Below are 72,089 nucleotides of genomic sequence, written 5' to 3'. Positions count from 1 at the left end.
CCATCACTCAATTCTCAGCTCATAAAATACGTTGTTAGAGTGAATTGTATTAAATGAAGAGTTGCACACTACTGTAATCTCATTGTTTCTTAAAAGGGGCGGACTGCAAAGAATGGAAAACTAGCCTACTCTAAACTGGTTGCAATTACATCAGGCTAATGTCCTATTTAGTCAGGTTGTATACTGATTGTAAACAGGGTTTTTTTTCATCTTTGTGACCAACACAATCTTTATTTATTTATCTGACATAGATTCAGTCATATGTCATGTTGAAAAGTCAGAAACAACTAAGACTTTGGGAGTTCACCTCAAAAATGTATTACAGTATTGATCTTATTAAATCAAATTCCAAACAAATGTTATTGATCGCGTATACATTTTTTGTAGATTTTATCGCAGCTGCAGCGAAATGCTTATGTTTCTAGCTCCAACAATGCAGTAATAAATAACAATTCAAAACAATGCACACCATTCCCAAAACATTTAAATAAAGAAATGAAGGAATATCAGAACGAACAATGTCAGAATATAAATATATACACTGCTCAAAAAAATAAAGGGAACACTTAGACAACACAATGTAACTCCAAGTCAATCACACTTCTGTGAAATCAAACTGTCCACTTAGGAAGCAAAACTGATTGACAATAAATGTCACATGCTGTTGTGCAAATGAAATAGACAACAGATGGAAATTATGGGCAATTAGCAAGACACCTCCAATAAAGGAGTGGTTCTGCAGGTGGTGACCACAGACCACTTCTCAGTTCCTATGCTTCCTGGCTGATGTTTTGGTCACTTTTGTATGCTGGCGGTGCTTTCACTCTAGTGGTAGCATGAGACGGAGTCTACAACCCACACAAGTGGCTCAGGTAGTGCAGCTCATACAGGATGGCACATCAATGCGAGCTGTGGCAAGAAGGTTTGCTGTATCTGTCAGCGTAGTGTCCAGAGCATGGAGGCGCTACCAGGAGACAGGCCAGTACATCAGGAGATGTGGAGGAGGCCGTAGGAGGGCAACAACCCAGCAGCAGGACCGCTACCTCCGCCTTTGTGCAAGGAGGAGCAGGAGGAGCACTGCCAGAGCCCTGCAAAATGACCTCCAGCAGGCCACAAATGTGCATGTGTCTGCTCAAACGGTCAGACTCCATGAGGGTGGTATGAGGGCCCGACGTCCACAGGTGGGGGTTGTGCTTACAGCCCAACACCGTGCAGTATGTTTGGCATTTGCCAGAGAACACCAAGATTGGTAAATTTGCCCCAGCGCCCTGTGCTCTTCACAGATGAAAGCAGGTTCACACTGAGCACGTGACAGACGTGAGTCTGGAGACGCCGTGGAGAATGTTCTGCTGCCTGCAACATCCTCCAGCATGACCGGTTTGGCGGTGGGTCAGTCATGGTGTGGGGTGGCATTTCTTTGGTGGGGGCGCACAGCCCTCCATGTGCTCGCCAGAGGTAGCCTGACTGCCATTAGGTACCGAGATGAGATCCTCAGACCCCTTGTGAGAACATATGCTGGTGCGGTTGGCCCTGGGTTCCTCCTAATGCAAGACAATGCTAGACCTCAATTGGCTGGAGTGTGTCAGCAGTTCCTGCAGGAGGAAGGCATTGATGCTATGGACTGGCCCGCCTGTTCCCCAGACCTGAATCCAATTGAGCACATCTGGGACATCATGTCTCGCTCCATCCACCAACGCCAAGTTGCACCACAGACTGTCCAAGAGTTGGCGGATGCTTTAATCTAGGTCTGGGAGGAGATCCCTCAGAAGACCATCCGCCACCTCATCAGGAGCATGCCCAGGCGTTGTAGGGAGGTCATACAGGCACATGGAGGCCACACACACACTACTGAGCCTCATTTGAACTTGTTTTAAGGACATTACAAAGTTGGATCAGCCTGTAGTGTGGTTTTCCACTTTAATTTTGAGTGTGACTCCAAATCCAGACCTCCATGGGATGATAAATTTGATTTCCATTGATACTTTTTGTGTGATTTTGATGTCAGCACATTCAACTATGTAAAGAAAAAAGTATTTAATAAGAATATTTCATTCCTTCAGATCTAGGATGTGTTATTTTAGTGTTCCCTTTATATATTGTATTTAGGCGTGCCATAACAAAGGAGTTGAATACTTAAGACATCTCAACTTTTAATTTTTTATGAATTTGTAAAAATCGCTAAAAACATAATTCCACTTTGACAATATGGGGTATTATGTATAAAAGTGACAACAAAAAAATCTTGATTCTAATCCATTTTAAATTCAGGCTGTAACACAACAACATGTGGAAAAAGTCAAGGGGTGTGGATACTTTCTGAAGACACTGTACATCCCTGTTCAAAAGCCTTGCTGGTCATCACCAGTAACACATGCAGATTAGGGAGGGCTGACCTCCCCCCTTTAATTCCATTGATGCGGTCCAGGGAATATCTGTTTTCCAATAACCCCGACTGAGGGTGCATGATTTCACTTGTGGGCTCTCGTTAAAACGACATGTTTTTCTTTCTTTCAGGTAGCTTGGTATCACTGCTCAACGTTAGCAGAGTTTGGGACTTAATTGCTCACTCATTTCATTTGTATATTTCCTACCAAAGCCACTTGGTGTCACTAGATCACAAGATTCTGAGCTATGTTCAAGAATGTTCCCCAGTCACATGTAGTCGACAGAATGCTACCCTTCTAATTTAGCCCTCATTCCGATAACCAGTTTGTGAGAGGCTTATAAATAACAGTATAATAATTATTATTTTCACCCATTCAAGTGATTGTGTAGAGAGTGAACAATAAAAAATAAAAAACTAATTTAAGGCATAATGCTGCTGTCCCAGCAGCTGTTTGTAAACTGTTGTGATGAGCTTTGTATGTTGAAATATCAGGCTTATTCCCCAGGCTGGTCCTCTTGTTAAGAAGACATAGGGAAGCCATGCAAATTTTTCTCTGTATGAATAAACCATCTGGCTCCCTCCGGTACTGAGCAGCGTAATCACTTACAGCTCGCGGGAAGCACTGGGATGTTTTCCTATACCTTTATCAAACTGGCAGTAAATTGGCAGGCTGCACCTTGTAAGAGCCATGTAGGTACGGTTGCATACTCAGTGGAAGGGCATGCGTGACAGAGAAAAGGGGTAACTGGATCAAAGTTGATGTAGTACGACTTCTGTGATTTGTGCAGCAGTTATGTTGTGCTTATGAAGCCTTTATACATTATGCTGTGAGGGAGGAGAAGAATAGTGGCAAGATTAGCCACTTGCGTTATCAATTTGGGTCAACTTTTACCACCACTGGGACTTCCCTTAAACCACACCATATTATGGAGACACAACAGACAATTATTACTACTGGTTTTCATAATGGCTTCACCTACTGACAACCCTCATCTCACAATCTCTAATTTGCCTCCATGTCAACTTATTGTTGCTCCAGTTTGAATTTTCCATGTGAGGCGAATATTAATGTCACTTATGTAATGCGGTGGCCAGGCCGTTCTCTGTGCAGTGTAGCTGCAGCATTCAGCCAGTGTGGTTTAAGGAAAGTCCCAGTGGTGGTAAAAGTTGACATTTCAGAGCATATTATTTCCGGAAACATCTTCTGGTTACCCAGCTGTTCCTGCTAATTGCAGTGTAATAAATTCCTAAAGTTAATGTCAGTCAGACAAACACTCCCCGGTAAAGAAGATGCAGGAGCATTAATACCAAGGTTTGGCTCACTTGTTATATGATAATTGGGGTAAAAGGTCCTGCCTAGTAAACATAATGTTTTCTGTTGAATTCTGTTGTATTTAGCCAGATGAACTTAGCATCATCAATGGTTGGAAAATGTGTTTCATTGCTACTGTATGTTGCTAACGCTCTATGTGAAAAGGTCTGAATCGCACGCTTCAAAGACCACGAAGACAACTTATCTTGTTGTCACTGGTTGCTTCTACAGCTGCACCGGGACCAGGACTATACAGTAGATAACGGGAAAGCGGCCTGCCATCATTGTGCAATCAAATCTGTTAAAAAATATTGACCTTTTGCCATCCTTAGGGTATATGTGTAACATAAAGAGACCGACAATGAAATGTTTTGGTATCTGCATTCCATTTTCACTGGTAAATTCCCATTGGTGAGTCTCTAAGCGGAGCACCAAGGGAACAAATCTTGGAACATTTTAATTTGGCCCAAAGGCCTTCTCTGCCACCACCTCTCCCTGGACACCAAGTAAACACATCTCCTGTCTTAGAGGTGTGATTGTTTTTCATGGTTGCTCTTGGGATCCTTTCCTCAGTAATGGGCTCCTATTCTGTCTGGGGGACGAATTTGAATATCTTTCAGTCTGCTGTGTTATCACGGCCCTTTTCCATTTGAACATTTCCCTTCTCAGTCCTATGCTGCATCGTGCCGCAGAATGATATCTGCTCTCGTCAGCAGATGCTGGATTTAATCATAGCCAGGGAGGCACCCTGTTTGCAGCAAGCACCAGTATTTTCATTTGCCTAGACTCTTTACCATTATTTGTTATCTGCATGCCCTCACTGGAGTAGCGACAGCCCTTCTAATCCTTGCGGGGCCCTGCCTCATACTGAATGTTATTTTTTGGGGGGTGGTTTGCTCACAATTCTGCTCATAATTGCAAACAGAGATAACTCTGGACATATTTGAGTTTGGAACCATTTTTGTGCATGTACTGTTATTATACATTCTGTTGAACCTAAAGGGGGACCTTCTCAGGAATGTTCCGGTTTCCCTCTGACAGGGAGCCTGCACCTCCGAATGTATATCATTAGTGCCCTCTGCTAAGCTGCTCAACTGTGAATGAGAGCGTCTGAGGACAGTACAGTCGTAAATTTGTTTGGTTCATTGTTTCAGTGTTTTCAAAGGGTACCAAATTGCCATTTTGTATCTATGTTGTATCTATGTATTTTTAATGGTGAGATGAATAGAATAGATAAGGAATCCACTTTTTCTGGTGGGAAAAATAAGGTATTCATGGTTTTCTGGAATCTCATTTATAGTGTGGAGAATTCAATTCCCATTTTTTGATGAATTAATAAAACCGAAAGCTTACCTTAATGTTCCAGATGATCCGTCTACATGGAGAGACATCTCTCTCTTGCCCACGGTCTATAAAGTGTCTATAAAGTGTTCATGAAATGCTTGATTGCCCGCATACTACCATGGCTTGTAGATACAGGCATTCTCTCTCCCAAACAAAAGGCATTTATACACTGTAGACAGACAGGGCATGAATGAATATGTATTCTGCCTAAAAACTGGAATTGCTGACTTTAAGCATGAATCCACAAAGTTTAACACTGTGTTATTGGACTTTTAGATATGCTTTTGGTACTTTATCAAAGTGCAGTGATCAATGCCCTTGAAGAAATACACCTCAGCCTTATTTGGGCATATCCGATGTATACAAAGACAATTTCTTTCCAAGTTATTGTGGAAGCAGCTGACTGAACCAATTCCACTCAGGGTTAGCATAAAAACAGGCTGCTGTTAAACTGCATCCTATCGGTCAACCAGTGGCTGAAATGGCTATGCCAGTGTGCCTCAACACTTTTGAGGTCATGGAACCCAGTACAGTGTTATGCTGATGATGTTCCAATCTCCTCCAGAGAGGAGCATGTTATCAAAGACATGCTCTCCCGCACAGATTACTTTTTGTTGAGAGTTACCGGTGGGGGACCCCTGACCGGTAACTTGACCAAGATTACTAAGTTTAGATAGCTGGCCACTAGACCAATTCATCAATCTAAGAAATGTTAGCTGAGATGGGCTAATTGTGTGACTATCAGTGACTGACATAACAAGAGAGAAACTGTTGATGCACAACCAAATTTAATGCCCCCAAAAATTGAAAGGAATTTTATTCAGAAGTGTCTGATATATAGCTGAGCGATATAAGAAATATCAGGAAACATTTTATTTTATTATTATTTTTATTTTTTTCCCATGTATTTAACCCCTTATTTTTGGCACTAAACAGTCTCCATATATACTTCAATCTGTACCAGGGGACCTTCGGACGAGTCTTGTGGGGCCTGCGGGCATCCTCCAGCAATACTGTGTACCGCAAACTGTTCGGACGCTACAGACTATTTTTTGAGAAGACCGATTTTCAGGATGTCTCATGGTTTGACAACTGGTTCGGTACCCTTTCACCGTAGACGTGGGAGTGCGACAACGGCGGATGCGGTGAACAGATATCTTAAACTGCCAGGTTTTTTTATGGGGTTTTCGTATTATGTTAATTATATTCCTGCAGGGCCTTCAGATGTATTCAACAAAATACGATAGTCAGTTTAAAAAGTCAGAAACATCCAGCTAACCCTATGCCCTATCTCAAAACTAAACTTGGATTGAGCTCGCCTAGAGCACATGTGCGCCGAGCTGGGCGCACATGAGCACTAGGCTACTTCAGGAGACGAAAAATTTGATGAAACAATTCAGAGACTGAAACGAATAAATCAGGTGACTCATATTTAAGAAGATCGATTGACTATTAACAGCTGATTTCAGGATTGTCTATCAAGGTGTAAAACGATGTTTGAGTGAACCCAGAATACAGAACATTTATGGTGAAGTCGCTTCTGAACACTGTATCAGGCAGATGCAGCTACGACAGCACTGGACTGGCTTGAGGCTGCTTGGGAAACTCGCTGCTATGGACTGTGCTTACCATTCTGTCTCCCAATCCATGTATCAGAATGCTGCTATTGGCGAAGACATTCTCACTTTTAGTGTTAAGGCGAGATTGCAGGTCCTACCAACAAAATACAACCTAGCACTTTGGTGTCTGTTGCAAATCAAATCAAATTGTATTGGTCACATAGACATGTTTAGCAGATGTTATTGTGGGTGTAGTGAAATGCTTGTGTTTCTAGCTCCAACAGTGCAGTAATATCTAACAATTTCACAACAATACACACAACACACACACATCTAAAGGAAAGGAATGGAATTAAGAATATATGAATATTTGGACAAGCAAAGTCGGAGTGACATAGACTAAAATAGAATTGAATACATGATGTACATATGAGATGAGTAATGCAACATATGTAAACATTATTAAAGTGACTAGTGTTCCATCATTAAAGTGGCCAGTGGTTTCAAGTCAATGTATATTGGGCAGCATTCTCTAAGGTGCTGGTGATGGTTATTTAACAGTCTGATGGCCTTGAGTTAGAAGCTATTTGTCAGTCTCTCGGTCCCAGCTTTGATACCCCCTTCCTGTGACATCGGGTGCTGTTGGTGTCCTGAAGGGCAGGTAGTTTTCCCCCAGTGATGCATTGAGCAGACCGATCCACCCTTTGGAGAGCCCTGGGGTTGCGGGTGGTGCAGATGCCTTACCAGGCGTTGATACAGCCCGACAGGATGCTCTCAATTGTGTCAAATTTCTGTAAAGTTTTGTGAGGGTTTTAGATGCCAAGCCAAATTTCTCCTGGCACCCCCCTCCCAGGGCCTTCACCTCCTCCCTGTAGGCTGTCTGGTCATATGGTAATCTGGTAATCAGGCCTGGTAATCAGGCCTACTACTGTTGTGTTGTCTGCAAACTTGATGATTGAGTTGGAGGCATGCGTGGTCACGCAGTCATGGGTGAACAGGGTGTACAGGAGGGGGCTGAGCACGGACCCATGTGGGGCCCCTGTGTGGATCAGTGACGTGGAGGAGTTGTTTCCTACCTTCACCACAAGCCCGTCAGGAAGTCCAGGACCCAGTTGCACATGGCGGGGTTCAGACCCAGGGTCCCGAGCTTAATGATGGGCTTGGAGGGTACTATGGTGTTGAATGCTGAGCTATCGTCAATGAACAGCAATCTTACATAGGTATTCCTCTTGTCCAGATGGGATAGGGCAGTGTGATGGCGATTGCATCATCTGTGGATCTATTGGGGTGGTAAGCAAATTGAAGTGGGTCTAGGGTGTCAGGTAAGGTAGATGTGATATGATCCTTGACTAGTCTCTCAATGCACTTCTTCATGATGACAGAAGTGAGTTCTACCGGACGATAATAATTTAGTTCAGTTACCTTTGCTTTCTTGAGTATATGTTGTTAATGGTTGACGCTCATACAAAGTACATAGCTAGACACTGCCTTGTCGACCTGATAGCTACTGAGGTGAGACCGGTAGTCTCACCAACAGCACACATTCACAAACTCTCTCAGGCTGGTTTAATGTCGATGATGATATGTTTTCTTGTATGCCAAATATGCCAGACGTTGTTGTGGGGGAGGCCAAAGGGAGGTGCTCATTTTGGAAGTAGGTTGCTCTTTTGACTCTTACATGGAGCAGAACTTTTCTGACAAGTGACAGAAATACCAGTCCTTTGTGTCATGTCTGAACAGCCTCGGTTATCAGTGCAAGCTTGTGGTGCTGATATTTGGGAGTCTAGGCCATGTACGTAGACTGACAGTATGTGGCCTTCAGATTGCAGGCCTGCATAAGACAACAGCAGAAGCAGCTGGCGAGGAACTGCTCTGTGTCAGCGGTCATGGGCACCTTTGCTGCGTGGAGAAGAAGGTGCTATCTGTGTCCAGATATTCATGTCCTTTGAAATGTTTTAATTCATCTCAACTGTAATGTGATTTAAATAAAGTATTTTAGCTGTGTGTGCGTGCACATGAGTGTCTGCAGCCTGGCATATGAAGAACCCACTTAATATATCCCTCCATGCTACATGTCTTCAAACGAGACGAGTGAAGCTTCCAAGCACATTATCTTTAAAAAAAAGTCATTCACATCAAGATGATGTTATTTGTTTACTAGTCAAAGAGAAATATTCACAATTTAAGCAAGAAGATTCCCTATTTCAAAATGTGACGCCTTGTATTTTCTTATGATGGGCATTTTAGAAAAATAACCATGTTAGGGTGACGGTGTGTGTACAATGGGCATTTCAGATTCATCTCCTTGACATGGAATGTTGAAGCCAGGGGGTTATCTGTTGAAAGACACAATCTGTTCTCGTAGACACCTAGAGATTGGCGTGTCACCTTTCTATGTGACTTCATGAAATCTCGTGAATCAATCATCTAAAAGGATTGGTTGGTGAGATGGAGTGAACAGTGAGTCAGTGAACCTTGGGGTCACTTAGTTGAAGTCAGACACTTCAAAGCGATTTGAAACTCTCAAGGTTGTCTGCTGAAAACAGACGTTGTATCACCTCACATTATCACATTGTCCTGTTCATAGACGCAACAAAGAGAGGAAAGACGCAGTGACATTGGTGCTGCTGTCTAATTGGATAGACAGATGTGAGGGCAAGGTGTGCCGACGGAGCTGGGGAGTGTGTTTATGGGAGAGTGAAATGGCAGTGAAAGTGGGTGGAGAACTCTACAATAGATATGTACCAACATGATGTCAATGTTTGTGTGACGGTTTCTGTCAGTGTTTGTGTTTTTTCCAGAGTGGGCATGAGGTGGGTTGGATGTGGCGTTCGTTGTGATCGAGATTCTGTCTTCGCCGGCGATGCATGATGGCCATCTGGAGGGAAGCGCATTGCTCATTAATCACCTCCCTCTGGACGGACTTCATTAAACACTCTGCTAAGGTGCGTTTCACTAATTCACTGTTCTTTCTTGAACTTTTTCAATCTCTCTCTTTCTCTCTCTCTCTGAGATAGTATTTTGATAGTTGATAGCATTTTCTTCTGAAAAAGGAACTGCACAGTACAGGGATTCAGAAGGTAAAGCTGAAAAACTTATTAGGCAGTACGCTGTAATGCTTCCATTCACCACAACATGGCAGTGTGTCTATATGAGTGAGAGGAGCAATGAAATAAACCTGCCTGCATTGTTAAAGATGGCGCACAGTAAATTACTGGACTTTTTCTGTTATGGAGTTTCTATCTGTTAATTTTGTATGGCACACGCACACACACACACAAACGCTCACTTGCTCTCTTCTCATTGCTCCTTGGATTAGGAAGGTAGCTTAGAGCTCTTACTAAGACCTCTCTTATATACGGGCTTCCACAAAAGACAGATGAATCCCTTTGGATATTAGAGTATCTCGTTCAGTAATCACACACGCACACACACTTTGTCTCCTGGCCTCTGCTGTGCTCATCTCAAGTGCCGGACAGAGGAGAGCAGTTAGAGAGGCCTGGAGGAAGTAACCACTGTATATCATTTAGGATGAATGCCCTGTATTATCCCTCGCTCCTCTCCTCCGCTCACACATTGGTCCACAGGTGGGAGTTACGGTAGCTGCTTATTGCAGTCCAGATGCCTGGCTGGGGTGTTTACTGTGTGAATGGGACTGGCTGTGTTCAGAGCTGTGTTCACAAGGCATGCCACATGGCGTGAGTTGGCTCGAACCGAAGCAGACAAATGATATAGTCATGAAAGGTGGTAGTATATGTGTGTGTATGTGTGTTTGTGTTTACATGGATTTTGCATACAATAAACAATGTGCCACATCATATCTTCCAGCTTTCATCTCATCTGCTGTTGGTAATGTGTGTGTGTTTATTTCTAGACCATCACTATGACATATGTCTGGCGCCTTGTATCACTTTAGAGACCCATATAGTGAACTCCCCTCAAACGCCTGCAAGATAAATTGACCCCAACCCCTGCAGGTGTGGATGTCCCCTTGTTCCCCCCCAAATAGCTCAACTAATGTGGGTGTACAGGAGGCATGCATGGCGGATGGGTGAATTTATTGCTCAGGGGGGTGTGCCCAAACCTGCCTTAGTGGCCCCCAGGTGATTACAGTACTGCAAGCCCACCAGGCCCTCCCACCTGGATAGATAGAAATAGCAGAGGAGAGAGGAAGAGAGGTTGTTCCCTTTGATGTATACCTTTATCCTAGATTATAACTTTGGTGTTTAGAACAGTTCAAACACAGCGATCTGTGTGAAGGTTTTAAGGTGGGTGTAATGTGCATGGTAGGTTGGCTGCTGAGGGGAGGACGACTCATAATGATAATAACTGAGCAAATGGAATGGCATCAAACTACGTGTTTGATGTATTTAATACTATTCCACTGATTCCGCTCCAGCCATTACCACTAGCCCGTCCTCCCCAATTAAGGTGTCACCAGTCTCCTGTATTGTACATGTAGTTCCACGGAACATGCATTAACATATCACAATATCTGGTACTTTGGTTCTGAATCATGGACCAACCACTCAGGCAGGTAGCAGAATTTGTTTGCAATCTTGGAACCCACAACCAAATCTAGCAAGCTAACTCAATTCACTTCTGGGGGTGTGAAACATTAAGCATAGATCAGGGCACCAAACATTCCAGGATCCGAATCAGAAAATGCCCTATAATTAAAATGAAATGCTTCTCTGTTGTCAAATCTGCATCCTCTAAGGGGTGCTTGGATTGGTCTACCCCACCAAGCAGCTTATTCCTCCATCCTAAATGTCCTCCACATGAGTCCCCACCAGACTGCAGCCAGACTCCTAGCTGCAGGGAGATCGTCTCCACTATGTCCTGGAACATTGTGTGGCACCTCATCAAGGCCCCATCTGTCATTCACGCTGCACCACTGTGTCCACAGAGGCCTGAAGATAATGATAACCGTTAGTCCATTTGCCACAAAACACTGGGCGACCTCCTTTTCAGACGCCCTCACTCGCTGGATGATGGAGATAACTGGACCACGGCCTCCGCACTGTTGTTTGTTGCTTAGGTCCTCATCCATCCAGGCAACAGATAGAGACAAAATGGCAGGCAATCATGGCCGCGATTTAAAAACGGAGGCAGTTAGCATGACAGCCATTGATGTCTTTCATAATTAGCGAGTGTTTTATAATTAGCTAGTTAGCTAATGGGCTGATGGTTGTTTTTCTCCTCATTCCGTCGCCGTGGTTGCAGAGGCAAGACCACCACCTCCTGTGGTTTTGGACAAAATGGCAGGTTAGTCAGGTCGCTTAAATGTGCCCAGCAAATGTCCCTGGTGGCTCCCAGACGTGTGATTCAGACTGCCATTTGGCCACGCGCCTAGAACTTTTCTGTGACACTGCCACCAGGGCCGGATAGGCGGGACAGCTGGTGCCAATGACAAATCGTATAGGGATGTGTTTTTTGGGGGTTGCCCCCGACATCGGGGAGCTTCTCTTCAGCATCTGGAACGAAATCCCAAAGTCTCCTTGCTTTGGTTTTGGCTGATTCCTGTTGACTGCCTCTGATACGTTCCAACTGCTCTACATACAGCCAAGATAAACAGTCATTTCTTCTTTATCTATATTACTCCCCACCCATTAGGGACTCTACTTTTCCTACCAACACCCTTCACCTTGAAAGTCAAAATAATCTCTGTGCTCTTGGATTTCAATTAGAGTTCATATGGGAAGGCTTGTGACATTGACAAAAAAATTGGTGGCTAAACTTCATCACTCCCTGATGAAGGTTGTGTGAAAGCATAACATTTTGCCCCAATTTTTTTTTAAATTAAAATTTTTAATTTTACCTTTATTTAACTAGGCAAGTCAGTTAAGAACAAATTCTTATTTTCAATGACGGCCTAGGAACAGTGGGTCAACTGCCTGTTCAGGGGCAGAACGACAGATTTGTACCTTGTCAGCTCGGGGGTTTGAACTTGAACTTGCAACATAGAAGGAGATATGATCGAATGTGCTTATACCTATCCTATCATTTCAAATCCAGTGCCTAGGACAGGGGTGTCAAACATACAGAGGGGGTCCAATCTGGCCTGCGGGTGGTTTGAGTAAAAAAAAAATATATATATAAAAAAAAAAATATATATATATATATATATATACATATACATATATACTGTAAATATATCTTTTCTGGGGGGTGGGAGCAAGGAAATATAACACATTTGTAGTGCAGCCCACAAGACCTCGTTGAAAACCTAATGCGGCCCCCGGGGCAAAATGAGTTTGACACTCCTGCCCTGGGAGATAAGGAATGGGGGTCGATTTGAGATTGAGTGACAGCGATTGACCTACAAAGATGATTGAAGACAGCCATTTTGAGCCGATGTCTGCCTGGAGACACACAGGATGTATGACTGAGATGTGAGGCAGGACTGCAGTGATATGTGAGGAGAAGATAAAAGAGGGGAAAGGTGTCACAGCTCCAGGGAGGAGACCAAGGGTCGGACAGCATGCAGGAGAGATGGAAGAGGGGGTTAACAGCACAGGTCTCCGCTGTCAGAAAAGGTCGATCTCCCGGTTTTTATAACACTCTGAAGATGAAATAGCAGACATTGACATTGAATTGGACAAATCGTTCCTTCCTTGGCATCTCCTCTACCATGTGAAATCCAACTGACAAACTTGATTTGAGATTCCACAATCTTTATCTGAGCTGAGTTAAGCAAGGCGTCCATTTGTTGTAAACATGTTCCCTAATAACAATTTCGGTTTGACGATATGAATGAACATTCCAAAATGTTAGAGTGAAACATAAAACAGCAAATTGTGTGGGCATAGTCATGGGGCATTCATGTACCAATCAGCTTGAATACAATAATTGTGTGGGCATAGTCAGGGGGCATTCATGTACCAATCAGCTTGAATACACTAATTGTGTGGGCATAGTCAGGGGGCATTCATGTACCAATCAGCTTGAATACACAAATTTGTATTTTTTACCTTGGCAAGTCAGTTAAGAACAAATTCTTATTTTCAATGACAGCCTAGGAACAGTGCCTGTTCAGGGGCAGAACGACAGATTTTTACCTTGTCAGCTCGGGGATTTGAACTTGCAACCTTTTGGTTACTAGTCCAACGCTCTAACCACTAAGCTACCCCGCCACCCCCAAATATTGAATTATGAAGGGCTCTCACTCTTGCAAGCTCTCCTTTGTAAATGTATTGTATGGAGAGAAAGACCTTAAGTGAAAAATGTTTCATTGGGGCACAGAAGCCAGAACTATCCTTGTGCTGTTGGACCATAAAGGCCAGGAGGTGGTCTCACAATGCTCCAGCGGCAGCACTCCTTCTTTGTGGCCTCCAATGGCACTGTCGACCGCTGCAGCTATGGCCAATGGAAACATCTGTGAGGGTAATACTGTTTTTTGTTTACTGTCCTTCTAAATTAGATTTGTGCTGAAGTTCAGAGGGAAATCGATTCGCTGTATTGAATACTGAGCTGTGGGCGCACTGTGTGGTGAGCAGGTTTAGATCTTATGGCAATGTTCCAATTCTCTGAAATGTTTCCTTACATGAAACGACTGGAACTGTTTTTCCCACGTTTTTCTCCTTTCCCTTATTCGGTTGGTTTACAATGTTTCCTTTCCTGAAAAGGATCTTTGCTTGACTGATCTTTGCTAATAAACTGTATTTTTTTTGGAGCTAGAGCTATACAACTGCAATACAAAATAATTGTTCTGAGAGTCCAAACTAATAGTTGAAATAAAATAAATAATGTAAACAGATACATCTAGATACAGAAGACAAATTATAGAGGAAAACCCTAAAGCAGGGTGTAATTAATGTGCCATGGAATCAGCGCTTCCAAAATCTATTCCCAACTATTTTGCAACCTGTATGGCGCAGCTGTCAATTTTTGGGCCCTTGAATTAAAGTGGAATACTTTTTTATTTCGCACAATTTTCCTCAACCAATTTTGGTGTTTAATGTAGGGCTGACAGACAAGTTCCTTACCTTCTCCCTCTTCCACTTGCCTCTTCCATTTTTGTGGTAATGCTGCAATCTGTTTTTTTGTCATTTTGGAAAGAGCTGATATTTCCATTTATTTGTGTTAGCTGCATGTGACATAACTCCACCAGTCCTATTCATGATATCATTAACAACGTTTTTTTTTTTAAACCCCCCCCCCTAAAATATGTATTTTTAGTTCATTAAGTTTGAATTTACCCATAATATTTGTTCTTTCTTAACTGGCGGATTAAACATAAATTGCAACCAGCTTTCAATGGCTTGTTTTAAAAATAACGATATTTTGGAGATAATTTCATTTTCAGATAACTGAAAGTGAGAGGTTATAATCTGAATAAAGGGAAAAGGGACATTTTTGAACACGGGGTGAGCCATTCTTACTAATATTTTTATTTATTTTACTAGGCAAGTCAGTTAAGAAAAATTTGTATTTTCAATGACGGCCTAGGAACAGTGGGTTAACTGCCTGTTCAGGGGCAGAACGACAGATTTGTACCTTGTCAGCTCGGGGGTTTGAACTTGCAACCTTCCGGTTACTAGTCCAATTCTCTAACCGCCAGTTCGGATTTAAGTACAACTTTTGTAACTGAAGCCTTTAGTTAGAGGTTGGCTCAATGATTTAATATTCAATAATTTCAGCCCTTAGAAATCATATTCAATATGTAAATAGGCCTGTTGAATTTTATCTGGCTTGCTGTTTCAAATAAAGTGGGATATTTTTTACTCATATCATTAAAAAACAAGTTGTTTGGTGTAGGCAGGGCCATAAGTAAATGGGTAAACTGGGATACGACTAAATAATTTATCAGGCTGATTTATCCACAAACAGCAAGATCTTATATTTTTGCTAACTTTCTATTAAAATCTTTGGAGTGAGATCGTTTCTTTCATTCGGGATATGAATACGGAGTATGTCCTCTTCACTGTCAGACCATTTAATTGTTAAACTACACAGTAATGTGGTACAGTACACTTATAATCCAGAGAGGCTAGAGAAATGATCTAGATCCTCTATGAGGCTGTGCAGGCATCCACATTGCGGATTTAAAAGAAAACATGAGTCGTCAGCATACAATGACCACTTTGTTTTTAAGCCCTGGATTTCTAGTCCCTTGATATTATTGTTGGAATTAATTAGAATAGCTAACATTTCGATGGCCATAATAAATAGATATGCCGATAGTGGACAACCTTGTTTCACTCCTTGACAGTTTAATACTTTTTTGAGAAGTTTATAAATTATTTACTATTTTACACCTGGGCAATACTCTTTGTCATGTCAGTCTGGGGCGGTCTCTGGGGCAGCAGAACTGAGATTGGCTGGTGGGTTGAGACCCACACATGAGGAAGTGGCATTACCTGCATTTTTGTCATGATACCGTTTGCAACCTCGTAGATTGGTGTTTCCTGAAAACAGAGGGTTCCACTGATAATGGGATGTACGTGAGGTTCAGTATTGTAGCTGAGGGAGTTTTATTTCATTGCATTTCAAGATTTGAGGCTAAATGTTCACTGCTACAAATTCTATATATTTTTAAAGGGTTTATTTCCTAAATAATATATAGACACATTTTTCACATTTACTGTATGTTTTTTTCATCTGAAATGAATGCTTATGTCCACTTCACTGTCAGACCATTTCATTTATTTACACGGTATTGTAAAAATGTAATTTTTGGGCAATCCATTTTTCATCTGAAATGAATGCTTATGAGTACCTTAATCTGTCTGTAAAATATGACTGTTCTCAGAAGTTTTATTGATATATTTTAGATATGATTATACAGTATATCCATTGTTTAACTGGAATGGAACTTGCGTATCCTGTGTATTTTACAAACAGATCTCATATTACTGTAAAGGTTAAAAAAAACATTAAAAAAATACATATTGATGTCACATATGATTCATTTGCATAGTTCTTTAGTAAAACATGTATTTGTCACATTTGACTGTGTAAAACCTTGCAGTGCTACTGAGAGTGGTGTGGATATATAGCATTTTGCAACAACATTTGATTATTTGTCTCTCTAAAATGAAACCATCTAGTGATAGATTTCAAACAAATACATCTCTGTCATTTAACAACCCCATGCCATGATTAGATGTGGAAAAACACCAATCTCTTTCATAAAAAAACATATACAAAAAGAATCATGATAATTTGCCAACATTTCTGAAAATTGATATATATATATAGCGTTTTGGTGAGAGTCAGAGAGCAGAGAGGAAATCTGTTTTTCATTGGCTGAGTGGCGATAGGATGAGCTTTTGATTGGTCTGGGTTGAGAGGAGATGGAGGAAATGTATCTTTCATTGCTTGAGAGGAGAGACCCAAGGTCCGCTCTCCCTGCTACAAAGGCAGCCAACCCATGATCAATATGGTAATTGTCCCTGTTCACTGAACTCTCCCTCTTGCTCTCTCTCTCACACAAAATTATCCAATGATAATCCGTTAGGTGAATTGACCTCACTGTGTCATATAGCTTCTTCACAAGCATCTCTTCAGCAGAAGCAGACCCTTTAACAGTTTCAATGAGAAAAGGAGCATATGGCAGCACAGGCTTTTCATGAACACTGTTCCCAATGGATGAGCTCCCGAAAGAATCATGGATCAAGTCGATTAGACCCGCAGTGGGACATGACCCATTACAGATGCGTATGAGTATGTATGCTTAGTAGTTTAATTTACAGGAAAGTGTGTGAGCGTGTGTAACAGCAAGCACTACTGGAATATCTTGCAGCATATATCTTACAGCATCATTAGCTGTGCAATTCCATCTGCATTTAGTGGTGAAACAGTCCAGTTGCTAATTTCTCAGCCATAGCAGGAAGGTCGATTAGCATATCCTGGAAATATTTTCACTGAAGGGTCTATGTAAGGACAGTAAATGGCAGACAAATCTGTTTAATCTTATGTTCCTGTTAGCATATGTTGTCTTCTAGATAAGCTCTGCATTGCAGTGGCTCAGTGGGTTGACTGATAGTATGGAGAGGTTAGTGATAGCAGCAGTTTCTCCATGTGGCCCCCTTCAAGGCTGCCATGGAAGTGAAGTGCTGCTTTTTCATCTTGCTAAACAGCACCAAACACTAACTGCAGTTTGGTTGGGATATCTTGCTCTCTCACCAGGCACACTGAATCTCGCCATGCCTATTACTGTGAGTGAGGGCTCTATTCAACCTGTACCGTTGAAGAGTTACAGATTGCGCGCTAAAAATTTAAAGGCAATTTCAGATTGAGCACACAAGTGCAGCACTTCTCGTGTTTGCGGTCCGGTCTCTCCGCTAACTCGGGAACATTCAATCATGCAGTTACGCTTAATTTCGCAATACAGATTGAAGAGCCCTTTGTGTGGGGTTTGTGGAGAGGGTTATACACACACAAACACACACATGCTTGCGTGTGTGTCTATATGTTGTGTGTGTGTGTAGTGTGTGAGATTGGAATCCACTTTGCAGATGCAACAGCGAGTGGAAAATGACCCTGCTTCATTGTCATGCTGGTCCAGATAGTGCGTAATGTATGGCCGGTATCACAACAGTGAGAAAAGACGGCGGCTGGGAAGGGTAGAGTAGAAATATCTCCCCATCATGCCAGGGGCAGTGGCATAAAATCGCTGTTGTAGCTTTATTTTTCTCCCTGCTGTCATTTTTATGTAACGAGCCCATAAAACCAGGTGGCGTCTCGTTTGTCTACTCCCTCACAAATGTGTGTTCGTCAACAAAATGGGGCGAGCGCTAGCGTTTGCTGTCATTAAAGGTCCAAGATATGAGGAAGCACACTGGCTTTGAGTCCCATATCTGTATTGATAATAGAGCTGTGAGCCTCGGAGACAGGCCTCTAGCTTTCATCGACTTGGTAAAGCCCCGTATCCAGGTAATTTCCCTCCTGAGTGTGTTGACCTGCCATTTTAATTATATATATATTTTTTTACTAACAAATTGCTTTTAATTTGTGGCACAAAATACCTTTATATTTGTTGTGATATAAACTGTAGCCTACATCACTTCCAATAGCAAGGGCTTATTGATTTCCCCTTGTTATGGAAGCTTCATTAAATGGCACTTGATACTAATTCTAAACAAGCAAGTAAACCCCAAATGAATTAGGCACATACTGTAATACATTTCTCAGATATGGCCCAAATATAACTTGTGTTTTTCATTACATTACTGGAGATTTTGCAGCCGAGGCTCAATTCAACTCCCAATCCCCGAGGACATCTAACCACAGAACCTGGTCAACAGCAGGGCATTGAGGTCCTGAACCCTCTCCGGTGAAATTCCCCTACATTGACTAACTCCACAGTCTTGCTTGACAGGGCATCTTTTTCCAGAGGCAGCTCAGTGAAAAAAAAAGTCTCTCATTCTATTACGTAAAAGGTCCATGTCATCACCTTTCGACTGCCTTGGTCCCTCCGCTTTATTAGGTTAGGCACCATTATTTTAATGCATCCATTTTCTCTCAAGTGTATTAAAGTTCCCTAACCTTTACTTCCTTCTGACCTTGTCAGTCAACTGGAAGTTAATGAAGTTCAGTCAAAATGACACGGATTAGACAAATCTCTTCCGACCCCACAGCATTTCATATAGTTTAACATCAGTGATCACCTGCATTTAAAATAAAAGAGCAGTATAACTTTTTGGCAACAAATTTGTGAGTTATTTAGATTAAGAAGCGGTAGATCTGTTCTATGTACACAATTTCTATTCTTGCTATTCTTAAGATTTGTTTTACTTTAGTTTTGTTCACCAGCTTCAAACAGCTGAAACAACAATATTTTTGGTTATGGAAAATACATTTCAGTGGTTTAGATGGTAAAATTATCTACACTATACTAGCTTATTTCATCACAAGCTGAAATCAGGCAAACTATTCATTTTAGCAACCAGGAAATGCAAGAGCGATATCTGCAAAGTGCAATGTTAATAATCATAGGTTCCTGTGTGCGTTTGTGAATTAGCGGGATTTGATTATGCCTAATATTTCTAGTCTCCTTCAACCCCTTTGTGAAAGAGCCTATAATTCTGCTATGCAAAACGACCTCAAGCCTCTGACAATGTATTATTGCATCAGTGTTGGAAATTAATGTTCTGCAAACCATCATTACATTGGCCGATTGCAGCAGGCATAACACAGTCAATAACATATCCACACAATTATTCAGAGGTTTAAATACTCTTTATGTAGTCATTTCTTAGAATGTTCCACTTTCAACCAAAATAGACAGACCTCCACATCATTCTTCATATACTCAGCAAAAAAAGAAACATCCCTTTTTCAGGACCCTGTCTTTCAAATATAATTTGTAAAAATCCAAATAACTTCACAGATCTTCATTGTATAGGGTTTAAACACTGTTTCCCATGCTTGTTCAATGAACCATCAACAATTAATGAACATGTACCTGTGGAACGGTCGTTAAGACACTAACAGCTTACAGACGGTAGGCAATTAAGGTCATAGTTATGAAAACTTAGGACACTAATGAGGCATTTCTACTGACTCTGAAAAACACCAAAAGAAAGATGCCCAGGGTCCCTGCTCATCTGTGTGAATGTGCCTTAGGCATGCTGCAAGGAGGCATGAGGACTGCAGATGTGGCCAGGGCAATACATTGCAATGTCTGTACTGTGAGACGCCTAAGACAGCGCTACAGGGAGACAGGACGGACAGCTGATCGCCCTCGCAGTGCTAGACCACGTATAACAACATCTGCACAGGATCGGTACATCCAAACATCACACCTGCGGGACAGGTACAGGATAGCAACAACAACTGCCCAAGTTACACCAGGAACGCGCAATCCCTCCATCAGTGCTCAGACTGTCCGCAATAGGCTGAGAGAGGCTGGACTGAGGGCTTGTAGGCTTGTTGTAAGGCAGATCCTCACCAGACATCACTGGCAACAGCGTCGCCTATGGGCACAAACCCACCATCGCTGGACCAGACAGGACTGGCAAAAAGTGCTCTTCACTGACAAGTCGTGGTTTTGTCTCACCAGGGGTGATGGTCGGATTCACGTTTATCGTCAAAGGAATGAGCGTTACACCGAGGTCTGTGCTCTGGAGTGGGATCGATTTGGAGGTGGAGGGTCCATGGTCTGGGGCGGTGTGTCACAGCATCATCAAATTGAGCTTGTTGTCATTGCAGGCAATCTCAACACTGTGCGTTACAGGGGAGACATCCTCCTCCCTCATGTGGTACCCTTCCTGCAGGCTCCTCCTGTCATGACCCTCCAGCATGACAATGCCACCAGCCATACTGCTCGTTCTGTGCGTGATTTCCTGCAAGACAGGAATGTCAATGTTCTGCCATGGCCAGCAAAGAGCCCGGATCTCAATCCCATTGAGCACGTCTGGGACCTATTGGATTGTGAGGGCTAGGGCCATTCCCCCCAGAAATGTCCTGGAACTTGCAGGTGCCTTGGTGGAAGAGTGGGGTAACATCTCACAGCAAGGACTGGCAAATCTGGTGCAGTCCATGAGGAGGAGATGCACTGCAGTACTTAATGCAGCTGGTGGCCACACCAGATACTGACTGTTACTTTTGATTTTTACCCCCCCTTTGTTCAGGGACACGTTATTCCATTACTGTTAGTAACATGTCTGTGGAACTTGTTCAGTTTGTCTCAGTTGTTGAATCGTATGTTCATACATGTTAAGTTTGTTGAAAATAGCTTCTTTTTTTGCTGAGTTTACATATCTGTAACATCTTGAAACCTGCAAGATCACAGAGGGGGTTTCTGTTGTGCGCTTGTTTAGGGTTTTATTGGTAAAAACATACCAATAAATCAGGATATCAGTTGTAACCTAACGAGAGTGTGCTGTGTGTGTGTGTGGTGTCATTACTCATGCACTGAGAACCCTTACAAGACAGAGTTGATCTGTGCTACGCAGTGCTGAGCCTCATGAAGCCTCCTCTGCCATGCTGTGGCTGCATTTACACTACACTTCCCACAGCGCTGTATTGACACCACACACACACACTCCTTAGGGATGACGACCAGGGCCCCACAATTTCTAGTGGAGTAATGGCCTCTCAGACACACGCACACTGCTCTCCCCTCCATAGGGGAGCCGCACTCTGCTACAGTCAGCACTCCTATAATGTAAAGTGGGTCGGCATAAATGAGGGGGGCACCTCCAAGATTAAGAATGCAGCATTAAGAGTGGCCCCGCTGATACAGAGAGTTTCTAATGGGCCTGGAAGTGAACCAAACTGAATGGGTGCCTAGTGCTGGTGGAGGGGTGGATGTCACAGTGGATGATGAATCAGCGTAATTCTGTTCTGCCGAGCTAAAGCTAAAAGGAACTTGGATGGATGGATGACCATCTGCCTGATGGCTGCCTGGTGTACAATTCAGAGAGGAGAGTGCATGGTCAGAAAGGAATTGTGCAGTCAAGGAGGATGCCAAAGTAAAAATCACTGCACAATGAGTCTAAACCAAGCTACGTCACCGTAGCATACAGTAGAGACTCGTATTTTGGTCAGATGGGGGAAAACAGCCTTGTGGTGTTTGCTAGTCACTGTTGTCACAGCACATTCATGTTCAGCAACTGCTACAATTGTCCTAGTCTGCAGCAGCAAGACCAGCGTGACAGTGTGGAGGGCAGTGACACCCAGCATAGTATGTGCAGCACGGGATTATATGATATGCAGGGCACCAAGCACCGTTTTCGGACAGCTTTAAAAAAAAAAAAAATGTAATTTTAGCACATGCTCTTATCCAGAGTGACTTACAGGGGAAATTATGGTTCCTTGATCAAGAAAAAAAAAAAAAAAAGATTTCTCAACTAGTCGGAGATTCGAACCAGAATCCTTTTGCAAAACGCATCATATCGGCTGTATTTCTGTATTTTGAAAGTTATACATCTTGAAAACTTGATTGCTGACATGGAAAACATTGAGTCAATATCAATCAATGGACTAATGAAACAAATGTCAAAAGATAGTTTTTGGGTGGAATTTCCCTTTAACTGCTATACCTCAGATATCAAGGAATCTAAACCTGGAATGACAATGCCGCAAATGGCAGAGATCGCTTGGTAAAATGTGCCTAAAGCCACTATTTCTATGGTAACAAGTCACACGTTTTAGCGCATACACTGTGTTGACGAGCTACATTGTTGATTTTTCAGCATCCCATGCGAATCTTGCCAGTCTGGACATTTTGTGTAGCATTAGATTTGGTGATGGTTTGTTTCATGTCTCTATTTTTTACCCAGCGATTCACCTCCTCATCCTTGTTGTGCAGTACAGAAGCTCTGAGAAAGCTCAAAAAATGCTCCAAAAAACACCCAAATAAATCCTTTTAGAAACCGGAAAGCTCCCAGTATAGTGAGGTCTTTAGAATGTAAAACTGTTCAAGGTGTGGAGAAATGCTGTATGGAAAAGATGACGTGAACAACTTCTATTTTTAAAGATTTATTAGACAGACACATGGATAGAGGGGAGACGGACATGTTCCTCTAAGAGATTCGCAGGAATCTACCACCAGAGGGGTTGATTAGACTACACATTTGAAACATCTTAATCGCTTAAGGACACCATTGGCCAATTTTATGGCTCAAAGGCCCAGATACCAGTTGCTAAGATCTGCTTTAGTGACTTATGGCCTTAATGAGGGTACCTAGAAGCCAACTGAATATAACGTCGCGGAAAAGATTCGGAATGACAATTACATGTGTACAATATCTAAAGACCTGCATTACTATACTGAGAGCATTGTCGTTTAAAAGACTACGTATTTGGAGCATTTACTCATGTTTTTTTTCAGAGCACCTGTATTGCACAACGAGGATGAGGAAGTGAATCACTGTTTGGGGTCTCTCACAAACACTTGAAATCGCAAAAAAAAAAGTGTCTGGACCCTTCTATAACATACCATTTACATTCTTAATACAGATTTGTTTGTAAAAAAATAATAATCTAACTTCTCCTTTAAAGGTAAGAGTCTGGCTGGTATCTACCTAGAGCAGTGTTTCCCAACTCCTGTCCTGAAGTACCCCCAACAGCACACAATTTTGAACTTGATGGAAAAGCGTGCATAGCTCCACACAAATCTCAAACCATGCAACTTCTAGTGGTATTGCAAGCAAATATTGTTATTTGGGGGGGAATTGAGGTGTTTGATGCACAGGAATTCTAAGAATGTTAGGGGAACAAAAACAAAACGTTGGTCTAATGACACGGATGCATTTGCCGTTGGTATGAAGATCGCGTAGCAGCATGTTGCCTAATATATTTACTTTAACTTTCATTATATACACCTAAATCATATTGCAGGACATCGCTCCTTTTCTGACGACTGCTTTATTCCCGCTACGCAACAAATATTAGACTACCATTTATCCATCACTCATTCAAAAGTAAATAGACCGGTAGCCTATATGACAGTATGGGTAGGCCACAGTATGGCTTTGTGACAGGAGCGAGACAATAGCCTATTAATCTCAGAGCCTAAACCAAGGCAGGAGATTGTGTTTCTATCTTCTATTGATAAACAAAATATTCAACAACAATTAGTATCTTACATAGAAGTATGGGCTGTAGCATTTACCTTTAAATAGTTTGAATGGACAATCAATTAGTATCTTACATAGAAGTATGGGCTGTAGCATTTACCTTTAAATAGTTTGAATGGACAATCAATTAGTATCTTACATAGAAGTATGGGCTGTAGCATTTACTTTTAAATAGTTTGAATGGACAATCAATCGTGCAGTACGTGTGGACAGTGTTTGGCACTCTCTATCGGAGGCATAGGTCACTGCAAAATATATATATTTTTTAAACAAAAAATATTAATTCTTCACGCACATCTACAGAATTGTGATCAAATTTGCTATTGCGATTTCTTTTTGAAACTATCCTGGCCCAGCTCTAGAATCTCAAATCATACAGCAAATGTGGGAATTTTTGTTACCATAAAATGTGAAAATGTTTTCCAAGTCAGGTTTTAGTGCTCGTTTTCAAGCCCACAAATATAGTATGGTTTAACAATCACAACATGCGTATCTATAAGTTGCGTGTGACAGTTTGATCCATTTGTTGCGGAAATTCTAGAATCTCCACGTACCTCAGAACTAAGTAAGACATGTATGCACGGTTGATAAATGAGGCCCCTGGTTCAATTGTCAAGGGCTTGATAATTAGTTGACAAGTAGAATCAGTTGTGCTTGTTCGGGACCACAATAAAAAGAATGTACTGCTGGGGGTACTTGAGGACTGGAGTTGGGAAACACTGCCCGAGAGAGTTCTCTGGTTCACCCAATATCCGATCATCAATACATATGTATTCAAATTCGTGCTGTAAAATAACTTCTAACAAGGCATTGCTTATAAGGTCAAAACGCATACGGCCTATTTGAAACAAAAGTGCAAGCAGCTAGCAAAATTCAAACATCCTCTAATTAAATGTTTTCTCTAAATGAATAAATAAACTAAACGTAACAGTTATTCATAATTTATAAATGTTGAACAGCATGTTAATTGCTAACATCGCTCGATTGAAAAAGGAGAGCGGAAAAGAGCTACATTCAATCCCGCTTTAGTATTTTCATGATTTCTTCTTCAGTATAGTGGATGTGGATAGTGAACCTCTCTGTAAGTGTACCATCAACAGTACTCTTTGACCTGTGAACTTGTGACCTCTAAAATGTGGCAGACAAACAAAAATGGCCCCAGAAAACAGATGTCTGAAAGACCATCAGAAAAAGGTAGGGCACAGGGGTAAGGATATGACAGCAGTAGCCTTTGAAATGCAGTAGGACTGTTCCAGTGACTTTGATGGGGTAGGGCAGCAGTGGGGGGGGGGGGATCTATACTACACACGGGTTGGGAAGGTCCTCAAACACAGGCTGCTCTTCGATCCCTCGCGCAAACAGCTTGATCAACTGGCAGTGCACTCTGGAAGAGCAGAAGACAAATAAGATATTGTTTTAAGCAAACAAAAGGCAGGAAATCAAATCAAATGTTGATTTTCTGCACTGCACTTTCAGAAGTGAGTTACAGTGCATTCGGAAAGTATTCAGACCCGTTGACTTTTTCCACATTTTGTTACGCTACAGCCGTATTCTAAAATGGATTAAAAAGTCCCCCCCCCCCTCATTAATCTACACACACTACCCCATAATGATAAAGCAAAAATGGCTATTTTCAGGTCTCTCCAGAGATGTTCGATCGGGTTCAAGTCCAGGCTCTGGCTGGGCCACTCAGGGACATCCAGACGCTTGTCCTGAAGCAACTCCTGCATTGTCTTGGCTGTGTGCTTAGGGTCATTGTCCAAATGGAAGGTGAACCTTCACCCCAGTCTGAGCGCTCTGGAGCAGGTTTTCATCAAGGATCTTTCCCTTGATCCTGACTAGTCTCCCAGTCCCTGCCACTGAAAGAAATCCCCACAACATGATGCTGCCACCACCATGCTTCACCGTAGGGAGGGTGGCAGGTTACGTACAGACTTGAGGCTTGGCATTCAGGCCAAAAAGTTCAATCTTGGTTTCATCAGACCAGAGAATCTTGTTTCTCATGGTCTGAGTCCTTTAGGTGCCTTTTGGCAAACTCCAAGCAGGCTGTCATGTGCCTTTTACTGAGGAGTGGCTTCAGTCTGTCCACTTTACCATAAAGGCATGAATGGTGGAGTGCTGCAGAGATGGTTGTCCTTCTGGAAGGTTCTCCCATCTCCACAGAGGAACTCTGGAGCTCTGTCAGAGTGACCACCAGGTTATTGGTCACGTCCCTGACCAAGACCCTTCTCCCCCGATTGCTCAGTTTGGCTGGGTGGGTCTTGGTGGTTCCAAACTTCTTCCATTTAAGAATGATGGAGGTCACTGTGTTCTTGGGGACCTTCAATGATGCAGACATTTTTTGGTATCCTTGCCCCGACACAATACGGTCTCGGCGTTTTACGGACAATTCTTTCGACCTCATGGCTTGGTTTTTGCTCTGACATGCAATGTCAACTGTGGAACCTTATATAGACGTGTGTGCCTTTCCAAATAATTTCCAGTCAAATGAATTTACCATAGGTGGACTCCAATCAAGTTGTAGAAACATCTCAAGAATGACAAATGGAAATTTTTGGTTCAGATTTTACATTTCTAAAAACCTGTTTTTGCTTTGTCATGATGGGTTATTGTGTGTCGATTATTTAAAAAAAATCAATTTTAGAATAAGGCTATAATGTAACAAAATGTGGAAAAAGTCATGGGGTCTAAATACTTTCCGAATGCACTGTATATTTGCACAACAGGTTATAGGGAGTGGTTACACACCCGACTTCAATGGCAGCATGAGGGAGGATCTCGCCGTCACAGTTCCAGCTGCTGTAGGCAGGGCTACAGCTGCAGGCCGGGTGGTCTCGGCAGATCTGGCTGAAGAGCCTCTTGCCATTCTCCCGCAGGTCCAACTCGGAGTCACTCTGGCAGTAGCGCGGGGTGAAGCGGAAGCGCCGCACACGGTGCACTTCTACAAAGTTCATGTCAAACTGAAGGGAAAAGAGACAGAAGTGAGAAAATCAACTCCCTGAAACAGGGAATTGAAGAGTTAACACATCTCATGCAAACACTCCTATGGACCCGGGTTGGAGTAGCCATACAAAACATGACATCATTGCAGTAGCCCCACCCAGTGTGGTTACCTGGTCGTATTTGCTGGTGTGGCGTAGCAGGTGGCGCAGGAAGTTGAATCGAGAGCACTTGCGTACGAGGATGAGGTCGGTGGTGCCGTCAGCGAGGTGGGCAGCGGGGGACAGGCCCTTGGGGCTACGGGGACAGGCACAGCTCATACTGGCCGCGTTGATGGCTAGGAACTTCCCTCTGATCACCCGCCACCCCCCTTTGTATTCTGGGAGCAGAAATAGAGGTTGGTGCTTTTGAAGTACATGCATAGTGGTTTTTGTAGAGACCCATGGTGCGTTGGCTTGAGGTCATATGGGTGTTCAGGCAGAAATACTTACCACTGTCTGAAACATCTGTATCAGTCTCGCAAATCTCTGGGGCATCCTCGGAATACAGCTGGCCGTTGTGTTGGCATATGAAGCACCTGGAACTCAGGGATGGAGTGAGGACAGGGGAGAATGGAGTTGGCTAGCCAAATCTAGATGATATTTACATAGACAAACATGTGGGTATAATACTAAACTACACAATTGGTTGTGGATATTATTGGACAGGTTGCATTTGTACAGTAGTACATACCCAGCTCTACACCTGGTCTTGTCTCGTGGAGTTCCCAATATGTCCGTTGCAGGTAGAAAAGACACAGTCCCTTCATAGTAGTGATGTGTGAGAAACGTCTTAAAACCTGCACAAACAATGGCACACAATATCATTAGCAACAGTCTACCGCAACAGTATTAAAAGTTTCCTAAGTGTTAAAGCTACTCTTCTGACATACCTGAAAAGTCGTATCTGGCTGGTCCCATCCATCGTTTCCTTTCGCTGTCTGCCAGCACGTCGCCATAGAAACCGTACCCAAGCAGGGACACAGAGTACCTCAGGAATGTGTTGTTGTGATGGACCGAGCACACGTCCATTGGCTGGGCATCTCCTGTGAAGAGACCACCCCCCACCCCCAAGTCTAGTATGAGTAATCCTCCACAGATGTGTGTAGTACAGTGTCCTACACAGGTGTGACGGATTTGTGTACTTTTACTATAAAACATACACACCAGTGGAGGCTGGTGGGTAGAGTTATAGGAGGACCAGCTTATTGTAATGGCTGAGAAATGGAACAAAGTAAAACATGTGGTTTCCATATTGTAAATGAGCCTGTCCTCCTATAGCTCCTCCCAACAGCCTCTACTGATACAACCCACCCACATGCGCTCAAACTCACATACATGCCTACACACACCTACAGCAGTTTCCTCTCATCTCAAAACCATTGAATAAGTAGGTCACCTGCTGCCACTTGTTGGTCAGCTGAGTGTGTGGTAGGGTTAGCATAGAAGTAACAAATGTGACAAACATTTCTATGCACAATAAAGTCCTGGGGAATTACCTGGAACGGTGATAAAAGGTGGCTTATGCTACTTATCGGTGCAGCGTAAGCATTTTAGTTCCACTTCCTTTTGGAGTCACTTTTAAAGGTATTTTAATGGGAAGCGCTGCCAATATTTCAATATGGACAACTGCACTCACCCACTATGATGTGTAAGGCCGAGGTCACAGGGTCGTTGATGCCTACAGTTGCATAGCAGATGCAGTCCGTTGAACCTGGATAACACACACAAACAACGGAACCTGACTACACAGAGAAAAAAGAAAAAGAACTCTGCAGTGTGTGAGCATGCAGGACAGAAAAGTGGAACGTGGAAATCAGCACACAGATAAGATACTGTAGTGTACATGAAATGGAACTCATCGTTGACGTATTCGTTTGTAAACAGACAACACAGTCAGGTCAAAAACTGTGACACGATAAGATGGGACATCTTGTCAACATCAGTTATTGATAGCTTATGACGTGATCATTGCCACGGCCGGTCCTGGCCGTTCTGCTGCCCTAGATGAGACAAAAATAATTGCTGCCCCTGCAAGAATAGTCCCAGTAAGCAAAATGACGTAAAAAATATGTCTAAAATACGTATTCTTCCAGACATGGAAGGTAGGTTCAATTTCAATTCTGAATGAAAAAGGTGAACATTTTTATTTTCCGGGCATTGAAAAGACATATTTTACAGACAATGACAACAGGTTCATTCCTGAATGAAATTTGAAAATATGTCGTTTATAGACGTCTATGTTTAGGCCAAAATCTGAAACAAAAATCAACATCGCCGGTCGGGACTGGAAAAAAAAAAGTCCAAAAGGTGTCAGAAAAAGGTGTCAGCATCGTACTGTGCTTACTGAGGTATAGCCTACAACAGGGATGGGCAACTACAGTCCTCAGGGCAGGAGTAGTGTCACTTTTTGCCCATCCCTGAGGTATAGCCTACAACAGGGATGGGCAACTACAGTCCTCAGGGCAGGAGTAGTGTCACTTTTTGCCCATCCCTGAGGTATAGCCTACAACAGGGATGGGCAACTACAGTCCTCAGGGCAGGAGTAGTGTCACTTTTTGCCCATCCCTGAGGTATAGCCTACAACAGGGATGGGCAACTCCAGTCCTCAGGGCAGGAGTAGTGTCACTTTTGCCCATCCCTGAGGTATAGCCTACAACAGGGATGGGCAACTACAGTCCTCAGGGCAGGAGTAGTGTCACTTTTTGCCCATCCCTGAGGTATAGCCTACAACAGGGATGGGCAACTACAGTCCTCAGGGCAGGAGTAGTGTCACTTTTTGCCCATCCCTGAGGTATAGCCTACAACAGGGATGGGCAACTCCAGTCCTCAGGGCAGGAGTAGTGTCACTTTTTGCCCATCCCTGAGGTATAGCCTACAACAGGGATGGGCAACTACAGTCCTCAGGGCAGGAGTAGTGTCACTTTTTGCCCATCCCTGAGGTATAGCCTACAACAGGGATGGGCAACTACAGTCCTCAGGGCAGGAGTAGTGTCACTTTTTGCCCATCCCTGAGGTATAGCCTACAACAGGGATGGGCAACTACAGTCCTCAGGGCAGGAGTAGTGTCACTTTTTGCCCATCCCTGAGGTATAGCCTACAACAGGGATGGGCAACTACAGTCCTCAGGGCAGGAGTAGTGTCACTTTTTGCCCATCCCTGAGGTATAGCCTACAACAGGGATGGGCAACTCCAGTCCTCAGGGCAGGAGTAGTGTCACTTTTTGCCCATCCCTGAGGTATAGCCTACAACAGGGATGGGCAACTACAGTCCTCAGGGCAGGAGTAGTGTCACTTTTTGCCCATCCCTGAGGTATAGCCTACAACAGGGATGGGCAACTACAGTCCTCAGGGCAGGAGTAGTGTCACTTTTTGCCCATCCCTGAGGTATAGCCTACAACAGGGATGGGCAACTACAGTCCTCAGGGCAGGAGTAGTGTCACTTTTTGCCCATCCCTGAGGTATAGCCTACAACAGGGATGGGCAACTACAGTCCTCAGGGCAGGAGTAGTGTCACTTTTTGCCCATCCCTGAGGTATAGCCTACAACAGGGATGGGCAACTACAGTCCTCAGGGCAGGAGTAGTGTCACTTTTTGCCCATCCCTGAGGTATAGCCTACAACAGGGATGGGCAACTACAGTCCTCAGGGCAGGAGTAGTGTCACTTTTTGCCCATCCCTGAGGTATAGCCTACAACAGGGATGGGCAACTACAGTCCTCAGGGCAGGAGTAGTGTCACTTTTTGCCCATCCCTGAGGTATAGCCTACAACAGGGATGGGCAACTACAGTCCTCAGGGCAGGAGTAGTGTCACTTTTTGCCCATCCCTGAGGTATAGCCTACAACAGGGATGGGCAACTACAGTCCTCAGGGCAGGAGTAGTGTCACTTTTTGCCCATCCCTGAGGTATAGCCTACAACAGGGATGGGCAACTACAGTCCTCAGGGCAGGAGTAGTGTCACTTTTTGCCCATCCCTGAGGTATAGCCTACAACAGGGATGGGCAACTACAGTCCTCAGGGCAGGAGTAGTGTCACTTTTTGCCCATCCCTGAGGTATAGCCTACAACAGGGATGGGCAACTACAGTCCTCAGGGCAGGAGTAGTGTCACTTTTTGCCCATCCCTGAGGTATAGCCTACAACAGGGATGGGCAACTACAGTCCTCAGGGCAGGAGTAGTGTCACTTTTTGCCCATCCCTGAGGTATAGCCTACAACAGGGATGGGCAACTACAGTCCTCAGGGCAGGAGTAGTGTCACTTTTTGCCCATCCCTGAGGTATAGCCTACAACAGGGATGGGCAACTACAGTCCTCAGGGCAGGAGTAGTGTCACTTTTTGCCCATCCCTGAGGTATAGCCTACAACAGGGATGGGCAACTACAGTCCTCAGGGCAGGAGTAGTGTCACTTTTTGCCCATCCCTGAGGTATAGCCTACAACAGGGATGGGCAACTACAGTCCTCAGGGCAGGAGTAGTGTCACTTTTTGCCCATCCCTGAGGTATAGCCTACAACAGGGATGGGCAACTACAGTCCTCAGGGCAGGAGTAGTGTCACTTTTTGCCCATCCCTGAGGTATAGCCTACAACAGGGATGGGCAACTACAGTCCTCAGGGCAGGAGTAGTGTCACTTTTTGCCCATCCCTGAGGTATAGCCTACAACAGGGATGGGCAACTACAGTCCTCAGGGCAGGAGTAGTGTCACTTTTTGCCCATCCCTGAGGTATAGCCTACAACAGGGATGGGCAACTACAGTCCTCAGGGCAGGAGTAGTGTCACTTTTTGCCCATCCCTGAGGTATAGCCTACAACAGGGATGGGCAACTACAGTCCTCAGGGCAGGAGTAGTGTCACTTTTGCCCATCCCTGAGGTATAGCCTACAACAGGGATGGGCAACTACAGTCCTCAGGGCAGGAGTAGTGTCACTTTTTGCCCATCCCTGAGGTATAGCCTACAACAGGGATGGGCAACTCCAGTCCTCAGGGCAGGAGTAGTGTCACTTTTTGCCCATCCCTGAGGTATAGCCTACAACAGGGATGGGCAACTCCAGTCCTCAGGGCAGGAGTAGTGTCACTTTTTGCCCATCCCTGAGGTATAGCCTACAACAGGGATGGGCAACTACAGTCCTCAGGGCAGGAGTAGTGTCACTTTTTGCCCATCCCTGAGGTATAGCCTACAACAGGGATGGGCAACTACAGTCCTCAGGGCAGGAGTAGTGTCACTTTTTGCCCATCCCTGAGGTATAGCCTACAACAGGGATGGGCAACTACAGTCCTCAGGGCAGGAGTAGTGTCACTTTTTGCCCATCCCTGAGGTATAGCCTACAACAGGGATGGGCAACTACAGTCCTCAGGGCAGGAGTAGTGTCACTTTTTGCCCATCCCTGAGGTATAGCCTACAACAGGGATGGGCAACTACAGTCCTCAGGGCAGGAGTAGTGTCACTTTTTGCCCGTCCCTGAGGTATAGCCTACAACAGGGATGGGCAACTACAGTCCTCAGGGCAGGAGTAGTGTCACTTTTTGCCCATCCCTGAGGTATAGCCTACAACAGGGATGGGCAACTACAGTCCTCAGGGCAGGAGTAGTGTCACTTTTTGCCCATCCCTGAGGTATAGCCTACAACAGGGATGGGCAACTACAGTCCTCAGGGCAGGAGTAGTGTCACTTTTTGCCCGTCCCTGAGGTATAGCCTACAACAGGGATGGGCAACTACAGTCCTCAGGGCAGGAGTAGTGTCACTTTTTGCCCATCCCTGAGGTATAGCCTACAACAGGGATGGGCAACTACAGTCCTCAGGGCAGGAGTAGTGTCACTTTTTGCCCATCCCTGAGGTATAGCCTACAACAGGGATGGGCAACTACAGTCCTCAGGGCAGGAGTAGTGTCACTTTTTGCCCATCCCTGAGGTATAGCCTACAACAGGGATGGGCAACTACAGTCCTCAGGGCAGGAGTAGTGTCACTTTTTGCCCATCCCTGAGGTATAGCCTACAACAGGGATGGGCAACTACAGTCCTCAGGGCAGGAGTAGTGTCACTTTTTGCCCATCCCTGAGGTATAGCCTACAACAGGGATGGGCAACTACAGTCCTCAGGGCAGGAGTAGTGTCACTTTTTGCCCATCCCTGAGGTATAACCTACAACAGGGATGGGCAACTACAGTCCTCAGGGCAGGAGTAGTGTCACTTTTTGCCCATCCCTGAGGTATAGCCTACAACAGGGATGGGCAACTACAGTCCTCAGGGCAGGAGTAGTGTCACTTTTTGCCCGTCCCTGAGGTATAGCCTACAACAGGGATGGGCAACTACAGTCCTCAGGGCAGGAGTAGTGTCACTTTTTGCCCGTCCCTGAGGTATAGCCTACAACAGGGATGGGCAACTACAGTCCTCAGGGCAGGAGTAGTGTCACTTTTTGCCCGTCCCTAGTCAACACAGCTGGTGAAACTAATTAAACTGAAGATTATGATTGGTTGATTATTGGTGTCAGTTGTGTTACCTGGGGCAAAAGTATGACCCAATTAGGCCCCAGAGGATTTGTTGCCCATCCCTGGCCTAGTGTCACTTGAAATACAATTTATGTGGTAGGCCTACAGTTTGGAAAACACCGAAAGAAATAGAAGGCCGGACCAACAACAAAAAAAAAACGTTGGCGTCAGTCAGTGCTTACTGGGGCGTTGTCTACCATGTCAGCCCACAATGGAATGTCCATCCATGTGGTAAGCCTGTTATCTCCAGCCTGTAGGCTACAAAAAAAGCCACGTACTATATCCGCTACATAATTTATGTTATATCCTTTTTTTGACAGAATGTTGGTGGAGTGCCACAGCAATGCGTCTCTCCAACAGCACCCTGGCGAGGCAAGCTGGGAAAGGACAAGATAAATATTTTGCATCCCTGCCTTTGACAAAGCGGGCACTACTTATCATAGGGTGGCATCAGCACTCACCTAAAAAGCAAACATGCCACTGGTTGAGAGAAATGGTCATTTCTGGGCAAAATTATGAGCGGTTTTATGTGTTGTTGTAGGTGCATCTTGGTCAGTTTGGCTCAGAAATGTCACCCGTGTCAATCTGCCACCATAGTCAGCCGTCTAATGCTGCCTAATGAGCGGGCCGGCCCTGATCATCGCGGTGTCAACATAGTGGTATGTGTGCGAGTGTGTATGCTCTAACCTGCGGGTATAATGCCGATGCGCAGAGTACAGGGTACCAGCTTCTCCTCCGGGCTGTTCTGGTCCACGCCGTTGTCCCTCTGGGTCCGGGAGACCAGGCCGTGAACCATTTCACTGAACATGCCGTCCCCGCCCACACACACCACTCTGCATAGAAGTCGAAGGTCAGGTCGCACACAGAGGTCAAAACAACAGCACTAATGTTTTTGTTTACTGTTTGAGAGGAAGAATATACTGGGCCTGGGGTGGTTTTTAGTTCAACTCTGAATATGACTGATGTTTGGGCTGAAAACCAGAATACAAAGAGGGGCTTCCCAAACAAGGACATTGAGAACCCCGCAAACATCTAGTTAGGGTTTTATTTAACATTAGGATGACAACATCCCAAAAACATTCAGCTAATGTTTTAGTTTATTTCAGAAAATGTAAAAAAATGTAACATTTGCACAACATATGTAAAACCACCACAGAACGTTCCCTTAATGTTCTTATTAAGTTTCCAGGTAACGTACCAGGTAACAAAAGGTTTTCTGGGAAAGTTCTTGCAACATCAGGCAAATATTTGTATACAAACATTGTATAATCAGCATCACAACTGGACAGTTTTTGTGTTATTAGAACCTTTGGGGGCAACCTAATGAATGTTCTGGGAACATTCACAGAACCAAATGTTGGTTTGCTGGGAAATGTCTCAATCCATGACTCACCCATCATATTTCTTCAACTCAGCCTCTGTCCTCAGGTGGTCCCTGGCATGATTGGCATGCTCTGTAACTATGACAACCAATGACAAGGAAAGCGTTAGACATCTCAGCATGCTTTACATTTTTCATTCAAAAGTTACGATTTTAAATCAATATATTGAACAGGTTTACTACAATCGACTAGATGATATCACTTGATGGTTTCATAATTTGCACTATAATCTGCAATATTTTGGATTTTGGGAGTAATCCTTCACTAGCTTGGAGCAATATATTGAATAAGCATTTTCCATAAATAATTCGAGCCACAAAGCAGCAATTTACCTTCTCTAACCATTATAACAATGTGTAGCTAAAGGAATAGTTTGTTTTCATGATTTCGTAACCATTTTAGATTTATATATTTTTTTAAATGCTCAACTATTAATATCTTGATATCAACCCAAGCTTCTATACTGTTGAAAATACAATTGGTCATAACTTGTGACAATGAAATTACGATGTCCACAGTGGTTCTCCAGTCTGAGAAGTAAAACGAATGTAAAGTAATCCAGTATTCATCGACCATCATCCTATCCATTAAGGAACATGGCTGATGGATGATGTCACAATCATGTGCGTCTTGAGAGAGCTTGTGCCCATTAGCCTACAGTGAGAAATGTGCCTTAAAGCATGTTTAATGTTGTTGGCAGGAACTCACCAATCACGTGCGTGGAGATGGAGGCAAGGGTGAAGAGAGGGGCGACTTTCTGCTCGTAAATACGTTCGCCTTGCTGCTTGCCCCCATAGGGGTTGATGTACACCAGCAAATGCTTGGGTCTGCTGGCTGAAAAGAGTGAAAGATGTTACTGGTTTTTCCAGAGAGAAGGGCATAACAGTAGCGACTGAGGCCCATACTCATTTCTGACTTAGCCTCGCAACTAGACTTCACAAAGCATATTCAGTGGCCGTAACAGTGTACACTGAATAGAGAGTCAGTAATCAAATCAGCCATACTCAATGCTGTGAGCTGCTCTCTGATGGTCTGGACCCACTGCTGACACAGCGCCCCCTCGAGGCAGTGAAAGGTGACGTCACTACACCGCCAGCGGTGCTGCCACGCTCTCTCCACGTAGGACACTGTGGCAGGGGGACACAAAGGCAGTGACGGGAGAGAGGCTTAACAGAACATAGGATTTACTTTGCAGTGTCATCTACCATATTGAATCCAATATCTGTCGATTGCTCAAGATCGTCAACATTCTTACCTGTGAATGCATATGGATAGGCCTCGGTCGATTTCTGAGGCATTTTCTGCCACCTGCCGTCATCTTTCGTCTCGCTGTCCACGTCGAGCTCCCTGACTGCTAGGATCTCAGACACTGACACACCGTGACTGGTACCTGTTGAACACACACCAAATCAATCCATCACAATGTGGTAGGAACCAGTGATATACCCTTTATAAATGTAATTCTTAGAGAAAGGGAAAAGCACACGCAGACAGAAAACTGTGTGCCAGGATAATCTATTTAAGCCTCTTTTTTTTTACCATCCCAGCCAAACAAACCGGTCAGGCTGTATCAATTACAGCTTGGATAGCTCTATTCTAATATAGTTTAATGGGTTGAAATGGGAGCTTTAATGGACTAACTAACAGTTTGATTTCAACATTAGGGTGTTGGGCCGAGAAGGCAGGGAGTGGAAGAGCCATTAGTCTTGTATGTCTGACGACCATCATAGGAAACACTATTGATGGATAATAACATAGCAGACGAGATTATTTGAAGGCAGATTAGATCTTTCACTATAGTCCAAACAATACCATAGTTAGCACAATGCCTACATTAATGGTGCCTCTTATTACCAGTTTATGGCCCTTTCCTGCATCATCATTATCATGATCCGAGTCTGCATTCATTTGACTTTGTGCCCACTGCCCAGCTCAGTTCTAGAACAGCTCTATAGGAAATCAGAAACATTAATGACCTCTGAGTGACTTCTATGTTCATTATTGCACTCCATAAAATGGCCTGTTTGTGGCACAACGGAGGCCATAAGAGTTACATTATAATAAAAATACAGTTCATTTATGCCTGCATACCACAACCCGACTAGCTGAAATCGAATGCCGTTTGCGTGCTGAATGAAGTCACTTTTCAGCTATCACGACCTGTTTATGACATGTCACTACGATGACATTGTCATATAGTCTTTGATGAAAGTCTCCCGTTGCCGGAAGTGACAAAAACCCCCATTGGCTGAGTAGTGTAAATAAGAGGCCCCTACAGAGGAGAGGGATGGTGCAGTGACTTGGCTCAACAGGCTGCGAGGCACTATCCGTGTACCTTTACACACAAACCTGAGGACACGGATTATGTGACAAGAGGCACGGAGGGAGAGGGGGTTTTGGAGAGGTTGTAGTGTGAGGAAGAATTAAATACACAGATGAGTATGGAGAGACTTCAAAAATCCTGAAGCCAATGTCATACAACATTCATGGAAGAGATACGTGCACAGGTGTCAATTTAGGATTCAGGCCAGGGTGCTAAGACACAGACCGAAGCGACAGGGCATGACTCAAGTCACTTTTTATGTGTATGGGTTTTTCTTGGCACAAACTCAAGGTCACGAGCATAAAACTGATCTGGTTAATGATTACCTCAAAGAGAGACTCAGTTGATGGTGCTAATCCTGACAATGTCTCCCAGGACCTAACTGAGAAACACAACGATAACAACATGCTCGGAAACAGTCACCAGAAAGAAATTAAAATGAGGAAATCTGAGATTGGTAAATCAATGTTTGGACTTCTTGAAGAATATAATGTATAAATGACTAACGAGCTTAGTTCAACTTTTTGTAAGCAAATTGTAAACAAACTGTATAGCTTCAAAACATGGTTTAAACTATACTTTTGATCTCATGGATGGTCGGTCTTTGCATCCATAACTCCAGCCCCGACCCTCAGCTGTTTTCCAAAACCGTGTTAATGAAAATGAAACAATAGGAACCATTTCTGTCTGGGCCTAGACACACAGCAGTGTATGTATGTATGTATGAATCACTGGGATGATGCCCCATTCAATTACATACCTTATCCACTGAGGGTGCAAAAGCCTCAGTGAAATCTCACACTGTTGCACAATGGGATGAAAATGCTACACAGTAGCAGGAGGCAAGAGCAATACAAAAGTGGAATGACATGATAAATATCAGTTTATATTAGCACGAGAGAGACAGAGCTCTAATAAGAACAAAGGATAATTCCCTCTAAAAATGTTACTGCTGTGGTTCACGGGCAATGAGGGTGCCAGTAAAGTAACGCCGGAGAGACACTAAGTATCACATTGGTCACGTTGCAATGCACAGCCTATTCACATTTAATGATGAAGCAAAGTGGCAACAGGACACAGGAGTGTCATTGTTCTGTTTGCTACAGGTTGTTAACAACAGATGGCTCTCCTACCCCGGTGGAGGTACGGAGAGCCCAAATGAAAACCATACATCCAATGTGATGACTCAGCAAATTGTAGGTGTTAAACACACAAGACGGAAAGCACCTGATCATTTTTAAGTTATGAGCATTAAAACACGTAGATTTTATGTCTCCAAGTTGAAGGTGCGCCATCCCTTTCACAAACCAGGTCAGGTCAAAGCAATTAGGTCAGAGAACATTTTATGTTCACAAGGTTCCCCCCTTTTCAAACAAACGTGTTGCAGAGAACATGGTTCATCACGCCAATTTTCTTTAGATATTGTACCAACACATCTCCCTAGGACTTCCTTGACCACACGTTTTGTACATACTTATTAACTTTGTGAACGTACTGAGGCATTTATGATGTGGTTGTGTGATTCCCTGTGGGAACATCACTGCTGACTAAGGGCAAGACATAACAGCACAATCCACTACAGCTAGGACCACTAGTCACCACGACACAAGCAGCTAACTGTATTTGATGTAGGCCTACATAGGCTAAATAGGATGTAAGGGACCTTTTTGCGATGACTTTGAAGTCATACTCGTCAAGCTGAACTTCAAAATCCAGCCTGAATCAGGAGACCTCTAATCATAGCAAATGTTTTTCAATTTCATCTCGCCAACTTTTCTGTCTTCTAAATCTGATCTGATCTAGAGGAACCCCATCAAACACAGCTGGCAAAAGTGCTTCAAACTACTCACTCTAGCGAACACATGTCACCCAATTCTTTGACCACATTGTGGTAAGTGCTCCTACCTGACTCTCCTTTGTCTCTGCGCAGAAACTTAGGAAAACAGAAACCTGGAAGGGGAACAGTGTTATTGTGTTATTGTGGTTGGTTGCACCAAGATGAGCAAAAGCTTGATATTTAACATTTGAATTGTAAAGCAAGCCAATGCAGGATGTTCTGAAAGTTTTTTTTTTGCAAAATAAAACTTTCAGAACATCCTGCATTGGCTTGCTTTACAATTCAGCCAGGGGAGTTCAAAGTTAAGTAAGCGTTTTTTCCTCAGTAAACCACAACAATGGCACCACAATGAATTAATTGGAGGCCAAGATGCAGCAGATTTTGTTACTGAAGTCAGTAGTGTGTTCGAGGTATAGAGCCAGCATTTGATTAAGCAATCTCTACTCCAAGATAAGGTCTTGTGTCATTCGATCCCTTTCAGAATGGGAAAAAAATAATCCTATGAGAAATGCGTAGAAATGCATTTACCCTTTAGGCCTTTTGTGAAAAAAAGTTATTTTATCAAAGACTTCATTCCCCTTCATCTGGAAAGAAGATCATTTCAATAACGCTCCTTGTGATTGCTCATTTTCATGTTATGTTATGTCCTTGAAACATCCAGATATCTCTGAATTGGATGCTCTTTTTACAGCTCCTGAAATGAATAGGCTCGACTCCAAAGCCCATCCATTGTGAAATAAATGGAGAGACCTTTGACAGCCTCAAGATGTAAGATGGCAGATAGAAGGCATCCAAAGAACTAACACGATACGGGGAGGCTACTAGTCGATCTCTACACAGATCTGGTGCCTTCAGAAAGTATTCACACACCCCTGGACTTCTTCCAAATTGTTGTGTTTCAAGCTAAATTTAAAATGGATTAAATGGAGATTGTGCCTAGGCCAGTGACACACAATACTCCATGTCAAAGTGGAATTATTATACCTTTTTTACATTTTTACAAATGAGTCAATAAGTATTCAACACCTGTATGGCAAGCCTAATAAATAAGTTCAGGAGTAGAAATGTGCTTAACAAGTCACATAATAAGTTGCAGGCACTCACTCTGTGTGCAATAAGTGTTTAACATTTGAATGATTACCTGATCTCTGTACCCCACACATACAGTTATCTGTAAGGTCCCTCAGTCGAGCAGATTCAACCACAAAGACCAGAAAGGTTTTGCAATGCCACACAAAGAAGGGGACCCATTGGCAGATCATTAAAAAAAGCAGACATTGAATATCCCTTTGAGCAAGGTGAAGTTATTAATTACACTTTGGATGGTGTATCAATACACCCAGTCACTACAAAGATAGATGGCTGTGATAGGAGAAAACTGAGGATGGATCAACAACATTGTAGTTATTCCACAACACTAACCTAAACGACAGAGTGAAAAGAAGGAAGCCTGCACAGAATAAAAATATTCCAAAACACACATCCTGTTTGCAACATGGCACTAAAGTAAAACCACAACAAATGTGGCAAAGACATTAACTTTATGTCCTAAATACAAAGTGTTATGATTGGGGCAAATCCAACAACACACCACTGAGTACAACCCTTCATATTTTCAAGCATGGTGGTGGTTGCATCATGTTATGGGTATGCTTGTCATTGGCAAGGATTAGGGAGGTTTCCTTGGATAAAAATAAACAAAATAAAGCTAAGCACAGCCAGTATCCTAGTGGAAAACCTGGTTAAGTCTGCTTTCCAGACAAATTCCCCTTTCAGCAAGACAATAACATAAAACATACACTGGAGTACCTTACCAAGATGACATTAAAAATTCATGAGTGGCCTATTTTTGACTTAAAAGACTTAAGACTTAAAATGTCTGTCTAGCAATGATCAACAACTAATTTGACAGAGCTTAAAGAATTTTTAAAACAATAATATGCTAATATTATACGATCTAGGTGTGCAAAGCTCTTAATAAGATACTTACCCAGAAAGAGTCACATGTGTAATCGATGCCAAAAGTGATTTTAACATGTACTGACTCAAGGGTGTGAATACGTATGGAAATTAGATATCTGTTTACATTGTCAATAAATGTGTAACAATTTCTAAAAACATGTTTTCACTTTGTCATTATGCACTATTGAGAGTAGATGGGTGAGACAAAATAAATATGCAATACATGTTGAATTCAGGCTGAACAACTTAATGTGGAATAAGTCAAGGGGTATGAATACTTTCTGAAGGTACTGTATATCTTCCACATAAGAAGCCATTACATAAGTATTACAGGATAAAATGTGTAACTATGATAACTTACAGCTATTGCTTTAACAGATAAGATGGCACCAAAGAGGATGGCTGACGTTTTACATGCACCTAACCAATTGTGCTATTTTGTTTAGGTTTTGTCTTGTTTGTAATTTATTGTTTTACTTATTTTGTACATAATGTTGCTGCTACTGTCTCTTATGATCGAAATAACTTCTGGAAATCAGAACAGCGATTACTCACCACGAACTGGAAGAAACCTTTTCCTTTAACGAGTCCGACGAGAAGGATATACTGCTCTCCCGGGAACAGGTGCAAATCCCCATTTTTTGTGAAGAAAAGAGGACACAGATCGGGCAGCTTTCTGAGAATCCGTAGGCGAGCGAGTAAACGCCATCCATTCTACTTGCTAACATGCAATCATCGGAAAATACGATTATCCTGACATTAAGAACTGTAACATCTTATGTTTCACCGAGCCGTGGCTGAACGACGACTCGGATAATATAGAGCTGGCGGGATTTTCCATGCACCGGCAGAACAGAGAAGTTACGTCAGGTAAGACGAGGGGTGGGGGTGTATGTCTTTTTGTCAATAATAGCTGGGGCGCGATGTCTAATATTAAAGAAGTCTCGAGGTATTGCTCGCCTGAGGTAGAGTACCTTATGATAAGCTGTAGACCACACTATATACCAAGAGAGTTCTCATCTATATTATTCGTAGCCATCTATTTACCACCACAAAACAAAGCTGGCAATAAGACCACTCTCAACCAACTCTATAAGGCCATAAGTAAACAAGTAAATGCTCTCCCAGAAGCGGCGCTCCCAGTGGCCGGGGACTTTAATGCAGGTAAACAAATCAGTTTTCCAAATTTTTACCAGCATGTCACATGTGAAACCAGAGGAAAAAAAACTCTAACCACCTTTACTCCACATACAGAGATGCATACAAAGCTCTCCCCTACCCACCATTTGGCAAATCAGACCATAATTCTATCCTCCGGATTCTTGCTTACAAGCGAAAACTAAAGCAGGAAGTACCAGTGACTTGCTCAATACGGAAGTGGTCAGATGACACGGATGCTACAAGACTGTTTTGCTTCCAGACTGGAATATGTTCTGGGATTCATCCAATGGCATGGAGGAGCATACCACCCCAGTCACCGTGCTTCAATAAGTGCATCAACAATGTCTTCCCCACAGTGACCGTATTTACATATCCCAACCAGAAGCCATGGATTACAGGCAACGTCCATATTGAGCTAAAGGCTAGAGCTGCCACTTTCAAGGAGCAGGACACTAATCCGGATGCTTATAAGAAATCCTTCTAAGCCCTCAGACGAACCATCAAACAAGCAAAGCGTCAATACAGGATTAAGATTGAATCCTACTATACCGGCTCTGATGCTCGACGAATGTGGCAGGGCTTGAGAACTATTACAGACTACAAAGGGAAACCCAGACACGAGCTCCCCAGTGATGCAAGCCTACCAGACGAGCTAAATGCCTTTTATGCTCGCTTCGAGGCAAGCAACACTGAAGCATGTACGAGAGCACCAGCTGTTCTGGATGACTGTGTGATAACGCTCTCGGTAGCCGATGTGAGCAAGACCTTATAACAGGTCAACATTCACAAAGCCGCAGGGCAAGATGGATTACCAGGACATGTACTCAAAGCATGCGAGGACCAACTGGCAAGTATCTTCACTGACATTTTCAACCTCTCCCTGACTGAATCTGTAATACCTACATGTTTCAAGTAGACACCATAGTCTCTGTGCCCAAGGAAGCGAAGGTAACCTGCCTAAATGATTACTGCCCTGTAGCACCCACGCCTATAGCCATGAAGTGCTTTGAAAGGCTGGTCATGGCCGACATCAACACCATCATCCCAATTACCCTAGACCCACTCCAATTCACATACCGCCCCAACAGATCCACAGATGAAGCAATCTCAATCGTACTCCACACTACCCTTTCCCACTTGGACAAAAGGAACACCTATGTGAGAATGCTGTTCATTGACTACAGCTCAGCGTTAAACACCATAGTGCCCTCAAAGCTCATCACTAAGCTAAGGACCTGGGACTAAACACCTCCCTCTGCTACTGGATCCTGGACTTCCTGACGAGCCGCCCCCAGGTGTTAAGGGTTGGCAACAACACATCTGCCAAGCTGATCCTCAACACTGGGGTCCCTCAGGGGTGTGTACTTAGTCCTCTCCTGTACTCCCACAACTGCGTGGCCAAACACGACTCCAACACCATCATTAAGTTTGCTGACAACACAACAGTGGTAGGCCTGACCACTGACAACAATGAGACAGCCTATAGGCTCACCAACGAACTATCATGGTCTAAACATATCAAGACAGTCGTGAAGAGGGCACGACAAAACCTTTTCCCCGTCAGGAGACTGAAAAGATTTAGCATTGGTCCCCAGATTCTCAAAAAGTTCTACAGCTGCACCAGCGAGAGCATCCTGACCGGTTGCAGAGGGTAGAGCGTACAGCCCAGTATATCACTGGGGCCAAGCTTCCTGCAATACAGGCCCTCTATACCAGGCGCTGTCAGATGAAAGCCCATAAAACTGTCAGAGACTCCAGTCACCCAAGTCAGACTTTTCTCTGCTTTTCTCTGTTTATTTGGTAAATATTTTCTTAACTCTTCTTGAACTGTACAGTTGGTTTGTAAGTAAGCATTTCATGGTAAGGTCTACACTTGTATTCGGTGCATGTAAAAAAGTATGATTTGATTTTGAATAATGTCACTAAGTATTTTCACGTCCGGATGAAAAGCATGCCTAAAGTAAACCGCATGCTACTCGGGCCCAGAAGCTAGGATATGCATATAATTTATAGATTTGGATAGAAAACACTCTTTAGTTTCTAAAACTGTTAGAATAATGACTGAGTACAACAGAACTGATTTGGCAGGCAAAACCCCAAGCACAATCCATCCAGGGAATTCTTTGAGGTCACTGTGTTTTCCAATGGTTTTCTATGGGGGACCTGATTTAATAGGGCCCAGATTGCAGTTCCTATGACTTCCACTAGATTTCAAGTCTTTAGAAATTGTTCAATGTTTTTCTTTTGAGAAATGAAGAAGTAGGGCTGTTCTTTGTAGATGTCACTCTGAAGGGCTTTAGTCTTTTGTTGCGTGTGAACTGGAACGCGCTTCACGTTGTTTTTATCCGGTATTAGAAACAGTTTAGTTTATTCCGTCTTAAATGTTATCATTTATATACATTTTAGGATACCTGAGGTTGGATTAGGAACGTTGTTTGAAATGTTTGGACCAAGTTTACAGGTAACTTATTAGATACTTTGTAGTCATGTTGGAACCAGTATATTTCAGAATCAAACGCGCCAAATAAATGGACATTTTGGGGATATAAAGGACTTTTTATCGAACAAAATGACCATTCATTGTGTCACAGACATTTGAGATTGCAAAAAGAAGATCTTCAAAAGGTAAGGCATTTATTATATGGCTATTTCTGACTTTTGTGTCGCACCTGCCTGGTTGAAATATGTTTTTCATGTGATTGTATGCGGGGCGCTGTCCTCAGATAATCGCATGGTTGGCTTTCGCCGTAAAGCCTTTTTGAAATCTGACACGGTGGCCGGATTAACAAGAAGTTAAGCTTTATTTTGATGGATTACACTTATATTTTTGTGAAGGTTGAATATTGATATTTCTGTAGTTTGAATTTGGAGCTCTGCCATTACACTGGATGTTGTCAAATCAATCCCAAAAACGGGATTCGCGCCTAAGGGATCCATAAGAGGTTATTAACATTGCCCAGCTGAAAAAGACAGTATTGCAGTCTTTCCCAACTCTCTCTTTGTGGACCACCAGATTTTGTTTTAGCCCTAAACTGGCACACCGGATCCAAAAAAAAGTGACATTTCTGGTGGTCCCCAAGGAGAAGGTTGGGAATGGAAAGTACTGCACTATTGTTCGGTCATCAACTTTTGTAGAGAATCACTGTACTATGTAAATCGCTGAGAAATATATTTTACGCTGGTCTACGAAACCAAAAGTAAAAGACACAAAAACTAAACTAAAGCATTAAAATAACACATTTCTACAGGGCATTCGGAAAGTATTCAGACCCCATTAACTTTTTCCACATTTTGTTACGTTACAGCCTTATTCTATTCCACAGAAATGAGGTGGGATAAGGAGTGGGAGAAATTCAAACTAGAGGTCGACCGATTAATCAGCATGGCCAATTAGTTAGGCCAGATTTCAAATTTCCATAACAATCGGTAATCAACCTTTTTGGACGCAGATTATGGCCGAATACATTGCAAATCCATGAGAAAACTGCGTGGCAGGCTGACCACCTGTTACGCAAGTGCAGCGTCAAAAGGACCTTGTGATGAGCCAAGGTAAGTTGCTAGCTAGCATTAAACTTATCTTATAAAAAACAATCTTCACATAATCACTAGTTAACTACACATGGTTGATGATATTACTAGGTTAACTAGCTAGTCCTATAATCAATGTGGTGCCTGTTAATTTATCATCGAATTACAGCCTACTTCAACTTCGCCAAATGATTTTTATTTAACAAAAGTGTATTCGTAGAAGAAACACATTCGTTGCACAAATGTCCCTAACCATAAACATCAATGCCTTTCTTAAAATCAATACACAGAAAAATGTTTTTTTAAACCTGCATATTTAGTTAAAATAAATGCATGTTAGCAGGAAATATTAACTAGGGAAGTTGTGTCACTTCTCGTGTCTATGCAAGCAGAGTCAGGGTATATGCATTCATTTGGGCCGCCTGGCTCGTTGCGAACTGTGTTTTTTCCTAACAAAGACCGTAATTAATTTACCAGAATTGTACATAATTATGACATAACATTGAAGGTTGTGCAATGCAACAGCAATATTTAGACTTAGGGTTGCCACCCGTTCGACAAAAACCCATTCCAAATTTCACTGAAAGAACAAACGGTTTGTTTTCAAAATGATAGTTTACGGATTTGACCATATTAATGACCAAAGGCTCATATTTCTGTGCGTTTATCATAATTAAGTCTATGATTTGATAGAGCAGTCTGACTGAGTGGTGGTAGGCAGCAGCAGGCTTGTAAACATTCATTGAAACAGCACTTTACTGCGTTTGCGAGCAGCTCTTAGTACAGCGCTGTTTATGACTTCAAGCCTATCAACTCCCGAGATTAGGCTGGCAATATTAAAGTGCCGATAAGAACATCCAATAGTCAAAGGTATATTAAATACAAATGGTATAGAGAGAAATAGTTGACACATAATTCCTATTATAACTACAACCTAAAAATTATTAACTGGGAATAATGCGAGCCGTAGGTCATTAATATGGTCGAATCTGGAAACTATCATCTCGAAAACAAGACGTTTATTCTTTCAGTGAAAGGAACAGTTCTGTATTTCATCTAATGGGTGGCATCCGTCAGTCTAAATATTCCTGTTATATTGCACAACATTCAATGTTATGTCATAATTACGTAAAATTCTGCCAAATTAGTTCACAATGAGCCAGGCAGCCCAAACTGTTGCACATACCCTGACTCTGATTGCAATGAACGCAGGAGAAGTGACACAATTTCACCTGGTTAATATTGCCTGCTAACCAGGATTTCTTTTAGCTAAATATGCAGGTTTAAAAATATATACTTCTGTGTATTGATTTTAAGAAAGGCATTGGTGTTTATGGTGAGGTACACGTTGGAGCAACGACAGTCCTTTTTCGAGAATGCGCACTGCATCGATATTATGCAACACAGGACACGCTAGATAAACTATTTATATCATCACCCATGTGTAGTTATATCTAGTGAGTATGATTGATTAAGTTTAATGCTAGCTAGCAACTTACCTTGGCTTCTTACTGCATTCGCGTAACAGGCGGGCTCCTCGTGAGGCAGGTGGTTAGAGACTAGATAACCGTAAGGTTGCAGGATTGAATCCCTGAGCTGACAAGGTAAAAATCTGTCATTCTGCCCCTGAACAAGGCAGTTAACCCACCGTTCCTAGGCCGTCATTGAAAATAAGAATGTGTTCTTAACTGACTTGCCTAGTTAAATAAAGATGTCCGATTTCCGATTGTTATGAAAACTTGAGATCGGCCCTAATTAAATCGGCCATTCCGATTAATCGGTCGACCTCTTCACATGAAAGTACAGCTCAGTAGAGTACATTACAGTAGAGTTCAGTACGGTACAGTTAGGTCTGGCTAATATGGCCTAAAAATCATATCTCCATTTTTTTCAAATCTATGGGCGATTCTCGATATATCTCAATTTTTCAAAACGTTTTCTCCAAATAAATGTTGTACAATTAAACGGTGTCACGCCCTGGTCTAAGTATTTTGTGTTTTTCTTCATGTATTGGGGTCAGGCCAGGGTGTGGCATGGAGTTTTTGTATTGTGGTGTGTTTTGTCTTGGGGTTTTGGTGTGTATGTATTGGGATTGTAGCTAGTGGGGTTATCTAGCAAAGTCTATGGCTGTCTGGAGTGGTTCTCAATCAGAGGCAGGTGTTTATCGTTGTCTCTGATTGGGAACCATATTTAGGCAGCCATATTCTTTGAGTTTGTCGTGGGTGATTGTCCTTAGTGTTGTTGTTCCTATCTCTTTATTTATTTACACAAGTATAGGCTGTTTCGGTTTTCGTTGCGTTCTTTGTTTTGTAGTGTTTTTGTGTTTATTCGTGTTTCACGTTGTTCATTAAACATGGATCGCAATCTACACGCTGCATTTTGGTCCGACTCTCCTTCACACCTAGAAAACCGTAACAAACGGTCAAATACACTGCATTACAAACAGTTAGCAGAAATCTAATGAATTTAGGGCATGTGAGGTTATTCCTAGGATAAATAATAGCCTTCCCCAACCATTAGACACACTAATAATTTAATGATTTTATCAAAATAGTTTAACCAGCTTTTTTTGTTGCAATAATCACTGATCTGGCTTTGAAGTCTATGAAAATGCTTTTTTTGGTTCACATTTAACTAGAACCATGCACATTCACAAATAATGACTGACTTCTTGTAGCAGGCGTTAGGCTATAGAAAAATAACACAGGTCTCCTCAACAATCGCCCAAGCCCAGTGCTTGTGATTAGCCAGCTAATCTTTATATTTCAAGTTTAGCCAACTTGGGATCTATTTGCAAGCTAACACGGTTGAACAGTTGAATTGTTATGAACAGACCCTTCTGTCGGTCTCCCAACATTTTGAAAAGCATGTTAGCCTGTCCACTTTTTTCATAGGTTTGATGGATTCTATTAAAATGTAACATGTTTCAAGTTAAACTGTACAGTCGTGGCCAAAACTGTACAGAATTACACAAATATACATTTTCAAAGTCTGCTGCCTCAGTTTGTGGCAGCAGTGTCATGGCAATTTGCATATACTCCAGCATGTTATGAAGAGTGATCAGATTAATTGCAATTAATTGCAAAGTCCCTCTTTGCAATGCAAATGAACTGAATCCCCCAAACACATTTCCAGTGAATTTCAGCCTTGCCACAAAAGGACCAGCTCACATCATGTCAGTGATTCTCTCGTTAACACAGGTGTGAGTGTTGATGAGGACAAGGCTGGAGATCACTCTGTCATGCTGATTGAGTTTCGAATAACAGACTGGAAGCTTCAAAAGGAGGTTGGTGCTTGGAATCATTGTTCTTCCTCTGTCATTCATGGATACCTGCAAGAAAACATGTGCCGTCATCATTGCTTTGCACAAAAAGGGCTTCACAGGCAAGGATATTGCTGCCAGTAAGATTGCACCTAAATCAACCATTTATCGGATCATCCAGAACTTCAAGGAGAGCAGTTCAATTGTTGTGAAGGCGGCTTCAGGGCGCTCAAGAAAGTCCAGCAAGCACCAGGACTGTCTTCTAAAGTTCATTCAGCTGCGGGATCGGGGCACCAACAGTACAGAGTTTGCTCAGGAATTGCAGCAGGCAGGTGTGAGTGCATCTGCACACACAGTGAGGCGAAGACTTTTGGAGGATGGCCTGGTGTCAAGAAGGGCAACAAAGAAGCCACTTCTCTCCAGGAAAAACATCAGGGACAGACTGATATTCTTCAAAAGTTAAAGAGATTGGACTGCTGAGGACATTTTCTCTGATGAATCCCCTTTCCAATTGTTTGGTGCATCTGGAAAAAAGCTTGTCCGGAGAAGACAAGGTGAGCGCTACCATCAGTCCTGTGTCATGCCAACAGTAAAGCATCCTGAGACCATTCATGTGTGAGGTTGCTTCTCAGCCAAGGGAGTGGGCTCACTCACAATTTTGCCTAAGAACACAGCCATGAATAAAGAATGGTACTAACACATCCTCCGACGAGGAACGTCTCCCAACCATCCAGGAACAGTTTGGTGATGAACAATTCCTTTTCCAGCATGATGGAGCACCTTGCCATAAGTCAAAAGTGATAACTAAGTGGCTCGGGGAACAAAACATCAATATTTTTGGTCCATGGCCAGGACACTCCCCAGACCTTAATCCCATTGAGAACTTGTGGTCAATCCTCAAGAGGTGGGTGGACAAACAAAACCCCACAAATTCTGACAAACTCCAAGCATTGATTATGCAAGAATGGGCTGCCATCAGTCAGGATGTGGCCCAGAACTTAATTGACAGCATGCCATGGCAGATTGCAGAGGTCTTGAAAAAGAAGGGTAATCACTGCAAATATTGACTCTTTGCATCAACTTCATGCAATTGTCAATAAAAGCCTTTGACACTTATGAACTGCTTGTAATTATACTTCAGTATTCCATAGTAACATCTGACAAAAATATCTAAAGACACTGAGGCAGTAGACTTTGGGAAAATTAATATTTGTGTCATTCTCAAAACTTTTGGCCATGACTGTACGTTGGGTTGGGCCTACAGAAATAAATGCCTATAAAAATGTATTTTTCCAACAACAACAAAAAATAAGTTAAGGCAAGTTAGTTGAGAACAAACTCTTATTTACAATGACGGCCTACCAAAAGGCAAAAGACTTCCTGCGGGGATAGGATTAAAAATATAGGACAAAACACACATCACGACAAGAGACAACACTACATAAAGGGACACCTAAGACGACAACATAGCATGGCAGCAACACATGACAACACAGCATGGTATCAGCACAACATGGCAGCAGCAGGTTTAGTTTGGCAGCTGGGGTGAAAGAGGAGCAATTACGATAGAGGAAACCATGTCTAGATTTAACTTTAGCCTGCAGCTTTGATATGTGCTGAGAGAAGGACAGTGTACCATCTAGCCATACTCCCAAGTACATGTATGAGGTGACTACCTCAAGCTTTAAACCCTCAGAGGTAGTAATCACACCTGTGGGGAGACCTGTTTATCCACTTCTCCACCAGACAAGGCGGTGACTGAAAATGTTGTTGTGTTGATTGATGCAAGAAACCACTTTACGAAATAATCCCATACCCATTATTACAGATAATCAGATAAATTATACTACCCTCTGCCTATTGGCTACGTACCTTATTCAAGCCCATCTCAAAATAGAACACTGATTCTTTAAGACAAAAAAAAACCTCTTACCTAGAAATGTACACGTTTGTGCTCTTATAGGAAGCAATCACTCCATTGCTGACTACAAAGTATCCATAACTGGGCTAATAACTCACTAACTAGCAAAGGATCTGAAGAAAATGTGCTCATGTGGCTACATGCAGCTCTTGCTTTGATCTCACACCAAGCACATCTTCTCACAACCACAGCTGTAAACACAGTCCAGTTCAAAGTAAATGGCACAGATCCATATATGGCAATAGTCTGCATACAACAAAATCTCTTGCATAGTTAATTTTGTTTCGGTATGTTACACTGAAAGTGGCTAATATTGCTTTGATTCGATCACAATTCCCAAAATAAAGGGAAACGTTGCCAGTGTTAACAGGCAAAAATCGTTGAGTGAAGTTCAATCTCATGCTTCTCTCAGTGGGATGATATTTCTTCTGCACTGCAGTCCCGGGGGCACAGCTTAGAGGGAACATTAGTCTTGACTGATAAGGGCTGTGGAAATATAAGCTCCTTGTCTGCAAAATTAACAAAACAAGGCTATGACATTGTACAAGCAAACGCCACTGCTGAGGTTACCACCTTTTTGAAGATTGTGTTTCACGATAACATAACCAGCTGATACTACAGTTTTGATAACTTAATCTTAAATGGCACTTGTTTTTTTATTGACTGACTATACACCGAGTGTATAAAACATTAAGAACACCTGCTCTTTCCACGACATTGACCAGGTGAAGGTTATGATCCCTTATTGATGTCACTTGTTAAATCCACTTCAAATCAGTGATGAAGGGGAGGAGACACGTTAAAGAAGGGTTTTTAGGCCTTGAGACAATTTGACACCTTGAGAGTTCATGCCCCGACAAACTGAGGCTGTTCTGAGGGCAAAGGGGGGTGCAACTCAATATTAGCAAGGTGTTAATGTTTTGTACACTTGGTGTATATGAGGCAATTTAGCAATTACGATTTGTTATCTGTAATAGCTATGATAAATTAGGCATTTATTGCGCACTGTTGGCATATAGAGAAATGCCCAATTTTTTTTCCAGTGCGGGCAGTGAGTCCCATTTGAGCACTTAAAAAATAAAAGAGTGAGTACTCGAACAGCCCATCCCTAGTACAATAAAGTACATTATTGTGTTCTCAACTCTAGTGTGCTCTACTGTGTACTGTTCTGAAGTAGAGTTAGGCGGTTTACAGATTTTTATATCATTATACAAAAAATTGAAAAATACCATTGGGCATCTTACCAGAATGCTAACAAAATTAGCTCAAGTAATAGCGAATTTCCATGAGGCTACTAGCTAAATATGCCAATGAGCGCAAACGAAAATAAACAAATTACAATTACAGGCAATCCAGCTAATAAAGTTATACATGTATAGGTATGCGGCTACCGAATGTCATTTTTGGGGATTTTTTATTATTATTGAAAAGCGAATGTGAACGAGAGATATTGAACAAGATAAAGATGTTGACACGCTTGTCTGCTCTGAAACAGATCTAAAAATGCTTATTTTTGTCATTTCTTCTCGGCATCAGACAAAGTTTGTGCTTCAGTAGCACTTCTCGTTTTGAATGAGAATTCACAAATGGGCATTCCATCAGCAGACAGCTCTCGTGACTGATGTGTTGCTTTTTTCCTACCTATTTCTAAGTGTAGACAGCAAGCCTACTTTTCTCCGGTAAAGTTCAAGATTAACTAGCTGGCTACATTCTTTCTATGATTAACATTAGAAATATGATGGCCATGCATCATTTGTTTGGCAAAAAAACCTTGCAAGGTCATTTACCGTGTCTGCCAGCCAAATAGCGTTGCATTTATCATCTGATGAAAATGAAGCTATTTTCAGACTAATTTACTAATGCATTTTTCCCTCTATTGAAGCAAACACAACACACAGCTGGACTCACCTGCTCACGCTTTCACCTGATGTGCTATTTACAAAAAAACTGGTCCTGGCTGGACCAAATCTGAACCAATCATGGACATCTATGTTTTGGCCAAGACAAGGCTGGTACGGACCAGACAAAAAAATCTACATCTGTGGAAGTTGAAATTAAAGCAGGTCTGGACTAGGGCTGTTAGGGTGACAGCATTACCGCCACATCGGCGGTTACGAGTCATGACGGCAGTCAAATTCCACGTGACCGTTTAGTCACGGTAATTAGGCTTCTCCAAGCTCTGTCGCTGCTGATAGTCATTATTAGCCTACCAAACTTGCTTGCACTCAGCAGTCTATTGTCCCTCTGACATCAATGCAAATGTCATCAAAAATCTAATCAAACACTTCGTTAGAGCCCATGAGCTCATGTTGGGCAAAATTTCTATAGGCTATGTAAATTGTGTGAGAAAACAAGAGTGATGGCCTTTATTAAAAAGATGATCCCATCAGCTTTCTATAGGCTAGGCCTACTATATTTATTTCTCAACTTTTCTTAATATTAAGCACATAGCTTATCTTTACAATAGGATTATATAGCCTACCTGGCTGGCATGAAAATGAACCATTGGAAAAGCGTCCTCCATTCGACTTGCCTAGTTAAATAAATAAAATAAAAATGGGTGACAAGATTAGCCTATCACTTGTGAAAGTATTTCGTTATACCCCCAATAACCTCTGCATGTGACCAATAAAACGTTGATTTGATGATATATGATCACTTGTGAATGATGCCCAGCTTAAGGCAAGGAACCATTTCCTTGTTTGACCGCTAGGTTTTATGGGTATTATGACTCATACTGTGGTACTCTATATGCTTTGCCCCTCATCTGAATCTCAAGTGACAAGAGATTTGCTATGTAGCCGATTGTTCAGACATGTGGGCCTGTCATTGAATCTTATTATTTTTTATTTATTTATTATTTTATTACCTTTAACTAGGCAACTCAGTTAAGAACAAATTCTTATTTTAAATGACAGCCTAGGAACAGTGGGTTAACTGCCTTGCTCAGTCAGGGGCAGAAAGACAGATTTTCACCATGTCAGCTCGGGGATTCGATCTTGCAACCTTTCGGTTACTAGTCCAACGCTCTAACCACTAGGCTACGCTGCCAGGTAATACATAAATAACATCCTAGAATTATGATTCTTTGTGTATTTATATGCAGTGTCTTTAGACTAACAACATCAACACAGTAGCCTAAAACATTGCACGTCTAATTTGCAAGGGCTATGGTGGTTATTACCGTGTGAGGTGATGAAAAATGTCAGCCAGCTCATAAAGAAGAACTCCGAGGCCAAATTGTGCGCCATCCAATTGACCCGACATAGCGAGGCTATCCAAGCCAGGGCCGCAGCCGCACTCTGCGGACCAGCTGTCAAACAACAAACAGCTCAGAATCGGCTTGCTTTCATTTAAAATGAAGCTCTGGGCAATGGATAGAGGACTTAACTCCACTCCATGGTGAAGGAAGTTTATGAATGATGAACTTCAGTGAAGCTGTGAGGAATCTAGCTCCGATTACATTATTCGCTCATTCTCAATTCTTCCAAAAATGTCAATTATGAAACACCCATCTTGTACATATATGTTTGTCCTCTGTAGTTGCGTACCTATTTTTTCAATAAACGTTAATCAAATACAACCACTGACTGTTTACACTTGGCTGTTGCTCCAAGATGGCAACTAAGCAGAAATGCGCATGTGCCCATTGTATATCAACAAGGAAACAGTAGGTGGTGGTATTTGATTAACGTTTATTACATAGGTACAATGTGGGGATTTCATAATTGAAATGTTTTGAAGTATTGACCTTGTGCGAATCGATGTAGTCGGAGCTAGATTCCACAAAGCCTGGTCTCGGCTCCACGCTGTTGAAGTTCTTCAGAAACTTCCTTCACCATGGAGTGGAGTTTAGTCCACTAGTCAATGGATCGTCTTGCTGTTATAATACTCAAGCATATATATAAGAAAAATAAACGAGTACATGAAACTGTTAATGTCCTAACGTTAGTTGTCGGTGTCGGATAGGCTATGGGGCAATTAACTACATCGACCTTATACTTATAGGGCAAATTTAGGCTGTCATTCGTTGACAATAACAAATGTTAAGAGCATGCAACGACTAATTTATATTGCCTATATAATAACATTCAGAGGATTATGTGCATGCCCACGTCATGTGTTTACGCGAATGTGGATAGCGGATATACCCAACAAAGAAAACAGGCTAAATCCCCAGTCCCTCGACCTCTCAACGTCCTTCATCGTGCACCGCGGAATATTTTAATAACATCTTTGCACTTCATAACCAGTTTATCTTTTGACACTTACCGACTTTAAATGGGTGATGTATGCCCCCAGAAACGCGTTTTTTCTTGGTCGCAATCTCTTTCCATGTCAGAAGCACACGGTTTAACGACACTTCGAATAAGCTGTTTTTCAGTAGGAGTTGGGATGCCAACAACCGTGGTTGTTTTTCCATGTCTTCACCAAGAAGCGACAGAACTGGATGACTATTCAGTAATTTATCGGGTTGTCGAGACACCTTTGTCTACAGAAGGAAACAATGTTGCTGTTTTCGACAACGGCAGTGCCACAATTGGATAGCGGATTCTTCATTCACCATAGGGGACGAACTAAACATTACGCACAGCGTCACGACGTATTCTAATTTTGGTGCTGGAGAGAAATGTTGAAATGACGGACAGACAGCTTGCTCTGAGAGCAAATATTACGTGGTGGAAAAAGTACACAATTGTCATACTTGAGTAAAAGTAAAGATACCTTAATAGAAAATGAATCAAATTAATGTGAACGTCACCGAGTAAAATACTACTTGAGTACATTTTGTTAAGTATTTGATTTTACGATTCTTAAGTATCAAAGGTTAATGTAATTGCTAAAATATATTTGAGTATCAAAAGTATAATTATCATTCATTTCAAATTCCTTATGGTACTTTCCTTCAGTCAAATGACAAAATCATCCTCTAGCTGCCTCATTGGTGGAATGTTATTAGTATTTTTCACAACTTCATAATTAATTAACATTATTTCAAACCTGCCGAACATCCTGTTTTTCTATGTCAAACGGGTTTGCTATATTTCAGTCTTCTGTGATGTATAGAAAGTGTAATATTGGGATTCTAACTCAAAATCCAATACATTTGAACTCTATATCTGACATGGTACAAGATCTTATTTTTTAAGCCCATGTGTGTGAGGTGTATACGTTGGTTTCAAAGTAGATTTGTGATCCTGATTTAGCACACTCCAGTCGAAAGGTTGTTAAGCAAACCAGGCGACAATATAACAGCATTTGTGTTTAGTGAGTCCACCAGGTCAGAGGCAGTAGGATAATCAGGGATGTTCTCTTGATAAGTGCGTGAATTGTACAATGTTCCTGTCATGCTAATCATTCGAAATGTAATGAATATCCTGGAAACATGGTGCCAGAGGAGATGGCTGCCGTTTTATGGGCTCCTAACCTATTGTGCTAATGTGTGTTTTTTCACATTATTTGTAACTTATTTTGTACATAATGTTTCTGCATCCATCTCTTATTACCGAAAAGAGCTTCTGTATAGCAGAACATCAATTAATCACCTTGTACTGGATAAATATTATTTTTCTTTAACGAGTCGGATGCGACAGGATTTACTTCCGACAAGGCCCAAATCCCCGTCACTCACATGAAGAAGAGATGGAGATATCAGGAACATAGGTCGGGGTGGACATGTAAGAATCTGACGGCGAGTGAGTAATCCCCCTCTACCATCAATCCTATTAGCCAACGTGCAATATTTGGATAACACAATGGATAAGCTCAAGTCATTTTCCCAACAATTGTTTATAGACAGATTATTTCACTTATAATTCACTGTATCACAATTCCAGTGGGTCAGAAGTTTTAAACAGCTTGGAAAATTCCAGAAAATTATGTCATGGTTTTAGAAGCTTCTGATAGGCTAATTGACATCATTTGAGTCTATTGGAGGCGTACCTGTGGATGTATTTCAAGGCTGACCTTCAATCTCAGTGCTTCTTTGCTTGACATCATGAAAAAATCAAAAGATATCAGCCAAAAAAAATTGTAGACGTCCACGAGTCTGGTTCATCCTTGGGAGCAATTTCCAAATGCCTGAAGGTACCACATTCATCTGTACAAACAATAGTACGCAAGTATAAAAACCATGGGAACACGCAGCCGCCATACCGCTCAGGAAGGAGACGCGTTCTGTCTCCTAGAGATGAACGTACTTTGGTGCGAAAAGTTCAAATCAATCCCAGAACAACAGCAAAGGACCTTGTGAAGATGCTGGAGGAAACAGGTACAAAAGTATCTATATCCACAGTAAAACGAGTCCTATATCGACATAACCTGAAAGGCCGCTCAGCAAGCAAGAAGTCACTGCTACAAATCTGCCAGAAATAAGCCACGGTTTGCAACTGCACATGGGGACAAAGATCATACTTTTTGGAGAAATGTCCTCTGGTCTGATGAAACAAACATATAACTGTTTGGCCATAATGACCATCGGTATTTTTGGAGGAAAATGGGGGAGGCTTGCCAGCTGAAGAACACCATCCCAACCGTGAAGCACGGGAGTGGCAGCATCATGTTGTGGGAGTGGCAGCATCATGTTGTGGGGGTGGTTTGTGGGGGTGGTTTGCTGCAGGAGGGACTGGTGCACTTCACAAAATAGATGGCATCATGAGGTAGGAAAATTATGTGGATATATTGAAGCAACATCTCAAGACATCAGCTTGGGTCTTGGGTCTTCCAAATGGACAATGACCCCATGCATACTTCCAAAGTTGTGGCAAAGTAGCTTAAGGACAACAAAGTCAAGGTATTGGAGTGGTCATCACAAAGGCCCGTGGGCAGAACTGAAAAAGCTTGTGCAAGCAAAGAGGCCTACAAACCTGACTCAGGTACACCAGCTTTGTCAGGAGGAATGTGCCAAAATTCACCCAATTAATTGTTGGAAGCTTGTGTAGGTTTAAATGCAATGCTACCAAATACTAATTGAGTGTATGTAAACCCACTGGGAATGTGATGAAAGAAATAAAAGCTGAAATAAATAATTCTCTCTACTGTTATTCTGACATTTCACATTCTTAAAATAAAGTGGTGATCCTAACTGACCTAAAACAGGGAAGTTGTACTAGGATTAAATGTCAGGAATTGGGAAAAACTCAGTTTAAATGTATTTGGCTAAGGTGTATGTAAACTTCCGACTTCAACTGTAGTTTCTTATAGTCTGACGTAAAATTAACACCCAAGTGTCACACCATGATCTGTTTCACCTGTCCTTGTGCTTGTCTCCACCCCCTCCAGGTATCGCTTATTATCCCCAGTGTATTTACCCATGTATTTCCTGTCTCTCTGTGCCAGTTCGCCTTGTTTGTCTAGTCAATCAGCATTTTTGTGTCTGTGGCTGCTTTTCCCAGTCTCTCTTTAGTCGCCTTCTTAGTTTTGACCCTTGCCTATCCTGACCACTCTGCCTGTCCTTGACCTCAAGCTTGCCTATCGTCTTGTACCGTTTGGACTCTGACCTGGTTACTGAACCCTTGCCTGTCCTGACCTCTCGCCTGCCTGTCGCCTGGCACTGTTTGGACTGAGCTGGTTTATGAACTCTCGCCTGTACCCGAACTGCCTTTTGCATACCCCTTTTGTTATAATAAATATCGGAGCTCTACCATCTGCCGCGTGTGTCTGCATTTGGATCTCACATTGTGCCCTTATACCAAGTAACGCAGGCTTGTATCAGACCACTTAAATGTCTTTGATAATTGAGGGTGCATCACCAAATGTCATCATTGCAATAGTTTTTCCAACATACATTTTATAGCCTGATTTAGCACCATATTCACATATTAATTGGAATATATTTGGAATCGTTGTCTTAGCCTCTGCTATGTACACGATGATGTCGTTTGCATACTGTATATATCTTGTGTTCCTTTGGACCCACCTGCAGACCATGAATGTTTATGGCACTTCGAATAGCACCCGCCAGAGGTTCTATACTAAGGATAAATAATAGTGGCGGGAGACAGTCTCCTTAACGATTTCCATTGCATATTCCCATTCGTTCTAACAGATGATTTTGGACTTGAATATCTCAACTCTATCCATTTCAAAAAGCGCTCCCCAAAACCAAACTTCTATAACGTTGCTAAAAGAAAGACCCAGTCGACGTGGTCAAATGCCTTTTCAGCATCAAGAGATAGTATAACTGTTTGTTTGAGTTGGGTCTTAAGAGTAATTGATAATATTCAGAAGCCGTCTTATATTCGACGTTGAGTGACGTTCTTTAATGTACCCGGTTTGATCTGGATTGATCAATTTTGTCACTGCCTACTCAATTATTTTTGTTAATCTTAGTAAGGATTTTGGAGTCACAATTTAGTAAACTTAACATTACTGTCTAGTAGTGGGTCCTTACCTGGCTTCTTTAACAGGGTGATGGTTGCTTCACACCAAATATCTGGGTATTTATTGTGCTCTATAACCTCATGAAGAACCCCTCTGATCAGCAGTATTAGCTCTTTAATGACATTTTTATAGAACTCACAGGGGAACCCATCAGGACCTGGACATTTCCCATTTTTCATGCTTCTGATGGCCACTTTGCATGTTCTGTGTCAGTAATGGGGGCGTCTATAATTTCCTTATCTTCATGCGATAGCTCTGGCAGCTTCAAATGTGTGAGAAAGTCCTCAGGAGAGGAAACATCTATAGGTTTCTTATGTAGGGTCTCGTAGTACTCAGAAAATGTCTTATTTGTTTCATGTGTACAAGAAGTAACTGCCCTGCACAGTTCTGATTTTGGGAATACATCGTTCAACTGCATCCTTTTATAGTTACAGTGCAAGAATTTTCCCTGGTTTGTCTCCATCAGTATAGTATTCATTTCGGGCAAATGTTATAGAACCCTCAGCTTTGTGAGTAAGAAGCGTAATTAGCTCCAATTTCTCTGCAGTCAGCTGAATTAGTGTCCCCTTGTTTCTTATGTCTTTCTTCTAATTGGAAATGTCTCTCTAAATCTTCTCTTGTTTTTGTATACGTACTTTTTTGAGCAGAGATGAATAAGCCTTAGCACTCTGCCATAAAAGGGTTGGGCTGATAACTTCTGTTGAATTAAATTCCAAAAACTTAAGTTCAGCTTGAGCAACCCTTTGAAAACAAGTTTCTCCAAGGAGAGAAAGGTTTAGCCTCCACCTGTATGTATCAGGTTGTCGATCTTTTAACTTAAGTTTTAGGGATACCCGACTATGATCTGAGATGGTGATGTTATTAATAATACTGTGTTCTGCCTGATGAGCTAAGGTCTGAGTGATAATACAACAAGTATATCCTAGAGTAAGTCCCACGAGGATTTGAAAAGAAAGTATATTTTGTTGTTGGGTTTAACTTTCTCCAAACATCAATAAACCCCTGTTCTTCAAAGTGAAACTGAACTGCTCTAGACATTTTTAATATGGGACCACCTGGTCATGACCACCAAATGTGGAGATAATGTGCAATTAATGTCACCTCCAACTACACAATGTGTATTTGAATACTTAGCAATATCTAAGAAACATATATTAATAAATTGCGGGGAATCATCATTTGGTGCATACAAATTAGCTAAACTAAATTATATGCCAAATAATAGACACTGAATGATAACAAACAGTCCCTCTGAATCAGTTACCTTATTTTTCAATGTAAAAGACAACCTCTTATTAACCAATATTTAAACACTATTTCAATTTTGAGGAGGAGTGAGAGGAGAGGTCTGACCTACCCATTCCCGTTTAAGCTTTTTGTGCTCCTCGTCTGGAAGTTGTCCTCGTCTGGAAGGTGGTATAATCCCAATGGAGCGCAGGAAGGACTTGGCATCAGGTACAGAATCAAAGATGTGGGTCTTGCTCTCATGGGTGACTCGCAGCTTCGCAGGGAACATCAGAGAGTATGTGATGCTTTTGACTGCCAATTCTCTCTTGATCCCGTTGTAATCTTTTCTCTTCTGCAACAGCTCTGCAGAATAGTTATTGAAGGTAGATATGCGCTTGTCCTTGTAGAATAGTTCTCCCTTGCCTCTCGACAGCTGCATTATCTCCTGTTTAGTTTCGAAGTTGAGAAGGTGCACAATGATAAGCTGCGCCTCTGTGTGTCCTTTGCTCTGGGCCTATTCTGGGCTGCAGGTGCCGTTATGTGGGCCCTCTCCATGACCAAAGTTGTAGCAGCATCGATTTCCAAGACATCCCTCAGCATCTTGTCCACAAAGGTAGACATGTTCTGCCCCCTTACTCCATTGGTTTTGACCCAAACATTTTAAAATTATTATTACGTGAAAAGTTTTCCAATAAGTCTCCCTTCTTTTGCAATTCCTCTACCTTGCAAATCAGGTAGTTAATAGCCTGGTCTTGTTGTGTCAGCTTTTTCGTCATGTTCCTCATTTTTCTTTTCAATGTGGGTCAAATCAAATCAAAAGTATTTATATAGCCCTTCTTACATCAGCTGATATCTCAAAGTGCTGTACAGAAACCCAGCCTAAAACCCCAAACAGCAAGCAATGCAGGTGTAGAAGCATGGTGGGTAGGAAAAACTCCCTAGAAAGGCCAAAACCTAGGAAGAAACATAGAGAGGAACCAGGCTATGAGGGGTGGCCAGTCCTCTTCTGGCTGTGCCGGGTTGTGATTATAACAGAACATGGCCAAGATGTTCAAATGCTCATAAATGACCAGCATGGTCAAATAATAGTAATCACAGTGAACAGGTAAGGGTTCCATAGCCGCAGGCAGAACAGTTGAAACTGGAGCAGCAGCACGGCCAGTCGGACTGGGGACAACAAGGAGTCATTATGCCAGGTAGTCCTGAGGCATGGTCCTGGGGCTCAGGTCCTCAGAGAGAGAGAAATAAAGAAAGAGAGAATTAGAGAGAGCATACTTAAATTCACACAGGACACCGGAAAAGACAGGAGATGTACTCCAGATATAACATACTGACCCTAGCCCCCCGACACATAAACTACTGCAGCATAAATACTGGAGGCTGAGACAGGAGGGGTCAGGAGACACTGTGGCCCCGTCCGATGATACCCCCGGAAAAGGCCAAACAGGCAGGATATAACCCCACCCACTTTGCCAAAGCACAGTCCCCACACTACTAGAGGGATATCTTCGACCACCAACTTACCATCCTGAGACAAGGCCGAGTATAGCCCACAAAGATCTCCGCCACGGCACAACGCAAGGGGGGCAACCCAGACAGGAAGACCACGTCGGTGACTCAACCCACTCAAGTAACGCACCCCTCCTAGGGACGGCATGGAAGAGCACCAGTAAGCCAGTGACTCAGCCCCTGTAATAGTGTTAGAGTCAGAGAATCCCAGTGGAGAGAGGGGAACCGCCCAGACAGAGACAGCTAGGGCGGTCCGTTGCTCCAGTGCCGTTCCGTTCACCTTCACACTGAAAAGATGAGTCTTCAATAAAGACTTAAAGGTTGAGACCGAGTCTGCGTCTCTCACATGGTTAGGCAGACCATTCCATAAAAATTGAGCTCTATAGGAGAAAGCTCTGCCTCCTGCTGTTTGCTTAGAAATTCTAGGGACAATAAGGAGGCCTGCGTCTTGTGACCGTAGCGTACGTGTAGGTATGTACGGCAGGACCAAATCGGAAAGATAGGTAGGAGCAAGCCCATGTAATGCTTTGTAGGTTAGCAGTAAAACCTTGAAATCAGCAGAAAGAGTCACCGGAAAGAGTAGCCTTCATGCCATCAATAGAGGTTTGCATTTTATGTATGTATGTTGTGAAATAAAATAAATAAATAAAAAGGAAATAGATAACAAAATGTTGTTGATCTTAAAGAAAAGGGGAACTTTATAAGCCATGTAATCAATAAATAGTGCGGGTGCAGGCAGCGAACGGTTGAAAAGCATGCATTTGGTTTTACTAGCGTTTAAGAGCAGTTGGAGGCCACGGCAGGAGTGTTGTATGGCATTGAAGCTCGTTTGGAGGTTAGATAGCACAGTGTCCAAGGACGGGCCGGAAGTATATAGAATGGTGTCGTCTGCGTAGAGGTGGATCAGGGAATCGCCCGCAGCAAGAGCAACATCATTGATATACACAGAGAAAAGAGTCGGCCCGAGAATTGAACCCTGTGGCACCCCCATAGAGATTGCCAGAGGACCGGACAGCATGCGCTCCGATTTGACACGCTGAACTCTGTCTGCAAAGTAGTTGGTGACCCAGGCAAGGCAGTCATCAGAAGAACCGAGGCTACGGAGTCTACTAATTAGCTACCTTCATTCATCAATCAATTACAAGGGAGGTGCGAAAACCCGCAGACACTTGGCACTCTGAGAAATGAGTTTGACACGTGACAAAGATCCTGAAAAGACATGATAAAAAATTAAGTACAACATTAACCAAAACATGTGCAATGTAGAGTACGTGTGACTTTTCTGCATATACAGCTAGACTGACACATATTTTATCCAAGAGGAGTGTCAAGTGCAGCTTACCGTTAGCCTACTTTTTAGCCTACCAGAACAGAAATCTTCTTTAGTGCATAACACCCAGTGGGAAAATAGCTAGCTATCGCTAGGATGGCCACATGACTTTCTCAAACCTTTTCGCTGCAGCATTTCGCCGACTGGTGAACAGATGTTCCTGGGAGGATCACAACTCAATCAAATGCTGAGTATTTTCATCAGACCAGCAAGGAGCTAGCTAGCTAACTGACTAGCTAGGCTAAATATAAAGTTGTGGCTCAACAACAGCAAGCTTATCGGGTATCCAGCTTCAAGTCCTATTAAAGTACGTAGCTAATGTTAGCTATTTAGCAAAAGTAAAGGCATGATGGCAAGATGTAGGATTAAATAGTCGTGATAATATTAAGGCCAACAAAAACGAATTACATTTGAACGCTGCAGGAAACTGTTATTATTATTCTCTTGTCAAATTTATCTGTTTTTGCTGAAGGAAAGACTCAGGACACTTAGACACCAGGGAGCAAATGTCAAAGGGAAAGGACCTGGGCATTGATATGGACTGGTCAGATTGAGGAAAATATAGGTGATATTGAGATTGATGAGGAAACAGACCAACCAGCAACGTGCTAAGGTAACTCAGTCAGTTGGAATGAGGAGTGCTGAACTTGTTTGACAGCATGTGAAAATTGTCACTAATAAGTTATAATTCTAGTAAATCAAGAACACTTTCTCACTCATCATCTTTTTTTGTCCCATCCTTCAGCTACCCTCATCTATCTCTGAAGACCATCCTGGTTTGATTTATATTTACCATACATTGTTCAACTGTGCTGTGATGATTCACAAAAGTTCTGAACCTTTCTATTCTCCAAGATTCTACAGATTGTAAATTAAAGAAACATTTTAGCTCAGAGTATTATTATTTTATTGATTGACGATTACTTTTCAGATCACCCAGAAGTATTATTTGCAGAGTTAACTCCAGGTAAATGTTGCAATTCTTCAGCCATTCCTGAATCTGCGACCAAAAACAAGCTACATACTGTATGGACAGTACCAAAACAAATTATCTATTGATTCTGTCTCTTCGCAGCAAAATCTGCAGAGCTGTATCCCACATACAGTTGAAGTCAGAAGTTTACATACACCTTAGCCAAATACATTTAAACTGTTTTTCACAAATGCTGATATTTAATCCTAGTTCCCTGTTTTAGGTCAGTTAGGATCACCACTTTACTTTAAGAATGTGAAATGTCAGAATAATAGTAGAGAGAATGATTTATTTCAGCTTTAATTTCTTTCATCACATTCCCAGTGGGTCAGAAGTTTACATACACTCCAATAGTATTTGGTAGCATTGCCTTTAAATTGTTTAACTTGGGTCAAACGTTTCGGGTAGCCTTCCACAAGATTCCCACAATAATTTGGGTGAATTTTGGCCCATTCCTCCTGACAGAGCTGGTGTAACTGAGTCAGGTTTTTAGGCCTCCTTGCTCTCACAAGCTTTTTCATTTCTGCCCACAAATTTTCTGTAGGATTGAGGTCAGGGCTTTGTGATGGCCACTCCAAGCCATTTTGCCACAACTTTGGAAGAATAGCCCACCCCGTGGAAAAGAATTCTGCCCTCCGAATTCATAATCATTATATAAATTGTACCGTTTAATTTTGACTGGCTTGCCATTCCAAATCAAATTGAATATTTTTGCTAATATAATATTTAAAAAAAAGTTGTTAGGCAGGGTGTGTATTCATGGATGCAAAGGGCAGCCAGGCTTCCCCCAAAAATGTACCAATCGTCTGTCTGTGTTTCATAATTTTCCTTCAATTCACAAGAGGCAGAATTTATCTCACAGGAGAAAGCATCTGAGTGAGCAAGATCTTAAAGAGCAAGATACAGCGTTGTACGAGATCTTCAGTTAGCCTTAATATCTCAGAACAATAATAGACTGACAAGTTTCAGAAGAAAGTTCTTTGTTTCTGGCCATTTTGAGCCTGTAATCGAACCCACAAATGCTGATGCTCCAGATACTCAACAAGTCTAAAGAAGGCCAGTTTTATTGCTTCTTTAATCAGGACAAAAGTTTTCAGCTGTGCTAACATAATTGTAAAAGGGTTTTCCAATGATCAATTAGCCTTTTAAAATAATTAGCTAACACAACGTGCCATTGGAACACAGGAGTGATGGCTGCTGATAATGGGCCTCTGTACACCTATGTAGATATTCCATAACAAATCTTGTTAAAAGCTGCAATAGTCAGTTACAACATTAACAATGTCTACACTGTATTTCTGATCAATTTATGTTATTTTAATGGACAAAAAATGTGCTTTTCTTTCAAAAACAAGGACATTTCTAAGTGACTCCAAACGAATGGTAGTGTATATAAACTCACCAAAAAAAGAAACGTCCTCTCACAGTCAACTGCGTTTATTGCCAGCAAACTTAACATGTGTAAATATTATATTGTTTCCAGTACTTGTCTTATATGATCTAAAATGTATCGTCCATGTAAATAACCTGATGAAGTTTTTAATTCCAATGCGCTGTGCATTTTGCTTGAATACTTGTAAGGGGCCTCCAATAGACTACTTTAAATGTACCACCTGGTTTCAGTGAAATCAGATCTTCTTGTTGAGTATCTGATAATATACCATTTTTATAGGAAAGGTTAAAACATGCTACATAACGGGTCTCTGAGTACCTCAACTGGTATGTCATCCAGCCCTGGAATTTTCCCAGACTTAAAGTCTTTAATTGCACCAAGAATGGACTCTTCTGTAATTTGGCCTTGACATTAGTCTTTCTATACAGATGTTAATGTACATTATTAATAGGAAAAAATCCTTACAATTAGGACCTCTATACCAGGCTGTGTCAGAGGAAGGCTAGTCATAGACTGTTCTCTCTGCTACGCACGGCAAGCGGTACTGGAGCGCCAAGTCTAGGTCCAAGAGGCTTCTAAACAGCTTCTACCCCTAAGCCATAAGACTCCTGAACAGCTAATCAAATGGCTACCCAGACTATTTGCACCCCCCTATGCTGCTGCTACTCTCTGTTATTATCTATGCATAGCCACTTTAATAACCCTACCTGCATGTACATAATTACCTCAATTACCTCGAAGCCGGTTCCACGCACATTGACACATTGACTCTGAACTGGTACCCCCTGTATATAGCCCTGCTATTGTTATTTGAAAAATAGGATTTGATTTGAATCATTTCAGCAAATTAAACTAATTAGTTGTGTTTTTCTCCATATTCCATCCAGTTCACTTTATTTTTTAAATAATATATTACACTTGATCTTTCTTGAATAAGTTCCTCCAGTTCTTTTTGTTTTCCCTCTAACTTATTTTGTGCCTCTACGGTACAGTTGTTTTTGCTCTATGTCTGTACTGTTAGTCCCTCTATTTCCTTTGTTAATATAAACTATTTTGACCTAAATTGCTTTTCTTTTAAAGAGTAATATTGAATTGCATGGCCTCTAAAGGCACATTGAAAAGTGTCTCATACAATAAGGTGATCTGTTGTACCTACAGTATGTTATGTTGGTAAAAAACTGTTATAAATTCTTCTTTCCTGGATAAAAACAAATTGTCATCTAACAGTCTTTGTTTACATTTCCAATATCCTCGCCCACGTGAGAATTCTGTAAGAGTAATGTCAATTATTTAATGGTCTGACTGCATTCTGTCCCCTATCAACACTTGTACACTTTTGGTGCCAGCGAGAATGACATAAGAAAGTAGTCAAGACGCCTAGCTTGATTGAGCCTCCGCCATGTACATTTCACGAGGTCAGGATATTCAAGCATCCATATATCCACTACTTCCAATATATCCATGATATCCGTGATTTCTTTAGGCGCATGAGGTTTATAGTTTGTAATGTGGTTTCCTTTTATGATCCATTGACGTTTAAAACCATATTATAAAATTCCCACCATAAAATAGAGTCTGTATTGCTTGTAGGCTTGACAAATACTTCTATATATTTTCAAAGAAGCATTGATCATCATTATTTGGACCATATAACTTAATAAGCCAAACCTGTCTAGGGTTCTATAACCTATTGAAAAGAATCCATCTCCTTTGCGGATCTGTTTGGACAATTTGAACATTCGTATTAGCCCTTTTGAGTTTCTTTGCCCATGGGAGAAGTATATTTCACCCCCTCAGTCCTTTTTCCACACAACTTCCTCTAAAATCGTTGAATGAGTTCCTTGTAAACAATAGATATTATATTCCTTCTCTTTTAACTAGGTAACTAGGTTTTCTTGTTCCGCTAAGCCATTACAATTAGAACTGGCTATACTTATTTCACCATTTACCATAATGAGATATATCATAATGCAGTGTATATCTTTGTAAACTTACCATTTAAAAGTACAATGATGATTGAGTGCTCGTATACCATGATATTTCAGTAAACCTCCAATTGTTCTCCATGATTCCACCCGCTAAAACCTCCCCCCATCCCAAGTTGGGTTGTCGTCCCAGTGACTGGCAGACCACCCCTGTCCAGCTGGATCCTAGGGCCTTTGAGCGATTGGGACCCATCCTTTAAGAAGAGGACACAATGCCACCCACAGAACAGAAGCAGATCAACCACCAAATCCATTTCCAATGCCCTCACTTCAATTGTATTTTTAGAGTTATTTAAAAAATATACAGCACCAGTCAAAAGTTTGGACACACCTACTTATTCAAGGGTTGTTGTTTTGGCTACTAAATAATTCCATATGTGTTATTTTATAGTTTTGATGTTTTTACTATTATTCCACAATGTAGAAAAAAGTAAAAAAATAGAAAAAAACTCTTGAATGAGTAGGTGTGTCCAAACTTTTGACTGGTACTATATATATATATATATATATATATATATATATATATATGTTAATTTATTTTCACAATTAACTAATAATATACCCTGTATTGTTGACAGTTCATATGCTACCTATAACCAGGATTGCCATTACAAAAATGTATTTTTTGGTAAGCAATTATTATTTTGGCAAACAATTATTGTGATACATTGTGATTCATCAATCAATCAAATGTATTTATAAAGCCCTTCTTACATCAGCTGATGTCACAAAGTGCTGTACATAAACCCAGCCTAAAACCCCAAACAGCAAGCAATGCAGGTGTAGAAGCACAGTGGCTAGGAAAAATTCCCTAGAAAGGCCAGAACCTTGAAAGAAACCTAGAGAGGAACCAGGCTATGAGGGGTGGCCAGTCCTCTTCTGGCTGTGCCGGGTGGAGATTATAACAGAACATGGCCAAGATGTTCAAATGTTCATAGATGACCAGCAGGGTCAAATAATAATAATCACAGTGATTGTCGAGGGTGCAACAGGTAAGCACCTCAGGAGTAAATGTCAGTTGGCTTTTCATAGCCGATCATTCAGAGTATCTCTACCGCTCCTGCTGTCTCTAGAGAGTTTAAAACAGCAGGTTTGGGACAGGTAGCACATCCGGTGAACAGGTCAGGTTTCCATAGCCGCAGGCAGAACAGATGAAACTGGAGTCGCAGCACGGCCTTGTGGACTGGGGACCTCAAGGAGTCATCAGGCCAGGTAGTCCTGAGGCATGGTCCTAGGGCTCAGGTCCTCTGAGAGAGAGAAAGAGAGAGAATTAGAGAGAACATACTTAAATTCACACAGGACACCGGACAAGACAGGAGAAATACTCCAGATATAACAGACTGACCCTAGCCCCCCGACACATAAACTACTGCAGCATAAATACTGGCTGAGACAGGAGGGATCGGGAGACACTGTGGCCCCGTCTGACGATACCCCCGGACAGGGCCAAACAGGTAGGATATAATCCTACCCACTTTGCCAAAGCATAGCGCCCACACCACTAGAGAGACAATTTTAACCGCCAACTTACCATCCTGAGTCATGACAGAGCATAGCCCACGAAGATCTCCGCTTCGGCACAACCCAAGCAGATTCATCCTATGTTGTCCCCAACATCTTTATCCCATAGCAACAGATGTGGGATACGTACACACACTCTCCCCAACCTTCCCACACCATCAACCACAAGCTCAAATGTTCAACAGTTGTTTCATCCCTGAGCCCCACTGAAAAGAAGACTTGATGTGCGAATGCATATACAGTTGCACCTGTTTGAGAAGGCATGCACAATTGAACAAGAATGGGAAGATTTGATTAACCAGTGTCAAGTTCTAGCTGATGGAGCTCAGAAATCCCTTCCCCTAACGCACACACACGCTGGTCTCCCGCTGTTACCATTTTCCCAAGCATCTCTGTGCAGTCGGACTTTTGATTATTGTGTGCCTCCAAGGCCACAATAAATTGCCCTCTCTCTGATTGTCCGAGTCTGACCCCCTCCCCATGGGTTACTGCAGCTAGTGTTGCCAGCACTTCCACTACCTGGGTTGGGGTCTCCATCGGAATTCCCACCGGCTAGATGCAAGGTCGTCAAGGTTCTCATTAGCAGCTTTGAGAAATTCCTTGTATATTATGCTCACACACCCGGGGGCTTTAGCTCTGCCAGGCAGGCTCATGCTCTTGAGAGGGCGGTGCTGCTTTAGTGAGTCTCTGACCTCGTTTATCTTTCTGTCTTGGCTGCGTATAGGCTCCTTGCTGTAGGCCTATAAAACAGATAAAGATTTCTCGATCAGGGGTGTGCCTAGGGTATAGGGTTGGGGACCGTTCCATCATGATAGGACAATAAATAAATAGACTATTTTTGTAATATATTTTAAAGTGTATATCCCATATCTGCACAAATTGAAAACTCTCCCTGTTACAACTTCCGCTCGCAGACACACGTGGGCTCTGGTACTTGCAACCATTTGACTTTTTCACTCACTTAACTCACCATACTTTTCCAATCAAAAAAAACACACACCCCATCTTCCATGACAACCGCACTCCCTCCACATACACACCCACACATACCCACATACCGTGCCTTCTATGTCCCTCTGTTTGCTGTGTTTTTAACCCTACTATGTTGATTACTACCTCATTTCCAGTTTGAAGTACTTCTGTGTTCCAGTTCCTTATATTTGAAGATGTATCATTTCAATAATTATCCTTTCTTCTAATGCTGTCTTTTCTAGAATGTCAAAAACAAATTATTTTACAACATTCCCTATCTTGAATGGTATATTGTATTTGTAGTTTACATCTTTATCAATTGTTGTATTTGATAGATTTCCAGTGTTTTATTACAATCCCTACCATGGATAGTATTGGGTGTTCCATTATTCGACTCCTCTATGGGAACTTTGTATTATTTACAATAGCCATGGTCTTGGTGTCTCGGCACAGTTGGTTATCGACTACCAGAGCTAAACGTTTCCCTTTTAGTTACTTTAAAGAGTACAGAACTTTGCGCCGTTCTGCCATTTCCTTTGGGAACTGATCGGTCATGTCTATTTTCATGCCAGTGAGCCTTTTGCCCAGACTTTTAACCATTATTTTATCCTTAAAGAATGCACAGTTTGCAACGATTGGGCTTTCAAATCGGTATTTTACTGTTGAGTGTGTTGGTAATATTGGTCGATACATTTCTCTAGCCTCATCATTTTGTTTTGTTCTGTTGTCCTGATTATAGGTTATTTCCCTACGAGTATGTGGAGGGAAGTGCTAAAATTTAGTCAGATTCAGATTCAGATATTGAATATGACGTTTTTATCTTGAGGCGTTCTGCACCTCTGTCTTCAATCTGTCATTGTTGTCTTTAAGTGAAGTGTTTGATGTTTATGCTATTGAAAGTAGCACGTTTTGTAAAACTTTGTAAGGGAATATGTCAGTAATGAGCTGCCCAGTGACGAGATCATTGTGCATTTCCAGTAACTTATGTTAACTTGGTGCCAGAAATGACTGTGAATTTGTAAATTCTTAACTGGAAACTACTCGTCAGTAAGTTATTATAAAAGTCATAATAACTTACTGGTAAAATATTGCCAGTAACCTACATGACACACGCTGCCACTAGCAATCTTGCCAGTAACCTACTGTGCCTTCACTGACTCTTCTGTTGACAACATGCACATCACTTGCTGATCGGCAGCATACGGTAACAGTGCGAACCTATCAAAATATTACAGGCTTGGCTTATTTGAGGCTTTCAGCTAGCTCTTTTTGGTCTTCCATAAGCAGGAATGTCATCCCACTTAATATGCTCTGTTGATAAACACTAAGCTTTCACACTGTCAGTTCTGTTCACATAAGTGCATGTGATACCAAAGAACCATATGCTATTTAATTTAACGCTAGTCACCATGTAATTGTAGCACTCACTTTCCTACCAGACCATTAGGTTAGTGAGTGTGATGGATTAGCTGCAGTAAATGACTGTGAATTTTACAAAAACCCACTTGTAATTAGTTGACAGTAAGTTATTGAAAATGAAAAACTTACTTCCTGTGAACCAGTTGCATCCACATAATCATAAAAGCACTTATACTGGTACAACATTTCCACTGACGGTTGGCACAAATACAACATCATTTTGACCGCCCCTCAAAAAATGCAAAAGAGGTCCCTTCAGAACATTGCCCCAACTCCATTTTAAAGTGCAGTAATGATTGTACGTAATGCTGCATTCGTAACCAAGTGGATAGTGGGAATTTGCCACATACAACTGGGAAAAATTATTACCATTACCAATAATTAAAAATTATTATTACAACTGGGAAAAATTATT

At 42.2% G+C, this 72,089-nt stretch overlaps 1 protein-coding gene across 3 annotated transcripts; it reads right to left on the bottom strand.

Annotated features, from left to right (window-relative positions):
- Positions 1 to 21,353: 21,353 nt before the first annotated feature.
- On the bottom strand, positions 21,354 to 55,554 carry LOC112218226 (ceramide kinase). Of its 3 annotated transcripts, none has more exons than XM_024378850.2 (14): positions 55,236 to 55,554; positions 54,148 to 54,276; positions 36,225 to 36,359; positions 35,974 to 36,096; positions 35,678 to 35,803; positions 34,981 to 35,047; positions 34,275 to 34,420; positions 28,750 to 28,824; positions 28,004 to 28,156; positions 27,805 to 27,910; positions 27,564 to 27,649; positions 27,246 to 27,451; positions 26,881 to 27,092; positions 21,354 to 25,516 (listed from the first exon to the last, which is right to left on the bottom strand). In XM_024378850.2, the coding sequence occupies exons 1-14, from the start codon at positions 55,384 to 55,386 to the stop codon at positions 25,429 to 25,431; spliced, it is 1,803 nt and encodes a 600-aa protein (XP_024234618.1). In that variant the 5' UTR covers positions 55,387 to 55,554; the 3' UTR covers positions 21,354 to 25,428. The 3 variants fall into 3 exon arrangements, with proteins under 3 accessions (XP_024234618.1, XP_024234620.1, XP_024234621.1); XM_024378852.2 differs by lacking the exon at positions 54,148 to 54,276 and adding an exon at positions 39,198 to 39,242; XM_024378853.2 differs by lacking the exon at positions 54,148 to 54,276 and having other exon boundaries at positions 55,236 to 55,553.
- Between the last annotated feature and the right edge of the window lie 16,535 nt (positions 55,555 to 72,089).

This window comes from Oncorhynchus tshawytscha, linkage group LG19 (genome assembly GCF_018296145.1).
Source record: "Oncorhynchus tshawytscha isolate Ot180627B linkage group LG19, Otsh_v2.0, whole genome shotgun sequence".
NCBI lineage: Eukaryota > Metazoa > Chordata > Actinopteri > Salmoniformes > Salmonidae > Oncorhynchus > Oncorhynchus tshawytscha.
This window is presented reverse-complemented; position numbering and strand designations above follow the sequence as displayed.

Coding starts and splice junctions, on each gene's coding strand:
- LOC112218226 (XM_024378850.2), bottom strand. CDS start 55,386: ATGGAAAAACAACCACGGTTGTTGGCATCCCAACTCCTACTGAAAAAC. Junction 54,277..55,235: donor ACATCACCCATTTAAAGTCG/GTAAGTGTCAAA, acceptor GTTGTTTGACAG/CTGGTCCGCAGAGTGCGGCT. Junction 36,360..54,147: donor ATTTTTCATCACCTCACACG/GTAATAACCACC, acceptor TGTGTTCAACAG/GTACCAGTCACGGTGTGTCA.